The sequence below is a fragment of the Vipera ursinii genome, assembly GCF_947247035.1.
Source record: "Vipera ursinii genome assembly, chromosome: 9".
NCBI classification, from domain to species: domain Eukaryota; kingdom Metazoa; phylum Chordata; class Lepidosauria; order Squamata; family Viperidae; genus Vipera; species Vipera ursinii.
This window is the reverse complement of record NC_139523.1, coordinates 19,266,995-19,337,944: the sequence shown is the minus strand read 5'-3', so window position 1 is coordinate 19,337,944 and position 70,950 is coordinate 19,266,995. Positions and strand designations below refer to the sequence as shown.

The 70,950-nt window shown below is 44.4% G+C and overlaps 2 protein-coding genes across 8 annotated transcripts; both read right to left on the bottom strand.

The window, feature by feature from the left end:
- Window positions 1-18,831: 18,831 nt before the first annotated feature.
- On the bottom strand, window positions 18,832-47,178 carry VSIG10L (V-set and immunoglobulin domain containing 10 like). 4 transcript variants are annotated; one of them, XR_014493268.1, is made up of 12 exons: window positions 46,694-47,178; window positions 39,383-39,712; window positions 38,521-38,784; window positions 36,807-37,094; window positions 33,151-33,408; window positions 31,637-31,912; window positions 30,440-30,727; window positions 26,714-26,827; window positions 23,190-23,248; window positions 22,732-22,870; window positions 20,925-21,590; window positions 18,832-20,867 (listed from the first exon to the last, which is right to left on the bottom strand). XR_014493268.1 is itself a non-coding variant. In XM_083369178.1 (11 exons), exons 1-11 carry the CDS (start codon window positions 46,758-46,760, stop codon window positions 21,469-21,471), a joined length of 2,205 nt encoding a protein of 734 aa, XP_083225304.1. In that variant the 5' UTR covers window positions 46,761-47,178; the 3' UTR covers window positions 18,832-21,468. The 4 variants fall into 4 exon arrangements, 3 of the variants coding, with proteins under 3 accessions (XP_083225304.1, XP_083225305.1, XP_083225306.1); XM_083369178.1 differs by having other exon boundaries at window positions 18,832-21,590; XM_083369179.1 differs by having other exon boundaries at window positions 18,832-21,590; window positions 22,742-22,870; window positions 46,694-47,177.
- Window positions 47,179-49,826: 2,648 nt separating this feature from the next.
- Window positions 49,827-66,228, bottom strand: ETFB (electron transfer flavoprotein subunit beta). Of its 4 annotated transcripts, none has more exons than XR_014493309.1 (8): window positions 66,134-66,228; window positions 63,849-64,007; window positions 57,794-57,952; window positions 56,010-56,072; window positions 54,630-54,788; window positions 53,124-53,311; window positions 51,085-51,338; window positions 49,827-50,097 (listed from the first exon to the last, which is right to left on the bottom strand). XR_014493309.1 is itself a non-coding variant. In XM_083369692.1 (7 exons), the coding sequence occupies exons 1-6, from the start codon at window positions 66,194-66,196 to the stop codon at window positions 53,141-53,143; spliced, it is 774 nt and encodes a 257-aa protein (XP_083225818.1). In that variant the 5' UTR covers window positions 66,197-66,228; the 3' UTR covers window positions 49,827-50,097; window positions 53,124-53,140. The 4 variants fall into 4 exon arrangements, 2 of the variants coding, with proteins under 2 accessions (XP_083225818.1, XP_083225819.1); XR_014493310.1 differs by having other exon boundaries at window positions 53,133-53,311; XM_083369692.1 differs by lacking the exon at window positions 51,085-51,338.
- Window positions 66,229-70,950: the final 4,722 nt, after the last annotated feature.

Below are 70,950 nucleotides of genomic sequence, written 5' to 3'. Positions count from 1 at the left end.
ACCATCCATTTCATCCCTTCAGATAACCATATTTTCTCCCATCACTTCCTTCCTCCATGAAGCTTATCTACTTTTGAGAAAAGGAAAAAAATCCCATCATTGCCCACATTTTCTACATGTTCTGGACTGTCCTTGGCCTTCCTTGAGGTTAAGTCTTTCATTCTGTTGTTTTTGGAGGCCAGGTTAAATGGGAAAGCCATCATGGTAGGAAGACCTACCTTTGATGTGGATTCTCATCCAATATTACTCAATCTACCCATGCAGAGGGAATCCAGAATCAGAATCAGGGTAGAGCTGGAAAGAACTTGGGAGGTCCTCTAGTCCAATCCTTTCCTCAGACAGGTGACTTATACCGTTTCAAACAACTGGCTGTGCAATCTCTTCTTAAAAGCCTCCAGTGATGGAGCACCCACAACGTCTGAAGGCAGGTTGTTCCACTGGTTAATTGTTCTCACTGTTAGGAGGTTTCTTCTTAATTCTAGGTGGTTTCTCTCCTTGATTAGCTTTCCACCCCTTGTTTTTTGTCTTGCCTTCTGGTACAACTTGATAGCCAAAGACTTGTGTTTTATACCAGGTTTGATGGGATGTAATCTTGAGTCTGGGAATGAGGAGCAAGCTGTGAAGGGAGAAAGGGTTCAAAAAATATTACTCAGTCGTAGGCGAGAGGAGCAGGAAACTTAGACTAGTCCTGCCTTGATTTTGTTTGGTATAAGAGGGCGTAGAGAAAAATTCTGGCAGCCTTCAAGATTCTGTATTACATCCCGCAAGAGTATTCCTCAAAGCCCTCCAGCCTCCAGCTGCTTTTGTTTTGTGACCTTTCCTAAGTTGAAGGGCTGACATCCGGCAACATGGCACCTGCCTGGATTTATGTTAGCAAGTCAATAGTGTTCCTTAATCACAAGTCTGTGATTGAACTGCCATGGCTGGTAACTGTTGATGGGTTTGCTTCCATCTCTCGGAGGGAGCAAAAGGTGTTTTGCACAAAAGCAGTGAGTAGGGCAAGCATCTCCTCGATCAATGGCAGAATCCATAACTTTCTTCTGAAATAGCCTCACTGCTGTGAACGTCTTTATCAATAGATCCTCGCTTAGCTTGCACTGATGGGATGTCTTGGCCATTTTTTAATAGCATGCTTTCCCCATGAAATGCAACCTTCTTATACTTTCTCCACCGTTGATTGATGGGAATGGAGAAGGGAGCACAGATTTCCTCCACTCAAAAAGCAGTCAGGTTTGAAGTATGATAACATGGATATTTGCAGTGAACAGCAAGGTGTGTTGATATCCTTCAGGTGCTGACAGAATTTGATGACATTTCTAGGCATTGTTATTTTTTTCTGATCAGATGGGAGGGTGTCCACATTTCCAGAGAGATGCAAGAATGTTTAATTAAAGGGGAAATGGCAATTTCTTCCTTCCTTCCTTCCTTCCTTGTTTGAAGTCTGCCTCCTATCATTTCTGCCTCTCCCACCAGCCATAGCAGAGTGGGCCTGCTCTGGGCCCCTTCCTTGAAGCAGTGTCGCCTAACGGGACCCAGGAGATGTGCCTACTCTACCACCATGCCTCTCTGCTGGACCACCATTCCTCCTGAGATTTAGATGGCCCAACCTTGTCAGCTTCCTGAAAAGCTTTAAAAACTTGGCTCATGCCTCAGGATGCTGAGGGACCCTGATGGCTTGGCTGTGTTGTTGGATGAAAGTCAGCTTGAGACTGCATTATGTTAATGTTATCATTGTGTTCATTTTTCATCTGTGTTTTCATGGTTATGGATTTGATGTATGGTTAGCTGCCCAGAGTCCCAGATGTACTGTATATTTAAAAAAATAAGAAATAAAGAGGAGCATCAGCAGATCTTTCAGCCAAGATGTGATTCTAGATTCTCATGCACAACCTTTTTGAAGGATAGGCTCTAGTGGGCTCGAGAGTAATTGGAGTTATTGCTATTGTAATTCCCATGAAGGCAAAGATAACTAGAGTGAAAGGATGATATGAATGAGTGATAGTGGTGTTGGGACCTAAGCATTCAGCTCTGGAGGAAATAGAGTCCCAATAGCACTTCCTCACAGTCCTATCATAAAAACTGGATCCTCAAGAAAGGATAATACTTACAAGCCCCTTTATCAGAAGCAGACACTGAGATTTCTGGGGAATAACAGAAATCTTGGAGGTCTTCCAGTCCAACCCCCTGCTCAAGTAGGAGACCCTATACCAGGGGTGTCAAACTCAATTTCATTGAGGGCCGCATCAGCATTGCGGTTGCCCTCACGGGGCCAGGTGGGTGTGGCCAGGGTGGGTGTGGCCTACTGGATGGGCGTGGCTAGAGTGTGTATGGCCTACTGGGTGGGCATGGCCAGCTCTACATCGTTTGCATCAAGGGTGCCTATGGGGGCCTGGGCAGGAGTGGGACAGATCTGAGGGTCTCTGGCAGGAGGAGGGTCTCTGGGCCAGGGCCAAGGCAGAGGGGGCCGTTCCCTCACTGTTTCCAGGATGGCTTCGCGGGCCGCATGAAACCACTTCGCAGGCCGGATCTGGCCCCCAGGCCTTGTGTTTGACATGTCTGCCCTATACCATTCCAGACAAATGGTTGACCCATCTCTTCTTAAAAGCCTCCAGTGATGGAGCACCCACAACTTCTAAAGACAAGCTGTTAAACTGATTAATTGTTCCCACTGTCAGGAAATTTCTCCTTAGTTCTAGGTTGATTTCTCTCCTTGATTAGTTTCCGTCCATTGTTTCTTGTCTTGCCTTTTGGTGCTTTTTGGAGAATAAGTTAGAGTTGGATTTTCTCCAGGTTGAAGAAAATCCCTGTATGACTTCATAGCCAAGGAGCTGTGCTGGAGTGTGATGGAGTGTAATCTGGAGTGTGGCAATGAGGAGTGAGCTGTTAAAAGGAGAAGGAGTTCAGAAACAATGACTCAGTCCTGGGAAAGAAGAAAACATGAGCAAGAAGCTCAGACTAGCCTTGCCTTGATTTTGTTTGATGTAAGAATATAAGCAGGATTTCCAATTGCACGGAACATAAGGAGGCTGATGAACATACGCACGCACACCTTCCGTATATATTAGTGCGGTGTTTTTCAACCTTGACCACTTAAAGATGAGTGGACTTTTAATTCCCAGAATTCCCCAGCCAGGCATGCTGGATGGTTTATGGGGGTTCACTGTTCTATTGTATTTTTTTGAAAAACAAAATTAAACAGTTCTGCAAATCTCAGGGTTCCCACTAATGCAGGTGTTCCCAACCTTGGGCACTCCCAGGTGGGTGGACTTCAAGTCCCAGAATTCCACAGCGAACATGGCTAGTGAATGAACATGCTAGGTGCTGAAGTCCATACACCTGGAAATCACCATGCTGGGAAATGCTGCAGTAATGCATGCATTGTGTTGTTTTTGTTACATAACGATCAATACTTACGGCTAGACTAGGGGAAAATAAAGGGACCGATATAAGCTATGCAATTGGCAATACTCACCCCTCAACTTTCATAAGTAAGAGGGTCACAGTTCTTCTGGAAAAAAAACAGAAGAGCTTGTGAGGTTGGCATGGGGTCAGGGGAATCTTCTCTCTTAGAATGTTGTAGCATTACACTGTTGCTGCAGCTACACTTGAAGACCTAATGGATGACCTCTAGGATACCTCTTTGTTTTATGGCTTTCCTGCATCTGGCCCGTTGAGATCATGTGTGTGCTATATGAAAATGCTCGAGAGCTTTGGGCAGAAGAAGAAATGGACAGGACCCAAATGAACAGTTGGCCGTCTCCAGAAGTCCTAGCATTCTGCTTGCTTTAGGAACTTAGTGGATAATTGGGTGACCTTGGCTGACCATTGTTCCTTTTAAAATGGAGAACATTTGGAGTTTAGCAGTAGGCTTAAGAAGAAGAATCAAGCAATTTGCAACCCGGTCTGCGTGTAAAATCAACTTAGAACTTTTCACACCGCGGGAAGAGCTAACATTCATGTTTACCTCTTCGAAAATCCTCCTAAATTTCAGTGTGCCAGAGAAACTATGGGGAAAGGTGAGGGGATGGGATCTTGGCTGCTCAGAAGTTATGTTTTTAAAAACTCTGTTGTCCACTTAAAGTGCTTGTGGGAAGACAAAGGCAGGGTGCAGATAAAATAAGTACAGGAGATAGTAAGCCATGAGCAAAGATGATTGTCATAGAAAACAAGTGACAGTGGGATCCAGAGTTGAAGTAGTGAATGGACGACATATCATGGCTCTTTGGTGGTAAATTGGTGACAATTCATTAAAACCGTGGCATTTAGGTTATCCTTGCTCCATCTCAGGGGCCGTTGCTTAATACTCTTAAGTTTGGATTCAGATACTGATGTTTCTCTTTCCCTCTTCTTCAAGCGTTGGCCAATTGGATTCTGGATTCTGTTGTTCCTTCTAGGACAGGGATGGGCATCTATGGCCCCTTTACAACCTGTGGATGTCAACCTGAGCCAGCCCTGCTCAGAGTTGATGTCCACAGGTCATAAAGGGGCCCATAGTTGCCTGCCTGTGTTCTAGGAATTTGTGATATAATGACCTCCACTTGCCTCAGTGCCTTGAAGAGTGGGTAGCCTAACCAGTTTAAGAAATGAATGGAGAAATCCAGGATAGCTTCATGATTATTCTGGAAGGTGAATCCGAGATCAAAACCACAAACACTGATCTATCCACTCAACTCTACGGCCAAAGGGTCCATTGTGACCAATGTCCAAATCTGATGCACTATCTACTTCATCATGATGGATTTGGATTTGGGAGGTACCAACGCTAAAACTGAATGGGTTAGGGATTGAGTAACATTGCTATTTCTTCCCAGGTTAAGTATCCCACCTTTGTTTCACGAGAGAAGAGTGAGATTGTCAAATTAGGAGCCAGCATCAGCTCTTGAGTTGAGATGCTTTCTTGCTTGCTTTTTAATTCGCATCTCCTTCCCCATCTTTTCATTGCCTCCCAGCTAATACTTTATCTCTTTAGACTTTGGGGCCTGCTGAGACCTATTCGCTTTAACAGGACAATTTGTAAAATGGATTGAGCCTTTTTTACTAGTAATTCTTACTGGAGTCCTATCATAGTTATAGTAATGCATCCACCTTTTGCCATAGTATTAGCATTTCTGGGTCTTTATTGATATCCCCTGTCAAATATTCATGTGGGTGAATGGCTGATTGGGTTTTGATGAGCTGATGAATAGCCAATGGGACATATTTCTTACTCTCCCTACTACAGGAGGGTGGGCAGCATGGTGGCTCCACAATTTAGACATTGGGCTTGTTGGCTAGAAAGCCGGAAGCCCAAAGTTTGAGACCCAAGCTCCATGTGGCAGGGTGAGCTCCCTTCCTCACACCAGCCCCTGCCAACCTAGCACTTTGAAAGCACACAAATGTGAGTAGATAAATAGGTACCACTTCGGTGGGAAGGTAATAGCGCCCCCTGCTGTCATGCTGGTCACATGACCACATGAAATATCTTCAGACACCGCTGGCTCAATGGCCTTGAAATTGAGATGAGCACCAGCCCGTACAGTCAGCAACAACTAGCCGAATAAAATCCACAGGGATTCCGACAGGAGGGTAAAAAAAAATGCAAATTCCTCCCCTGTGTCTCCAGCTTGCAAGCATGAGGATTTACCAATGTTGATCAAGGCTGAGTTAGTATGAGCAGAGTTCCCCAAAAACATTGAAGAAAGTACTCTGAAGCTTTTACACCATGGTGTTGTGAAGGAGGAAAACGGCAAATTTCCCTGGGACATAAAGTCTATTAAAATCAGGTGGATAAGATCCAGTCAGTGTAATTTTGGTGAGGCAGTAAAAAAAATTGGCATTGGCAGGCCATTCAGAAGACGCTGTAAATCTCAGTTGAATTCTAATTCTTCCTCTCTGAATAATGGGTTTTAAAAATATTTATTCCGCAGTCCTCTCTGTAATCCAGCAGAACTGGAGCTGGGGGGAAAGGGTGTGCATAAGGAAGGTAATGACAAAATTATCGTTGTCATTTCAGAACAACTGAAATGGGACCACAGTTCTATTGAAATTCCTATTATTATTATTTCTGAGCAATGCCACCAGAGTTGCATTTACAGAAAGTAAATCCTAACCATTTGAGGAGTGTGGAGATTTGGCCTCCTCCATCCATGCCTGCTCAACCTTTGAGAACGGCAGAATCCAAGGATGAGTTGCATGTGTGTGCTATCCTGAACCCAGGACTGAGCTCAAACGTTCTCATATCTCAAAATGCCTCGCATTTGAGCAACTCACTCATGTTGAGCTGCAAATGGGGGTGAGGGGAGAGCCTAAATAGGGAGGGGGGGTAGAGATGTGTACAGGCTTTTAGTTATTTGTCCCAGCTTGACTCTTCTCCATGCAAGGGGGAGTGGGAGAGGTGAGCTGCGGTTTCCCCTAAGCAAAAGATTGGGCACTATGCAATATTTGCAGCTCTTTGATAGGATCTGAATTTAAGTTTTTTAAAACATGTTTTTTTTTGTATCCATTTTTAATCTGTTGTTTCTCTCGAAACTCTCAGGAGAAAGCTTGGAGACTTTTGAAAAGCCCCCCCCCCCTTTTCTTTTATTTGTGTGTTGTTGTTTTTGTTTTTGCTTTTGTGAAATCAGTGCAATAAATAAATAAACTTGAACCATGCAAAACCAGTATCCACTACCACGGTATCCAAGTCCCAGTTGCTTCTAACAGTAACTTCTGCTGCTGTTAGTCAACATAACAATATCACCTTCGCACATGGTACCTTCATGTTTGAATAATAACACGAAATCCCCACTACCCCAAAGAATGTCAGATGGATTTTTTTGCAGTTATGGATAGAACAGGTCCAATAGGATCTATCTGGTGGTCCAAAGCTGTTAGTATCCCTGATACAACCCGGAGGTAGGAACTGTGCTTCTGACACCTTAACAAGTCCATGCAAAGTTGACAATGTTTTCATGAGTTTACAATCCTGCTTTACACACACATATCTTCTTCAGCCTTATGGGGGAATGTCTAAAGGACTGCATTTTATAGGATGTCTTTGTCAATCATGTGCAATTTACCTGCAGAAGTATATAGCCATGTGTGTGAAGTAAGCCTCAGTTCGGATTAAGGTCATGTGTATATTTCCTGCCTGGAGTGAATACATGTTGCGCACTTGGAAATCAAGCAATGAATGTGCATGCATGTGTTTTGTGCATAAGTCACACACCAGAAATAAGTGAATAAACCTTTTGCAAGCCATTAGTAAGTCATGTGCAAAGCATGAGTAGACAATGTGATAGTCGCGAGGAAGTCATGTTCAATTTGCAAGTTCATCATAAGCAATTAATGTAAAGCATGAGAAATCCGTGAGTAAAGCAGGCGTTAAACCATGAGTAAAGCATGTGTTAACTATGTGTGACATTTAACTTTTTGAACAATTCTGTGTACACTCTCGTGCCAATCACAGTTACTCTCTTCCAAAAAATGTGTCTCACATGCTAAGCATGTGAATACCAAGTGCAAAAATTACCTAAATATATGTGTCAACCATGTGTCAACCCATGTCTACACCATGTGTAAGTCACATGAAAATCCACATGTAATACATGTCAATACTAATTAAAGCATACACACACATGAGCCAATATTTGCTCATAGTGATGGAAGTGTATTTTGATTTTCAGTCATTATGCCTTGTACTGGAACAGCATATCTTGTCTATTATCCTCAAGTTATTATCTTTTAGTTAACTAGTATCTTCAAATCAAGCCACAAGGTTTTTTCTGTCTATATCTGAACAGCAGGTACACATTATAAAGTTCGGGAATGTGTCAAGACCGTGTACATTTCTAATGCCCATGTGAAATAAGGATCTTTTTTTTAAAAAAAAAACAGTTGGAAACCATGTATAAACTATGTGTAAACAAGGCATTAACTTTGTGTAAAGCACTTGTTAACACTGTAAAGTGCATGCCGGACAAAGTGCAAACTCATTAAAAAGCATATGCAAATTCATTATAAAGCACAGGCAGACCAAGGTGTGAACTTGGTGTAGATCATGTGAAAAAGCTCTGTAAAAAAGCATGTGTAAGCAGAGTGCAGCTATTTGCCAACTGTCACACCATGTCAAGTATGTGCAAAAGAAAAAAAATGGATGTAAATGATTTGTGAAGCACATGTAAGCCAAATGTAAAATAGTTGTAAAGTGTGTGTGTGTGTGTGTGTGTGTGTGTGTGCTGCAGAGAATCTGGCTTTTTGAAAAACCAGATGTAAACAATTCATTAAGCATGTTGAAACAGAGTGTAAACTCTATGGAAAGCATGTGGAAAGTCATTGTTAGCTGGGCATAAACACTGGGTAATTATAACCCCCGAGAAGTTTTTAAAATGAACAAGATGGTTTTTAACAGAGTTGCAAACTCCCCTTTATGTTTATGTAAGCCAAAATGTAATCTTTTGGAATAAGAGTATGCAAACAAGGAGCAAACGCAAAGCTATCTTGCAAAATAAGAGCGGAGGGTAAAAGGCGAATCTCCAGGCTTTACACAGATTTTACACCTTGTCTGCACATGTGACTATTTGTGCAAACCACCAATTAGTATGCACCGTGTCAATCCTGTAAAACTTGAGGGAGGGGGAAGTGGGCTGTTGTTTTTCCGCAAGGGAAGAGTGTGGGTGATTTCTGATAGAGTGGGTGGCTGAGGTCTGTGCTCTTAGTCGCCATCCGCAATCATCAGAGAAAGGAAGACTTGATATTTGGAGTACAGGTAGTCCTTAACTTACAACGGTTTGTTTAGTGACCGTTCAAAGTTGCAAGTGACTTAGGACCGTTTTCACAACCGTTGCAGCATTCTTTCCCTGGGTCACATGATCAAACTTCAGATGCTTGGCCACTGGCACATATTTACGAAGAAGGTTGCAGTGTCCCGGGATCATGTGATCACATTTGCAACCCTCTGACAGGCAAAGATAATGGGGAAGCCAGAGTTGCTTAAGGTCCGTGTTGCTAACTGAACAGCTGCAGTGATTCACTTAACAACCGGGGCAGGAAAGGTTGCAAAATGGGAGCAAAGTTCACTTAACAACTGTCTTGCTTAGCAAGATAAATTTTAGGCTCAAGTGTGGTTGTAAGTTAAGGTCTACCTGTATTTCTCTCTCTCTCTCTCTCTCTCTCTCTCTCTCTCTCTCTCTCCTCCCTCCCTCCCTCCCTCCCTCCCTCCCTCCCTCCCTCCCTCTCTCTCTCTCTCTCTCTCTCTCTCTCTCTCTCTCTCTCTCTCTCTCTCTCTCTCTCTCTCTCTTAAAAACCCTTCTCCCACCTATTGTCTTCCGGAAGGGCCAGGCTACAATTCTGAAAGTCCAGTGATGGGAATTGTAGTCTGCCATTTCTGGAAAGTGCCCAGTTGGGGAAAGTGGGTTTAACTCTGCATTGTTGAGTGATTTTAGAGCATAACTTCTATTAGAGGTAGAGCTTGTCACTTCCATTACCACAAAGATTCTGGAATTAGCAATGCCCCAATTAGGCAGAAGTCCATGTGGTTCAGTTTTCCAATGCCTGCTCATTGAGAGGCAGGGAAAGGCCAGTTGACGTATTTGCCTGCCCCCGAATGAAGGGCGCCCTGAAGCAGGGAGAAAAGATGCAACTCACAATCAGAAGCCCGTATAATTATTGATAGGCATTAGTGAATTGATTGTCCTAGCAAAGAGTACCTTATCTAAGCTAAGCTAAGTCAGGTCTGCTTATTTTCTGGATGGGGGAGTCCTATTTTCAGGTGGCCAACTCACTGCAGCCATCGTGCCACAGCCAACTCACCACGGGACAACTCGCCGCAGACAATTCCATGTGGGGTAACTCCACGTGATAAACGTTATCTGCCGCGGTGTCCTTCACAATATTTCCATTGGCAAAAATGGAAAGGATGTCAAAGAAAACGTGGCAGGTAACGTTTGTCGCATGGAGTTACCCCACAGGGAATTGTCTGTCCTGTGGTGCTTGGTCGCAGTTGAGTTGTTCTGCAGTGAGTTGGCTGTGGCAAGATGGCTACAAGTTGGCTGTGGTGAGAGGACCGTGGGGAATTGTCCCATTCCGATGTCAAACGAGTCCTGCTAAATAAACTTAATCAGGGAGTCTGTGAGCTTACCAAGAGTTGAGGTGAACTTGAAAGAAAATTGAGCAAATTGATGAGGCCCTGAGACAGGGGTAGGCAACCTCGGCTCTTTTATGACTCATGGACTTCAACTCCCAGAATTCCTGAGCCAGCAGGAATTCTGGGAGTTGAAGTCCATGAGTCATAAAAGAGCCGAGGTTGCCTACCCCTGCCCTAAGAAAAAGGTTGAGAACTTGGTAGACCTCTATTGCTGAACCTCAACCACCCACTTTCTTCACCAGCTCTTGTCCAAATCTGTTGGGAGCTCTGATTCGACAGCAGCTCCAGAGTTCTAGGATCTCCAGTATATCACTTGGTGATAATGCCTAACCTTGGTTAGTCACACGGGTAGTTAGGTTGAAGCCTTGGGCTGGAGTTGCCTACCAATGAGGAAGAATGAGACAGAGGTGTGCTATGAGAAAACCTCCGCAGGTGAGACCATTGATAGCCTGATCATCTGTCACAAAACATGCAGAAGGGTGTGGGGAAAAATATCTGGAAACCCTTGGGATAATGTCAGAGAGATATAGAAGGAACCAATGTAAATGAGCAAAGCATTCTGGGAAATAGAGCCAAAAAAAAAGAGAGAAGAAGTCCACCACCACCTCTTGAGTTGCAGAGCCTCTGAACAGAAAGCATAAATAGCATAGCTAAGCATAAGGCACGCTAGATTTAAGTCATGCAGGATAAGTTCTCCTTTGCCTTGTTCTACCTGGTTGGCCTAGGACAGGGGTAGGCAACCTCGGCTCTTTTATGCCTCATGGACCTCAACTCCTAGAATTCCTGAGTCAGCTATGCTGACTCAGGAATTCTGGGAGTTGAAGTCCATGAGTCATAAAAGAGCCGAGGTTGCCTACCCTTGGCCTAGGACCATCTTCACTGCGAAGGAGAAATCCCAGATAAAGGAACTGGATTTCAAGGCTACCCTATCTGGTCTGCAGAATTGCAGGTGACCATTAGAAGAAAGCAAAGGGACAATCGGTGCCACCTTCTGATTGTTCAGAGTTACGCACCCCAGATATGGCATGCCTAGTAGATTAAAGCAGAAGGAAGCTTGGTAGAAGGGAAAGCAGGGTAAAGAAGAGTCAACACAGCAAGGAAGAAAGAGGCTTGGTAAACTAAAGAGCCAGGTATATAAAGGCTTCACGGGGCGCAGCGATTGGGCAGATTCATAGAGGATGGATCAGTACTCAGTAAGGTAAGAAAGCTAGGAAATTGGCCAGGATAACCAGGTGATAGCAGAAGTTTAGAATTTCCCCTCCGTTCAATGTATCTTTGTAGCCTGGTTCTGATAGCCCTGAAGCAGGGGTCTTCAAACTTGGCCCTTTTATGACTTGTGGACTTTGACTCCCAGAATTCCTCAGCGAGGCACACTAGCTGAGGAATTCTGGGAGTTGAAGTCCACAAGTCACAAAAGGGCCACGTTTGAAGACCCCTGCCCCAAAGCCTAAGGAGGTGTAGAGCAGCAACACAATAGAGGGACAGCATCTTCGTGGCCTTTGCAGGTGGTCTGAGAAGAGTGTGGCTGGTGCCATCATTGGAAGACTAGAAGTAACAGGAGATCTTGATCTGGTCCAGGAAAACAATTCCTGGGCCAAGCAGAGGTGCCAAAGTGAATGACCCAACCTGGAGAAGGGAATGAGCAGATGTAGGAAAGGGCAGCCAGGTTTGATAGCAGGCCAATTGAGTCTACCCCCTCCATCAATGGTCCCCCACTCTGTTACGGTCACAAAGGTTAGTGGGAAGGGCAGCTGGACAGGGGTGGGGGCATGTTAGTGGATGCTGTACCTCAACACTAAAATATATTTAAAAAGAAAAAATATTGTAAAAAAATACTTTTATTGCAAGTGAAATGAACAAACCACCTTGTCTTCCATCTCATGCAGGCCTGCCAAGGGCCACACCCATTGCAGGAGAACCGTACCTGTCCCAAAGGCGTGGGATTCAAACACACCTCCAGCAGAGGGGTTCGAATCCATCACCTAAAAGGGGGAGGAAACTTTGCGGAAGAATTCCTGAGTCTTTGGGTTATTTTTTTAATTTATTTATTATTTTTGCCAAATCCATGAGAGAGAAAAAAAATTACAAATGAAAGTACTAAAATAATCTTTTTTTCAATAAAATCATAGAAAACCACAAAAGAGAGTGATGTGTTCATGTCAAAGTATAAATTGTGGTAATCTACGTGGCTTATTGAAGCGTGACCTACTGACTAAACCACATTTAGCTGGCTTCACCCTAAATGCTAAGATACAAGCAAGCCATATTTAGACTGGATGCTTCTTATGAACCCAGCCTTTGCCGCAGCAGCAAAGGTATCCTTACAAGAATGAATGAATTAAAAAAGAAATAGAGTAACCACATCTACACACACACGTACACACTGAGTGCCATAAAGTTTAAGTTATGGCCATCCCTTTCAAAAAATTGAATTTATAAATACTTTGATGGCTATTATTTCCCCCTAAATTCTTCCTGGAATATGTTCGAACTAAGGATGGATATATTTTTTACTACTGCCAAGACTCGTGAGAAAAAATGATGTTGGATTTTTGTCATTTATCACATGTTGGAAGGATCATTACATTTTACACTGAACAAAACATAAAACATTTCTAAAAATGGTTCTTACATTTCTTTAGCAGCTGGTACATCTATTAAGAGGAGGAAACAGATTAGGTGAAAATGTTGGCTTAGTAGTGGGATTCTGAAGTTAGGGAAAGAGATAGCTCAATCTTCTTGTAGAAGTTTCATTTCTTTTTTCCCAGTGGATCTTTTCCAGAACTTGCTTGTGGGTGATACTTGTGTACTTTTACCTCCATAGCATCACAAAATTCTAATTCCATATAGTACAATGTCACATTCATGTGATACACACACGTGTGGTTAATATCTGATCTCAGACCCACTAAACTGCAAAATAACCACATAGGCTTGGTGGCCACATGTGCTGGACTAGAATATGGTGATTTCCTGGTAGTCCTTGACTTGCGTCCGTTCCCTTAGCAACTATTTGAAGTTCCGACAACCGCTCCCCAAAAGTTATTACCCAATTCCAAAGTTCTAACAACTACAACCCCCCCCAGTCATGTGACTGCATTTTGGCCACTAGACAACAGGCCAGCCTATACCATTATTTGCAGCACCCTAAGGTCACGTAAGCATGATTTATGATGTTTATTTCTAAAAACCAGCATTTACTTCTGGTTTCCAGGAAAAAAAAAACATTCCACAGCAAACTATGGGATCAGCTGTGTGATGACCTGCTTTACGAATATCGCAACTTATGACCGTAATCGTGGGGTCCAATTACAGAGGTAATTCAAAGATTACCTGTACATTTCAGACAGACACTGTAGCGAACACGACTGTGCCTATCAGATTTTTTTTTAAAAAAATCATGGTTACTTCTATGCTGCTCGTAACAGATTCATTTTACACACATTTGTAGGCTGGGAGCTCCTGTAGGCCTGAAAAGGGGATTGGAAACCATACAAATGAGAAATGGAATTTAGGGATTTGATAATTAAAGGATGGGAGTGCAGGGTGGTGGGGAGAATTCCAGGTATAAATTTTCACGATTTCATTAACTACACTTCCCAGTGGTTCTACAATTGGCACGAAGCATGTTTGCTGTGTTTAAAATGCATTTCAAATCCAAAAGGAAAAACAAGCTATTAACAACCAAAATCATGCAGAAAGTCCAGGAATTAATGGCATTTAATGTAGAATTATATCGCTTCATCAAATCAGATCTCTTTAGGGTCAGGCTGGAAAATCAAGTTTTAGTAAGAACATTAGCCATATAGATGAATACACAGGCATTTAACCACCACAGGCAGACAAGGCTTCTATTCCCTTGAATCCTGGACTTCTGCACATGGATGAGGGAGAGAAAATGTACCCATACTTAGCTAAATATTGCTTGCCCCACAGGATGGGTCCTTCTGTTTTGTTCAGGACCTAATCGCACACAACCCAGGAAGATCAAAGAGGAGTACAAATTCACTTTATTTCTCACTCTTCATACTAAAACAGAATGATGGATGTATGGTAGGTGCTATTCACTCGATAGCCTAGGGTTTATCTCAAGCTATAAATGAAATTCCTACAGTGGATAACCTTGGTTGACCTTGGAAGCTAAATGGGATCGGATTGAATTAGTGACCCGATTGGGCCAGGAAATTCCTAGATTATAGAAGAAAGTGTGTGTATATAGAAAGAACAGATGATAGAGATCTAGAGATAGATCTCAGAGGAAACCACTTCCCTGGGAGTTTGGTGTTCCCCTTGACAGGACATTAGCAAAATGGGTTTTGCAGTGCGAAGGATTAATCTTGGAATGTAATTTATTATCCAGTCTTGTTGAATCAGTAGAAGAAGATTAAATTCATGCACCACACACAAGGATACACAGACATACTCACAGATTAACTATTTTCATTTACTGCCAATTTAAAGCTGGCAAAAAAAAAATCAACCTCCCTCCCTTTTTATTCATAATGTTTTCAAGAATCATCTTTGCCTGCAAAGCAATTGGAGGAAATCTTTCACCAGTGGTTCCTAAAAGAGCAAACACTGCGCTGTGCAAAACACGGTCTTTTCCAACTTTTTGCATCTATAGACAGAGGAAAACGGATGTACCCTGCTATTTTATGTCAATGCTGGTTACATAGAAAGCCCGGAGAGATTTATGATCATACACCCCAATGATCAAACTTCCCGAAGGCCAAATTTATTATCTTCCGGTGGACATCAGCTTTAGAGGGATGTATAATATAACAACAGCAGCAGCAGCAGCAGCAACAACAACAACAACAACAACAACATTTTAAGAAGGCACCTGGTTGATACCTAGGATGCTGGCAGCAACCCGTGTCAACCATCAGCGCCAGTCAGTTTGAATGTTCAGTTGACTGAGGTTCATGTTTAATGAATAAAATAATGATAACGATAAAAACAACAACAACAATAATAAATAACTTGTCACTTTGAATGTACACCAATCTGCATACATCAAAATGAAATTTCGTTGCATATAGCTCTCAAAGGGCCACCACCTCCGATATACACTCCTTGTTCGTGGCCAGCTCAAGTTTCAGAACGTCCATTTTAGTCTCTAGGGAGCGAACGATGGCAAACAGGACAGATGGAAATGGATGCAGTTTGGATCATGAAAGCCACTAAGTCTTTAAAAGGAAAGCGTCAGGACCCTTAACAATTCCCCACACAATCCTAGAACAAAGCGAGGTGAACTTTCCAGCTTACAAATGTCTTCAGATGGAGGAGGCCACTTCCAGTTGTGGTTCCTGATACGTTGCAGGCCGAATTTGAGGCCCCACCTTTCCCTCTTTCCACTAAGTCAATGCTTCCCAAATCTAGATAGATTACCCCAAATAGGGTAAATGTGGGGTTTTTTGGGTAATGCCATATGTATCTATTACCAGTGGTGGGATTCAGCCGGTTCGCAACACTTCGGCAGAACTGGTAGCTAATTTTTTGTTGCCCAGGCCCAGAATGGACTTCTGGAAGCGGCATCCACACGGAGAACCGGTTGTTCACCTATCTGAATCCCACCACTGCCTATCACCCATCACAATGGGGACAATTACATTGACTTAAAGATTGCCATGTGTACTAAAATATATTTGAAAATCTCCCAAGGTATTCTTATTAAGAAGATAGATCAAATTATAGAATTCACAGAATAACACGAGTTGGAAGGGACCTTGGAGGTCTTCTAACCCAACCCACTGCTCGGGAGGAGCCTATACCATTTCAGACAAATAGCTGCCCAATCTTTTCTTATAAAAACCTGCACAGTGATGGAGGCCCGCAATTTCTGAAGGCAAATCACGCTTGTATCGTCAGGAAATTTCTCCTTAGTTCTAGGTTGCTTCTCTCCTTGATTAGTTTCCATCCTTTGCTTCCTGTCCTGCCTTCAGGCGCTTTGGGAGACAGGTTGACCCCCTCCTCTTGTTGAAATGACAGAAAGCTTATTGAGTGATAATGTTTGTGTCATACGAGTACTCCTCAAGTCACAACCATTCATTCAGCAACTCTTTGAAGTTACAACAGTGCTGAAGGAAAGGACGTAACGGTCTATGAGAATTTCTGATAAGCAGCTTTGGCTTAATGAAGGAAAAAGTTTGGGAAGCCCTGCGCTAAGTCATCCGCTCGTCTCCGGAACAGAAGAATTCCTATCAGTCTTCTTGCAGCTTTCTCTCAACTCATGTCCAGCTGGACCTGTCTCTCTCTCTCTCTCTCTCTCTCTCTCTCTCTCTCTCTCTCTCTCTCTCTCTCTCTCTCTCTCTCTCTCTCCCTCCCTCCCTCCCTCCTTCCCTCCCTCCCTCCCCCCCCTCTCTCTCTCTCTATCCCTGGGCTGCCTGCAATCAGAGCAATTGCCCATCATGGAGCAGCCATTCATTTAGCTTTCATCTCGGTTCCCATTTAAAAGCAACAGAAATGATTGAACATCCAGAAGGGAGTCAGCCATCAGGCCAGATTAGCAGGGCTAAATACCAAAAGGCTCATGTTTTGCGGAGGGGGAGGAAGGGGGTGGGGTAGGACCAAACAATAGGTCACTATCTGCTGAGAAGAGAGCATCCTGCACCAGCATTCGGGCCCACAGCCCTGCGCCATTGTTCTGGTTGGTCTGGTACACCCACTGAGGCCCATCAATTGTGTTGCGTGCGTGTGGCCAGGAAGATAAATAGAACTGATGCCAAAGGACAGAAAAGAGGAAACGCTCAGGTTGCATAGATGGAAGCAACGGGTGGAAAGTAATCAAGGAGAGAAGCAACCTAGAACTAAGGAGAAATTACCTGACAGTGAGAACAATTTGTCTGTTCTGTTCCAGCCTACGACCGGCTTTGTTGGAGTGTCAGGGACAACCCCTTTCTATATTCAATAGGCTGGAACTAATCCAACCAAATTTATTTGCAAAAGCTAAACGAAAAAGTTCAAACAAAAGTTAAACAAATACAGACCAAGACTTTATCAGAAGCTCTTCAAACGGTTGCCCACCCATTCCCCTTTTAAAGAGCAGTCTCAAGGCGTGGCTTCTCATTGCCTTCTCCCGAGTTGCCTCATTGCTTTCCTCTGCTCAGTTCTGCTAGATTGCCTTCTGCTCCTAGCATCCCTGAACAGAGCCAGCTGTGGATCGTCTTCTTCCAATCTTTCAGGCTCATACAGTTGGGTCTGAGGAGGAACAAGATGGGAGGGGCCTGGCTGAGAGTTCTGTGGTGCATCAGAACCTTCCTCTGACACCAAAGGTTCTCCAAACCCCTCCTCCTCCTCCTCCTCTTCAGAATTGTCCGACTCAGCTGCTGAAACCACAGGCTGACGCTGAATCACAACATTGTCAGTGGAATGACTTGCCTCCAGAAGTTGTGGGTGCTCCATCACTGGAAGCTTTGAAGGAGAGATTGGACAAGCATTTGTCTGAAAAGGTATAGGGTCTCCTGCCTGAGCAGGGATTGGAACAGAAGACTTCCAAGGTCCCTTTCTGAATCTGTTATTATATTCTACTCTAAATAGGGGGAGAAATTGAGAAAAGTCAAAAGGTTGCATAGGGCTCTTGACACTTTCTCCCTGTGGTGGTGACCTCTTTCCCCATCCCACCATTTTGAGTTGCCAGTCCCTGATGGGTCAGTTGATTCAGTTATGAAGAAGGCCCTTTCTAAATATAGCCATAATTGATCACTTAATGACTGTTCAAAGTTACAGCGGGTCTAATGACCGTGTGATTTGCTTAACAGCTGTGGCAGAAAAAGGTTATAAAATCAGTTTCAACTCGCTTAGCAACAGAAATTCCGCTCCCTTATGTGGTCGTAAGTAGAGGATTACCTATGCAATTGCACAGATGTAAGTATAGGCATGTATGGGGGCATATCCTGCCCTATTGTGCACTTTGAATTGTATTCTTTCCTTGACCCCATGCCCAATCCGCCCACAATCTTCTCCAAACAGGGGCTTTGGTGATGGGTGTTGAATGTTAAGTGTCCATTCCTGTTTGAGAGAATTGCATTATTGCATGGAACTTGGAGTAATTTGACACAAAATGGGGCAACTCTTTGTGGCCAGCTCTCTGGAGGCCATTTCACCACGGCCCACTTTCTCCAGCCAAATCGCTGAGGGATAATTCCACATGGGATAACTCAGTGTGATAAATATTACCTGCCACAAAAATGAAAATAGTGTAGAAGAAATAGTGGCAGATAACATTTATTGTGCTGAGTTCTCTCATGTGGATTTCCCCACAGAGAGTTGTCCTGTGGGTGAGTTGGCCACAGTGATTTGTCTCATGGCAAGTTGACTGTGGCAAGATGGCCACACTGGGTTAGCCACGGCAATGTGGCCACGGCGAGTTGGCCACGGCGAGATGGCCGTGGGAAGATAGCTATGACAAGTTGGCCACAGCGAGTTGTCCTAGACCAGGGGTAGGCAACCTTGGCTCTTTTATGACTCGTGGACTTCAACTCCCAGAATTCCCAAGCCAGCATAGTTGAAATCCACAAGTCATAAAAGAGCCAAGGTTGCCTACCCCTGTCCTAGACCCATTTGACATCAGGGACAGAACAATGGCTGATAACCTGCTGCCCACCTTCATTTGTCCCAATGTCCATGCAATCTATTCTTTCTGTTATGCCTCCTTTCCCCATTAATCTTCGCTTTTTAAAAAAAAAATCCATACAAAAATGAATATAGTAAAATATATTTTATTCCCCCCCCCAATACAAAATTCATTAAGTACCTTTCTAAAAATATGCACACTTTGTTTTTTTTTTAAAAGAGATGAAAACATCTTTGGAAAATTTAGGACAACTGAAAATTAGGCGAACGTGAGTTTGCACCTACATTCAAATGGTGGGGTTCTACTTGGTTTGTAATACTATTTGCAACACTGTCGTCTTAAAGAATCCCATTTCTCCAGGAAATTGAATTGCCGTTGGGTCATGATAAAGTTTTCATGTAACAAATAACATAGCCAGAGAGTCATGGAGCTTCCCCACCAGTAAGGCTGCTAGACTTACGGTAAATATGTTTATATGAGATTTACTTCCAAGTCAAGATGGTTAAACTGAATTACGGATCTGAACTTTCCATTTGCTTTTTTCTTCTCTCTCTCTCTCTCTCTCTCTCTCTCTCTCTCTCTCTCTCTCTCTCTCTCTGTGTGTGTGTGTGTGTGTGTGTGTGTGTGTGTGTATGTTCTCTTCGTTGCTGGGAGCTATTTTATTTGGTGGACCAGTGTTTCTCGACGTCAGCAACTTTAAGCTTTGTGGACTTCAAGTACCAGCATTGAAGCACCTGGCAATCAGCAGGTATTTGCAACGATTGCAACTTCCTGGGGTCATGGGATGCCATGCAGCTTACCAGCGGGCTTCCAAGAAGCAGAATCAATGGGGATTGTGCAATTTGCTTAACAACCACAGTGATTTCCTAAACGATGCGGCCAAAAAAAAAAGTTTTAAAATAGGTCATGGTTCACTTAACAACGGACTTGCTTAGTAATGGAAATTGTGGTTGTAAGTTGAGTATCTGCACTTCTGATGGGCCCTGGTCTTTCTGTTGGACCCTAAAAGACCCCAAATTTTGAAATCTGCAGCTTCCAAAGCTTTTGTTTTCCACCCTGCCAATAAGCATCTTGATCGTATTTGATCCATTTGGTTTCTTGCACCTAATCTGGGATAATCCTGACTCCGTTCCCATTCCTGACCTGATTTTTCTTCTTAGCTACTTTCCTGAGAACCTGAGAACCTCCACTGAATATGTTACCTTAAAACTTTCATACTACATTGTTTTTGGTTCCCATTTTTTGTTTTTGTTTGGCTTTTATCCAAGTTAGGCCTCTCCCTTCCCCCTTAATTACACCACTGCAGAGCAAATTTAATAAAGGTGTTCCATATTTCTCTCCGGAAGCAAATATGTACTCACATTAATGCTGGCGCAAGGGAACTGTAGTATGACTAAGAAAATTAAAACTGTGTTATATATTAACACAGTTTTAATTTTCTTGCAACTATAGCCTCTTTTGTGCCAGCTATAAGGGGATTTTGTGTCAGTTTTACAGAACGGTTAACTCCCAGATTTTTTCTTCTTCTTCTTATATTGAAGACTGGGGATCCCACTTTGATGCCAGTTGGGGGGTGGGGGTGGGTGGAGTGGGGCTGCAAGAATTCATGGAAACCCCTCCACTCAGACCATATGGTAATCTTAGCAGTATTTCTCAGCCTTGGCCACTTTAAGCAGTGTGGACTTCAACTCCCAGAATTCCCCAGCCAGCACATTCACACAGAACTGAAGAATGGACTCCAAATTAACAAAAAGCCAGGAAGATATACCTGTTTCTGCTCTAAAAGCACCATCGTTTTCCCTTGTAACCAAGCAGAGGATCTTGACTGGAGTCCAAGACAGAAACTGGGCAAGACTCCAATGCTGGGCTTTTGATAACAGAATGGAGAGCTTTGGCAGGTGGGCAGCCTCAGAATATAAGCAGCTTCATGTGTTAAAACAGTTTTGGAAAAGTAAGGCACATCTCAATCCAACTGTAGTCATATCCTTCCCTCTATCCAAGCACAAGATCTATGGTCTCGCTTACATTGTCCGTTGTCCTTGGCTGCAAAGCGAGCTTGGGGATTCTAACATACCATCCATTCATCAGCTCTCTAGAAGACTCATTGGAGGCCCGCAAATCAGGTTGCATTGTGGTGTGCTCTGCTCCAAAAGCTGCATCGGAAATCTCAGCATCCAAAAAAATAATTGTCTAAATTTTGATGGTGCAAAATATAGCTTCTTGGAGGACTAGGATGCTGGTTCTTACCTAGATGAGGAGAGTTCTAGCCAAGAAAGTTGAAGTTCATATCTCATACTGATGAGATCCATCTGTCGGTTTCTAAGGAAGCTACGAGAAGAAGGCACAAATCCATTTCGGGATCTCAGCATCCCAGTTCAGTGACTATATTTGGCTGGGTGTCATCTTCACAAGTTCCATTTTAGTGACCATAACCGGCTGGGTGTCATCTTCACAAGTTCCATTTTAGTGACCATAACCGGCTGGGTGTCATCTTCACATGTTCCATTTTAGTGACCACAACTGGCTGGGTGTCATCTTCAGATATTTCGTAGCCAGCTGGGTGTGATCTTCACAAGTCCCGTTTTAGTGTCCATAACCGGCTGGGTGTCATCTTCACAAGTTCCATTTCAGTGACCACAACTGGCTGGGTGTGATCTTCACAAGTCCTATAGCCAGCTGGGTGTGATCTTCACAAGTCCTGTTTTAGTGACCAAAACCAGCTGGTTGTCATGTCCACAAGTTCCGTTTCAGTGACCAAAACCGGCTGGGTGTCTTCTTCACAAGTCCCATTTTAGCGATCAAGTCTGGCTGGCTGTGATCTTTGCCATTTCAGACCTGGGTAGCATTCCGCACCTTCCTGGTGCCAGGTTGCACAGTTGGGGAAGAGGAAGTGCCTTCCCTGATGCCAATAGGCTGGGTAGAACCGAGAAAAGAGAAACAACAGTGTCATTGGCAAACTGTTTGGAAGGGAGATATAAACAAAACGTTGCTCTTCTTCCACGGTTTTGACTTCCCTTTCCTTTCAGGAGAAGTGGCGGAGAGGAAGGCAATCTCTGAGGAAAACTGCCCAAGTGACTACCAACCAAACATCCAAGGATTGATGTCAGTTTGGAGGCGAGGCCCATTTTACCGAGAAAAATGGGGCAATTTTACAGGGAGCTGAAATTGTTGTGGGTTTTTTTTGCGAAAGTCGCAATATTTCTCCGCGAGGTTCTCAAAATCCCTAGCGGAGGCCTGCCAGCCCTAGGATTTTGTAATTGGCTCAGTGAACCAAGGCAAAACCAGTTTAAGTTAAAAGGCTTGTCATTCAGAGGTGGAGTGGGGAAGAAAGGAGGAAAAAAGAGAAAGAGAAAAAGAGGCCGGGTGAGGAAAGATGGAAGGGAAGAGTGTTATGTACATAGGGGATGTCACACAGAGATAAGCCACTGACACCACCAGGTGGCAGGGTGCTCTGTCAGGATTGGCCGGGCATCCTTTGGCGGGAAATCCGGTTATGGGGATTGGTTCGAAGTATACCTGGCTAGGTATATAAAAGGGGCAGTTGCCCTTTGTTTAGTTAGTCTGTGCTGAAGCAATAAAGTGTGCTATGATGAACCCTGAGTCCTGAGTCGTCCATCTTGGCCATGTGGTCCAGAACTCATGATCTAACAGAGAGCAGCGCAAAGGGCCCACAATATTGGAAACCACATCGGCGCCAACGGCAACCTGTTTAAGGCAATATTCGGGTTCCTTCAAACACATAATGCTGCGAAACGCCCTCATCTTTACCAAGCAGGGCACAAAGACATCTCGCCCAGAAAAAAAAATAAAAATAAAAAAAAATCAGAAGATATTGTTATACCAACCCTTGGTGATGTGGCGCTTGGTTTCTCTGCGTTTGAAGCTGTTTTGTAAACAGAATAAATGAGGAATAGGGCAATCGTATTTGGACAATAAAATGGAAGAGACATTCCCCATTATAGTCTATGCCTGTCGGAGACCCTGGCAGGACGCCAGGCACCACGATGGGATCTGGACAGGAAAAGCTGTTATTCCATAGCAAGATGCTTATTACCTGACCTTACCGAGATGGTTGGGCTGAGGTATCTGTGCAGATGTTCCTCATGGGTGATGGCATAGATGTCTGAGTTTCCTGATGACCACCGAGGATTATCCCAAGAGTCGCTTGGCTCAACCTTCCTCCCATTTGGGAACTAAAACCGCGTTGAAAGAAAACAGGCTGACCAGGCATCAAGACATTTTTTTTTTCTATCAGTGTTATTATCCAAGTCACTCAGCGCTCAGGGATAGGCAACCTCGACTCTTTTACGACTCATGGACTTCAACTCCCAGAATTCCTGAGTCAGCAACGCTGGCTGAGGAATTCTGGGAGTTGAAGTCCACAAGTCCCCGTTTGAAGACCCCTGGCCTAGAATGGGCATTTCCCAGTGAGTTTCGCAGAGCCGCAATCTGCCATTTTCTTCAGATCCCCCCCCCAGTCTCTCATTAAATTTCCACCCCTTTTGGTCTCACCTGGCGTGACAGATAGTGGTGTTGATTCTCCGGTGGGGTGGGTGGAGCTTTCTTCTTCGCTACAAGGAGTAAGGCAGACAAAACATTACTTTGGCTTGGCAGTGAGAAAGAGTGGGTTCCTCTTTCCATTTGGGGGCATTTGGAATTAAAATACAGGAGGTCCTCAACTTTCAACAGTTCATTTAGTGACTTGTTAAAAAAAATTTATGATGGCACTGAAAAGAAGTGACTTAGGACCGTTTTTTTTCACACACAACCGTTGCAGCGTCTCCTTCGTTCCAGGTTGCTTCTCTCTTTGATCAGTTTCCAACCCTTGTTTCTTGTCCTGCCTTCAGGCGCTTTGGAGGGAGCCAAATTATTCTCCAGAGGACCAGAGGGCAGGAAGAGAAACAAGGGTTGGAAACTGAGCAAAGAGAGAAGCATCCTGGAATGAAGGAGAAACTTCCTGACAGTGAGGACAATTAACCAGTGAGACAGCTTGCCTTCTTCAGAGGTTGTGGGTGCTTCATCACTGGAGGTTTTTAAGGAGACTGGACAGCCACTTGTCTGGAATGGTATATAGGGTCTCCTGCTTGAGCAGAGGGCTGGACTAGAAGACCTCCAAGGTCTATTCCAGCTCTATTCTATTCTATTCTATTCTGTTCTGTTCTGTTCTATTCTATTCTATTCCTACTCTACTCTACTCTACTCTACTCTATTCTATATTCTACTCTACTCTACTCTATAGCCACTTGTCTGGAATGGTATATAGGGTCTCCTGCTTGAGCAGAGGGCTGGACTAGAAGACCTCCAAGGTCTATTCCAGCTCTATTCTGTTCTGTTCTGTTCTATTCTATTCTATTCTATTCTATTCTATTCTATTCTATTCTATTCTATTCCTATTCTACTCTACTCTACTCTACTCTATTCTATATTCTACTCTACTCTACTCTATATTCTATTCTATTCTATTCTATTCTATTCTATTCTATTCTATTCTATTCTATTCTACTCTATATTCTATTCTATTCTATTCTATTCTATTCTATTCTATTCTATTCTATTCTATTCTATTCTATTCCTATTCTACTCTACTCTACTCTACTCTATATTCTACTCTACTCTATATTCTATTCTATTCTATTCTATTCTATTCTATTCTATTCTATTCTATTCTATTCTATTCTATTCTATTCTATTCTATTCTATTCTATTCTATTCTATTCTATTCCTATTCTATTCCTATTCTACTCTACTCTACTCTACTCTATTCTATATTCTACTCTACTCTACTCTATATTCTATTCTATTCTATTCTATTCTATTCTATTCTATTCTATTCTATTCTATTCTATTCTATTCTACTCTACTCTACTCTACTCTACTCTATATTCTATTCTATTCTATTCTATTCTATTCTATTCTATTCTATTCTATTCTATTCTATTCTATTCTATTCTACTCTACTCTACTCTACTCTACTCTACTCTACTCTACTCTACTCCACTCCACTCTACTCTATTCTATATTCTACTCTAAAAAGGTAAAGGTTCCCCCGCACATGCATGCTAGTTGTTTCCGACTCTAGGGGCCGGTGCTCATCTCCATTTCAAAGCCGAAGAGCCAGCGCTTGTCCGAGGACATCTCCGTGGTCATGTGGCCGGCATGACTAGATGCCAAAGGCGCACGGAACGCTATTACCTTCCCACCGTAGTGGTCCCTATTTTTCTACTTGCATTTTTACATGCTTTTGAACTGCTAGGTTGGCAGAAGCTGGGACTCTACTCTACTCTATATTCTATTCTATTCTATTCTATTCTATTCTATTCTATTCTATTCTATTCTATTCTATTCTATTCTATTCTATTCTATTCTAATCTAATTCTATTCTATTCTACTCTACTCTACTCTACTGTATATTCTATTCTATTCTATTCTATTCTATTCTATTCTATTCTATTCTATTCTATTCGTGATCACCTGATCAAAATTCAGATGGTTGGCCACTGACTTGAATTTATGATGGTTGCAATGTCTCGGGGTCATGTGATCACCTTGTGCACCCTTCTTATAAACGAAGTCAATGAAGAAGCCAGATTCACTTAACAACCATGTTACTAACTGAACCACTGCAGTGTTGCTTAACAGCTGTGGCAAGAAAGGTCGTAAACTGGGGCACAATTCACTTAACAAATGTTTCGCTTATCCACAGAAATTTTGGGCTCAGCTGTGGTTTCAAGTCAAGGATTATCTGTAGTCTTATGAGGCACCCAGGGGAGGCCTTTAAGAGGTGGCTCCTGGGTGACATTTGCTTCAATTCTATAGCTAATTTTCGGCAGAAGATGCTGGGCTTGGTTTAGTCAGAAATTAAGCAGCAAGTTCCAGCTTTGAATCTAATCGGCAAAACTGGTGCCAAAGGATTGAACTGAACTGAATTAAACTGACTGGTTCTTCTTCTCGTGCCATATCCGTTATCGGATGTTGGCGTTGGTGTTGGCGATCCTGTTTTTATCAGCAACCATACGAAAAAGTGCCGCTGAGTTTTGTCCAAACCAGTCCCTTAGATTTTGAAGCCATGGTGTTCTTCTTCTGCTTGGACCTCGTTTGCCTTCAGTCTTTCCCTGGAGGATTAAATGGAGTATGCCGTATTTTTCTGGCTGTCGCATTGCCTGTCCGAAACATTCTTTTGTTTTTTTAATTGTTTTGATGATTTCCCTTGGCTTTCCCGGGCGGCTTATCACCTCCTTATTTCTGACCTTGTCAGCCCAGCTTCTACGTAACAGCCACCTGTAAGTCCACATCTCAAATGCTTCTAGTCTCTTCAGTTGGCCTTCTGTCAGAGACCAACTCTCGGCTCCATAGAGCAGGATAAAAAAAAAAACATAACATCTGACAAGGCTGATTTTCAATCTCAGGCTTATGTCGTGACTGCAGAAGACCTTTTTCATTCTGAAGAATGCTGTTCGAGCCGACTGGTTACGGGTGCCTATTGCAGAAGACTCAGGGTAGCTTCCAAAATCCACCCCCTCCCAAAGAAATACCTAAACCCATAGCTAAAGCTGTAAACAGAACTAAAGAAACAAAACACCCATTAGGGGAGCCACCAATACACAACCACAGTTAACCTCTGGAAAAAGAGCCAAGAGCTTTACCAAACTCAGGAGAATGCATAGCCGCTGTATCTTGAGGTTGGAATTGGGGAGGTGCCGTTCCAGACGAGGGGACCATGATTAAAAAAAAAGGATAACTGCCAATGTCCCAGAGATGCTTTTTCATGAGGCGACTGGACTGCCTTCTTTTTCTTTGAAAAGCTGAAGAAGCTTTTCTCAAGCCGAAGAAGCTTCTTGGGTGAGAAGCGAAACGTCTTCAAAGAAAAACAAGAACATCCAGGTGCCTCCCGGAAAAGCATCCTTGGGACAAACATGACCTGGAGGACTGAGAATCTCCATAGGCATAACTGCCAATGGCTTTCTTTTCCCAACTGACTGAACTCGGTTTATCAGTCAATTCAATTTATTTTCTGACTGGCCGAGTGCCCAACTCACCTCTCCGAAGGCAGATCAGCCAGACCCCCAAGAACAGGAGCGCAACGATCAGGAGCCCCCCCAAAATGCAACCAATCACAATCCCAGCAATGGCCCCAGCAGACAGATATGAATCTAAAAGGCAGAGGAAGAAAGAGAATCCAGATTTAAAATCAGGCAGAGTTTTAAGCTTTGTTATTTGGTAGCGCTTCTAAATTTCATACTCGCTACGCAAGGTTGAAGTCTTTCCATGACTTCCCAAATCCACCCCAACTCCTGTTTCCTCTCTTAATTTTAGCCTCTCGTGTCCAAATAGTTAGAGCCATCATGCCAAGAATCAGTTCAGTCAAAAATATTTCAAATCCAGTAATCTATCCATGTAATGCTTCCTTGAAATCCTAAATCAGTGTTTCTCAGTCCCAGCATCTTTAAGATATCTGGACTTCAACATCCAGAATTCCGCAGCTAGCATGTTGGCAGGGGAATTCTGGGAATTGAAATCCACATATCCTAACATTATTAAGATTGAGAAACGCTGTGTTAGATTTTCAACACGGTCTACTAAATCTATTAAAGATAGAAATGGCCATATTTGAGCCAGTGGTTTAAGCCAGCAGGGTTTGTTCAACTAAGAGCTTCTGCTTATCAGATGACTTGGGACATACTCTACTTCCAAATTGGATGCTAAAAGTGAATCTAGATTCTGAGCTTTTAAACCCAGAGCTAGTTTTATAAGGGATCACTGTATGCTATTTTTTTCTTAAAAGATTTTTTGGCAACTTGGAGAAATACAGAACCCCTTCAATCATACTATGATGATTACCGTAAAGGAGTTTAAAGTACACAGCAAGCATTGTCCTTCTACTGAATTGGCTTTATTGGATTTTAGCAACATCATAATGAATCAAAGCTGTGGACTTATTCAATACTTATCGGAGTTTGCTGAGTTTACTAATGTGACCACAGTATTGTAATTGCTATTGCTCTCAGTGATGTCATCACATTGAGAAATATATCCATTCTTTTATATATGCATTGGAATCATCCTTGTGAATAGTCTTAGAGAGAAATCAGATACAGAAATCAGATATAGTCCTCAATTTACGATCACAACTGAGGCCAAAATTTATGTTGTTATGTGAGACACTTGTTAAGTTTTTGCCCCATTTTATAACCTTTGTTGTGATTCCTCACCAGCCAGTGGACTCAGCAGCTGAGTCCGAGGACTCAGAGGAGGAGGAGGGACCTGGAGTGACATTAGAGTCAGGCAAAGGCTCTGAGGAGCTCCAAGACTTACAGTCTGATGAGGAGCCTGGCCCCTCTACTTGCACTCAGGCTGAGACACAGCTGTGCTGGGAGTCTGAGTCGGACAGTGATGAAGCGCAGCTGGGAACTATTCAGGATGCGCAACGATGCCGACAAGAAAAGAGAGCAGGACAAAGGAATGCAATGGGGCGGCTCCAAGGCCAAAGGAGCAGGTGTTAAGAAAGCCATGCCTTGGCTGCATAATAAAAGGGAAGGTGTGGGAGGTGCTGGTCGTTGAAGACAACCGTTCGTGTTAAGGATCGAGTTTCTGTGAACTGTGTTTGTTTGCCTTGGACATTGACTCAGGCAGGGCTTTTTTTCTCATAGAACGCTCAGAACGGAGTTCCGGCACCTTTTTTGGATGGAACCTTGTAGGGTAGGCAAGGCAGGTTGTATAACATGTGTGAGTTCCGGCACCTTTTTTCTTTTACAAAAAAAGCACTGGCTCAGGTCTGTGAATAATAAAAGGGGTTTGGGTTTTTCCTGCGGTTCCTGCCTGCTTGTTGGAAAAGAGGTTTCTCCTTGTGAGCATAACAAGGACTCACATGGGCTGGGACTGAACAAACTTTCTCGCCACTGTTGTTAAGTGAATCACTGCAGTTGTTAAGTTAGTGGCACAGTTGTTAAGCAAATCTGGCTTCCCCTTTGACTGTGCTTGTCGGAAGATCACAAAAGGAGATCACGTGACTCCGGGACACACTGCGACCGTCATAAATATGAGTCAGTTGCCAAGCGTCTGAATTTTGATCCCATGACCATGGGGATGTTGCAACGGTCGTCAGTGTGAAAAACTGTCATGAGTAACTTTTTTCAGTGCCGTTGTAACTTTGAACGGACACTAAACAAGCTCTTGTAAGTCGAGGATTACCTGTATAATGTGAGTCAGAGTTGGGGAGGTACGGGGTCAAATCAAAAGCAATTTGAGAAAACAGTGGCAGTAAACGATGAAAAAGATTAAAAAAAAATTACATCATTTAGGACAGTGTTTCTCAACCTTGGCCACTTCAAAATGTCTGTGGACTTCAATTCCCAGAATTCCCTAGCCAGCAATGCTGGAGGGAATTCTCTATACTGGCTGGGGAATTCTGGGAGTCGAGAATTCATTTTATGAGTCCAGAGATCATAAAGTGGCCCAGGTTGAAAAAACACTCATTTAGGGGCTTAAGAAAAAACATTTCTTATCCTCTGAAAGCAATACTTTGCATCACAAGGAGAACACATTTTGTTAAACCCCTTCCTTATACTAGCCTCAGTTATTAAGCCTCATTTTTAACAACCATGTAAAGGTTAAGGTAAAGGTTCCCCCGCACATGCGTGCTTGTCGTTTCCGACTCTAGGGGCCGGTGCTCATCTCCGTTTCAAAGCCGAAGAGCCAGCGCTTGTCCGAGGACGTCTCCATGGTCATGTGGCCGGCATGACTAGACGCCAAAGGTGCACGGAACGCTGTTACCTTCCCACCGTAGTGGTCCCTATTTTTCTCCTTGCATTTTTACGTGCTTTCGAACTGCTAGGTTGGCAGAAGCTGGGACAAGTAACAGGCGATCACTCAGGATTCAAACTGCCGACCTTCTGATCGACAGGCTCAGCGTCCTAACCCACTGAGCCACCGCGTCCCTCTAACAACCATGGTCAGTGCTTTCTTTGTAAAAGAAAAAGGTGCCGGAACTCACACATGTCATACAACCCGCCTTGCCTACCCTACAAGGTTCCATCCGAAAAAGGTGCCGGAACTCTGTTCTGAGCGTTCTATGAGAAAAAAAGCCCTGACCATGGTAAAGGACATTAATTGGCTGAGAAGCGCATCTCTAAAAATGGTAGCTGGGAATATTTCGACTTGGTATGAAAAACTTTTCCCATTTCAAATGCTTCTGCTGTCTGTTCAGTGCTATAAAATCTCACTCTGTTGTGCTTTTTAAAAAAAACACATTTTTTTTTTTAAAAAGCATCATTTTCAGGTGAGCAAACGCAAATGGAAATAGTATGTTATGGCCCTCCTGCATATTAACACCTGTATCATCTGAGCAGTGGGTACACAAATGATCGGAAGTGTCTTGATTTTCCAGTTTTAATTTTACTCAGCTACACTTTCCTTTATGTATTTTAGTCTTCTTCCTACATGTTGCTAAATAAATATCTCATTATGCTTTCTTTGGATGCTGGAATGGTTTGGAACACCCACGGACAAAAATTGATAGAGGTCAAATCTGGAAAGAAATACCCTCTTTTTAAGTGTCTCTCCCCAAAAGCCAAGAAATTGCTCTTAAATATTAACAGCATTTGAAGTTTGATGCATAACAGCTCTGAGCAGATTTGTTTTTGTTAACGCAAGTCGTTAGTATTTGTTTGCATGTTTGAAGATAGGATAGTACATCATATTGTGGTTTGGTAATATATTCCTGAAACTACCTGCAAACTCTGTGGCTACTAAATCTGTGCGCTTACCTGGCCGGAGGGTGTGAATTTGAGTGATGTTCCCAGCTTGGGATCCCAGATAAGGCACGATCCGGAAAGCGTAAGCTGTTTGGGGCTGCAATCCTGTAACAGTTGTGGATCGGTTGGTAGCTCCCAGTTCTTCCACTGTGCTCCATTCCTCAGCAGAACGGTGCTGTTTTGGATCTTGCATCTGAATCGAAAAACAGGTCACCGCTGACCCATCTGGGACCGTCCAAGTCAGAGAGGCAGTGCCTGGATGGGGTCCACTTGACAAAGTCCAGTCAGAGATCAAGGGGCCTGCCAAGAGAAGCAAACGCCCTGTTTTTTTTCCCACAGATATGAGATGCAACCAATTAGACCTTCCCCGAGTTAATACCTAACATGTGTTAGCGATTCACTTAGCAACTGAGGCAAGAAAGGTAGTGAAAGGGTGCAAAACTCACTGAACAAATGTCTCCCTTTTAACAACACAAAGTTTGGGCTCAATTGTGGTCATAAGTTGCGCTATCCAGAGATCGCCATGTCTAACTTTCCCAGCCAAGCAATGTCAAGGGGGGAATGACATCATCATCATCATCATCATCATCATCAAAAAGTTGGAAGGGATCTTGGAGGTCATCTAGTCCAACCCCTTGCTCAGCCAGGAAACCCTATACCATTTCAGACAACTTCCAGTGTTGGAGCATTCACCACTTCTGGAGGCAGGTTATTCCACTGATGAATTGTTCTAACTGTCAGGAAGTTTCTCCTTAGTTCTAGGTTGCTTCTCTCCTTGATTAGTTTCCATCTGTTGCTTCTCATCCTACCTTTAGGGGCTTTGGAGTATAGCTTGACTCCCTCTTCTTTGGGGCAGCCCCTGAGATATTGGAAGACTGCTATCATGTCCCCCCACGTCCTTCTCTTCATTAAACTAGACATACCCAATTCCAGCAACCGTTCCTCATATGTTTTAGCCTCCAGTCCCCTGATCTACTTTGTTGCTCTTCTCTGTACTCTGTACTCTATATGATTCACTTAACAACGGAAGTGGTTTGCTTAACCGTGGCCAAAAAAAAAAAGGATTACAAAAACTGGTGCCACTCAGTTAACAACCGCCTTGCTTAGAAACGAAAACCCAGGTCCCGATTTTGGTGGAAAGCTGAAGACTACCTATACTAAGATAACTTCTCTAGTGCTGTCTCTCTCCTCGGTGTGGGGATGGCTCACCAATAATAGTGAGGTTAGATCGCTGGGATCCCAGCGGATTGGAGCAGATGGTGCTATAATCTCCCAGATCCTGGGGAGCCGTGAAATTCCAGATGGTGAGACGCATTCTGTCAGGACTTAGCTGATAATGGCCTCCGACAGGAATCAGGGACTGCTTATCTCTAAGCCATTTAATTTCCACCGGATTGAAGGTGCCTTGGCAATGCAGCTGCATAGTCACTAGCCCTCTGGGGTCACTGGATGCCTGGAATGACAATGTAACCCCTGAGGGGGCTTCTGGAGAAATGGAAGAGAAAGACATTGATGAAAAAGACAATTGTCTCAAAGTCTGCATTGTGGCAGTTGCGATTCAAATATTGCATCCGTTACCTAGCAGGCTAGCTCAGATCCAAAGAGCAGGAACGAAACGTTGGATTCGTTTTGTGGAATGCTTTGTTTCGAGGGAAATTTATTTTTGACGTTTGTCCTTGCCGCCTTTTGTCTTTATTTCCTTCCATGGTTCTCAAGCCAACCAATGGGGGGATTTGTCCCTCTGATCTTCATAAATGCAACTTTTTGAATTAGATCAGGACAAAAGACTAACTAATTAGGATACTTCAGAAAGCCCCAATTTCCTTAGATCAGGGGCTCACAAATGTATTTATTTATAAAATGTATTGGCCACCCATCATACCATAAGGTAATTCTGGGCAGCTTACAGGCATAAATAGATATCTACACTAAAACATAAATAAATTAAAAACCATAGATTAAAATTTAAGGACACGTGAGGAGGACAGGGGTGGAATGGGGGAAGGTGGAATCTGTTGTTGCCACCTCCACTGTCCTCTTCCCCCATTGGGGCCTAAAGCCAACTGGCAGATCCAGGTCTTTGGGCCCTTACGAAAGGATAGGAGGATTGGGGGCCAACCTGACATCGGTGAATGGATGAATGAACCTTTATTATCGAAGTACAACATGTATACATTGAGACTGGCTGAGCCTCCCTTCGTGCCCCCACCCCCACCACAACTCACAGTGACAACAAATCCACCATCTTCTTACACCATGTGAGCTAATTGCACAACACACCGCCCTCGCAAGTCAATCATGCATAAAGTTTATAAAATTATTTCCCATTCAAAAGCCTAACAGCCCACGGATGAAAGTTGTTGGTACGGCTGGCTATACTCCTGTATCTCCTACCCAATGGTAGGAGAGTAAAGAGGTACCAACCAGGGTGTGAGTCGTGAGGTTCAGTGGATTAAATAACCATCCACTAAGCACCTTTGAGACCCCGCTAACACATGACCTCAATCCAGTGGTGGGATTCAGCCGGTTCGCACCACTTCGGCAGAACCGGTAGCTAATTTTTTTGTTGCCCAGGCCCAGAACGGACTTCCGGAAGCAGCATCCACACAGAGAACCGGTTGTTCCCCTATTTGAATCCCACCACTGCCTCAATCCCATCATCAAGATGCAGCCGGCAGCCATTTTAGACAGGACAGATCAGCACAGCTGTTTCTTCAGCTTACCCGGAATCAAGGTGCAGTTGCCTTGCCCAGTTAAGTGATGACCCAGGCAAGTAACCTTCGTGCCACTAAACCCAGCAGGGAAAGGGGACACCAGCAAGGTCTGCAGTTCGGAGGCACTGATCTCCGCTTTGTCTCCAGGAAGTCCCTGGAAAGTGAGATTCGGAGCAGGGGACCCTCCAGTCCAGGAGCAGACAAAAAGTAAGGCAGAACCATTTTGCACTGAAGTCATGGAACAACGAGGAGACCCCCAAGGAGCTTCTAAAGATGAGTAAGAAAAAAAAAGAAGAAGAGGATGAGTAGTCATGCACTTTTCTGGACTCAGAATATTTTAACATTAGGAAAAAAAAGAAACAAAACACAGATGCTGAATGCTAGAGCTTCACATACTTGATTGAACCACCCCGGTGTGTGAAGTACCAGGTATGGCGTCGCTGAGGGAAAAGAGGGTAGCGGTGAGCAATTATTAGGAAGACCACTTAATTTTTCAAAAACGCCACCAGGCTAGCGTAGACTTTACTGTAGGGTAGACTCTTGCTGTATAATATTTGAAGGCTGCGGTCTAACCTGCTGTAATCTTTTTCTCTAAAACAGCCTTCTGTAGCAGTAGCAATAGCACTTAAAACTTACATACTGCTTCATAGTGCTTTACAGCCCTCTCTAAGTGGTTTACAGAGTCAGCCTATTGCCCCCAACAATCTGGGGGTCCTCATTTTATCAACCTTGGAAGAATGGAAGGCTAAGTCAACCTTGAGCTGGTCAGGATCGAACTCCTGACAGTGGGCAGAGTCATCCTGCAATACTGCATTCTAACCACTGTGCCACCATGGGTCTCTAAATTAGATTGAGGAAGGCAGGCAAAGATCATGGGTGTTCGAAACAATGAGGTCTGGGTGTGGGGAGGTTAAATCACTATGTATTTAGCAATAAGAAGAAAAAAAACATTTGATTTGCAGAGGAGTGTGGGAATAATCTAGATTATTGAGCAAGATGGGGTGCCTTCCAGGTATCTTCTCCTCATCCATATTTTGAGAATCGCCTCCACCTACGATAACCCAAGCAAAAAAGCAGAACGATTCTCTATTTTCTTTAATCAGAAGATGGGATTCCAGAAGTGGGGAAAACATTTTAGCTGCATTGCTGCCTTCCTTCAGCCGGAATTTTCTTTGGAAGAGGGGGGAGGTGGGATATCTCCATTTCCCCTTAAAACAGCCAAAAACATGACTGCAACATATTCTGTCTCATGAAATGCGCACACGTGCAGATACATACATCCCTTGGAACCGTGGAAAAACAACCTGACCTATTTTTCTCTTTTCTCCATTTCTCTCCATTTCCACGGACTACCTACCACACGCCTTATTTTTAAAAGCCAATTCCAATAATTGATCAGGGGGACGGGCTTAATTAGGAATCTGCAAATCAAATCACCCATGCTGGGTTGCATGGTGGAGTGAAGGTTGAGGTCTTCCAAGACGGGGGGAAAAAGAACAAGATGCAAAAGCTGAGCTGAGCAGGACGGACCACGGAAAACACTCTCGCTGGAATTCTTCACAATCTCAAGCGCATATTGAGATGAACAGCTGAGCTGGTTCATTTCTTGAAACTCGCACTTTTCCTTCCCGCTACTCAATTGCCACTTAACTTTTCTCCTCCTGAAACCCACGGTTACTCACAGTCAGCACTTCCAAATCTTTTCCACCAATCCACCCAGCTCAACGTCTTCCAGAAAAGTGCAAGGACGTTATTCTTAACAGTGCAACATTTATGCACCCAAAGCACATCTGCAATCACACCCAGCTCAGAACACATTTCAGACTCGTCATTTATATTCGTGTCGTTCTGAGTTTGACGCCACTTTTCTGTTCCAGCGGCAGCAGTTTAGTGCAACTTAGCTGAACCAGAAGAGGGAGAAAAATCCATGAAAACAGTCGCATTGAATGGGGATCAACCCTGTTTGCAATGCTTGGCTTAATTTCCATAAGTCTTTGCTAACAGTCAGCTCACCACCTGGATCTCTCTCATCTGGTTGACCACAGGAGGGAGAAAGGAGGAAAAGATGGCACAGAGAGAGAGAGAGAGAGAGAGAGAGAGAGAGTCAACAACTTTATCTCTTGTTTCTTTTATTTATTTATTTATTTATTTATTTATTTATTATTTAAATTTATATACTGCCCTATTCCCGTAGGACTCAGGGCGGTTTACAGGGAAAATTTTTTAAAAAATTAAAATATATCACATACAAAATTAAAATCAATTAAAACTAAGATTAAATTAAATCCCTGAATTTAGACTAAAACCCCATTAATTAAATAATTAAAACCCCTCAGTCTGGGCCAGACAGCTCGAAAAACCAGGTTTTCAAGTCCCTGCGAAATGAGCGAAGGTCGGGGGCAGTCTTAAGCTCCGTGGGAAGTTGGTTCCAAAGGGCCAGCGCGCCCACAGAGAACGCCCTTCCCCTGGGAATAACCCGCCGGCATTCCTTAACCAGCGGTACCCTAAGAAGGCCTTCCCTGTGGGAGCGCACAGGACGATGGGAAGTTGATGCTGGCAGCAGATGTTCCCTTAGATAATCCGGACCCAAGCCATTTAGAGCTTTATAGGTCATTACCAGCACCTTGAATCTCACCCGGAGGGCAACCGGAAGCCAATGCAGCTCACGGAGAAGAGGTGTTACACGGGAGTATCGGGAAACTCCCATAACAACTCGCGCAGCTGCATTCTGCACCAGTTGAAGCCTACGAGTGGTCCTCAAGGGCAGCCCCATGTAGAGAGCGTTGCAGTAGTCTAGCCGGGAGGTCACGAGCGCATGGGTGACCGTGCGTAGGGCATCTCGGTCCAGATAGGGCCGCAACTGGCGCACCAGACGAAGCTGGGCAAAAGCCCCCCTGGTCACGACTCCTATATGATCTTCAAAATTGAGCCGTGAGTCCAAGAGGACGCCCAAGTTGCGAGCCCTATCAACGGGGGGTAACACCTCACCCCCCATCATTAGTGGTGGAACAACCTGGTTTATCCGAGATGCCTTTGACTCCTGGCAAGCGTCTTCCCTAATCATAACTAGTAAGACGCCTTCCATAGATTGTTTGACCTACAGCTTCCAACCTGAAACAGGTTCTGTTGCATTTAGTGACCATTTGACGTTACAACGGCATTGGGAAAAGGGACCTATGACCGTTTTTCACACTTTAACGACGGTTGCAGCATCCTCATGGTCATAAATTCAGATGCTTGGCAACTGACTCCTCTTTATGATGGTCGCAGTATCCCAGGGGGGGGGGACGACATGTGATCCCCTTCTGCAGCCTCCTGATAAGCAAAGTCAATGGGGAGGCCAGATTCCCTTAACAACCGTTTTTACTGATTTAGCAGCTGCAGCGATTCCCCTGGCAAGAAAGGTCGTAAAACGAGGCAAAACTCACTTAACCAACTGTCTCGCGTAGGCAGAGACATTTGGGGCTCAGTGGTCGTAAGTCGAGGACTATCTGCAAACCTTTCTACAAATATGTTTCCAGCCCCCCATATGCTCATGTCTTTCCTTTAAGATCGGCACACACACACATACACACACACACACACACACACACACACACACAAAGAGAGACACACATCCCCCACACCTGCAGCAGGGAAGGAAGATAAAAGCAAAGTCAACTAACGGACAACATTGATACGGCAAGTTTTACGAGTTCGTCCCCCCGTCTGTTGATTGATAGCCAGGCAGGTATACAGCCCTCCCTGATTCAGCTGCACTCTCTGGAGCTGCAGAACAGGTGAGGAAGGGACGTTAGGATCCATATTGTCAGCCACATTCCAGTAGATCTTTGCCGGCGGATTGGAGGCTGCCAAACAGGTGAGGTTGACCGTGCTGTTCACCAGCACAAAGTTTCCAGCGTCTGAATCCTGCTCCGAGGATGAGACAGTAATTGTTGGGGTCTCGGGACCATCTGGGTGAAATCAAAAGAACAGAACTAGGTAACTCTGTATTAATGCAAGGTCTGTTCATTTAGAGACAAACTCCCAGGTTTCATCTTTATCTATCTTGGCATTGGTCATCCAGTGTCAGCCTTGCCAGGTAAATCCAGACAGGAAGCACAACCAGGTGACCGGATTCTACTTTATTGCAAGTCTCCCAAAAGGTGCTTTTTTTTTCTTTCCCAAAAGGCAATTGGTCTTACTTTGTTTTTGCTTGAAGAGGTTTCGCTTCTCATCCAAGTTCTATTGTAAGGTTTGATAAAGGTAAAGGTTCCCCCGCACATGCGTGCTAGTCGTTTCCAACTCTAGGGGCCGGTGCTCATCTCCGTTTCAAAGCCAAAGAGCCAGCGCTTGTCCGAGGACGTCTCCGTGGTCATGTGGCCAGCATGACTAGACACCAAAGGCGCACGGAACGCTGTTACCTTCCCACCGTAGTGGTCCCTATTTTTCTACTTGCATTTTTACGTGCTTTCGAACTGCTAGGTTGGCAGAAGCTGGGACAAGTAACAGGCACTCACTCTGTTACGCGGCACTCGGGATTCGACCCGCCAAACTGCCGACCTTCTGATCGACAAGCTCAGTGTCCTAACCCACTGAGCCACCGGGTCCCTTTTCATTGTAAGGTTACACTAACAGAATTTTGCAGGCCTGAAAGCACAGTTCTCCTCCCATCACCTTTGCCTCCGAGAAATTAGGGAGGATCCCTTTGGAGCCAATGCCCCACCTGTTATGCAGCTGTGGACTGTCAGATAACGGTCTTATCTGCCGTTCCCTAGGCAGCAATCTGGTCTTATCTGCCGTTCCCTAGGCAGCAATCTCTTCTCCCCAACGCCCAAGATCAGTCCCACATACCATGACCCCAAGCTATGACCCTATTGATGGATGGAGCTACTTAACTGGATGGAGTAACTATTTATTCATAGAAAAGGAGCTGTGTCGTCTGTGATACGCAAAGAGTTCATGGCAAAGCTTGGAATATCTGCTTTTTTTTTTTGAGCCAGGCTGAACTTCCTTCCTCCCAAAAACATACAAAAAGAAAGGAGATGCCAGCTTCAGGGACAAAATTGTTGCATGGTGGGTAGCAATGGAATGTCAGGACAAACTTTTTAACGATAAATTAGTACAACAAATATCTCTATCTCTATCTCTATCTCTATCTCTATCTCTATCTCTATCTCTATCTCTATCTCTATCTATCTATCTATCTATCTATCTATCTATCTATCTATCTATCTATCTATCTATTACTGAAGTTCGGCTTCCATTCATGGGATTTGTCCAAGTAGGCATCAGCCAAGGAATTACATTCGTTGGCTTGAAATGGTCCATTTAACTTTACAATTCTACAGCTCTATAAAACAAAACATATAAAACTGGTTGTTGCAATGGTGTACTCACAATAGACAGTAAGGTTGGCAGTACTAGTGGCAATGCCGAAAGGGTTGGAGATGGTACAAGAGTAGACACCAGCATCTGTCCGTACAGGGTTTCTGATTTGCAGGTAACCGGATGAATGTAAATATCGCGGATTATCATCCAGGCTGTGACCATCCTTGGTCCAGGAGACGAAACCATGGACAGGGGTGCAGTTGAAGGCCACTGAAGGGCTTCCTTCTACCACTTTTGCAGATGACGGAACCACAGAGATGTCGCCCACCTCCTCTAAGGAAACACACAGGCATGAGCTATCTGTTGCACTTCGCCTGCTCGTATGGAAGTAAGATTTTCCTTGCATGTCTTGGTGCGACAAGAAGTCAGCAGTAAGGGCCAGGAGCAAACCGTGATGGCCACAACTGAGAAGGGACATTCTCACAGGAAAGGAGATTTAAGGTAAAACGGGATAAGGTAATCTGTGATTTCAGTAAGTATCTTGGCATAGCTGTGAACCTGGATCGTCATAGGGTATTCCAGATTAGTGCATTCGTTTGGACATTGCATGTGATGCTACCTGGACACAGAAATGTGTTTTGTTAACTAGGTTGTGGCACAGGGCTGGGGAGAATATGGACTTCAAAATACAGCCCCCCCCCGAATCTCCGACCATTTGTGTGCCAACCACAGCTGTTGGGGACTGAAGTTCAACCCTAACAATCCTTAGCTCCAAAATTTTGACAGAGCAAAATTAAAAAGAGAGGATAAATAAACCAGAAGAGTTGGCTTGCAAGAACAGGAGCTTCCTTTTTAATAGGGCTGTTGAGGTATGAATGGCACCAAAGAAAGCTTCTTCATAGCAATGGCATTAAAACTGGGTCCAACTTACCATAAACTGTAAGAGTGATGTTTCCCTTCTGGGCAACACTCCCCAAGGGGAAGATCTCCACTGAATAGATGGCGGAGTCCGTGGTCTGCAGGTCAGAAATATTGAGGTTGCCACGTACGGGGTCTACGCTGAACCGAGACTGGAAGCTGGGATCTACCGTCACTGTAAAATTAGGGCGCAGGTTTCCTATTGCCACATTGGTTGCATTCCTTCTCCAGATGATGGTAATCTGGATCTGAACAGAGGGGAAAGAGAACGGAACGGGGAGAGAAACGGAATTCCCAACGAGCGCAGGCAGAGGGTATGAAGACAGAACAGGGAATAACGGGGCTGAAAAGAGAGAAAACAAGTAAGCAGTCAATATGATTTTCTCTGCTATCCATAGAAACACATAAATCGTTGCAATGGGTGGAGTGAACTTATCCGGGCTGCAAAAATCTTCATGAGGGCAGCAAAGAGTTTTCTGCAGCCCTTGATCGACTCTAGTCTAGTGGTGAGAGCCGTGGTGGCACAGTGGTTCGAAGGCAATGTTGCAGGCTAACTCAGCTCGCTGCCAGCAGTTCAATCTGGACCAGCTCAAGGTTGATTCAGCCTCCCATCCTCTGGAGGTCAGTAAAATGAGGACCCAGATTATTGGGGGCAAATATGCTGACTCTGTAAACCGCTTAGAGAGGGCTGTAAAAGCACTATGAAGCGGTATATAAGTCTAAACGGTATTGCGGCCAGACTTTTGCAGTCCAGATATGGTACCTCTTAAAGAGGCGGAAAATGACTCCTATCAAGGGCAACACGAGGCAATTTCAAAACTAAATGGAAATGAAGTGGAGAATTTTGGGAGGATGGTAAGCTTGATTCAGCTCTCTAGCCCAGCCTTGTGGTTAGATGGATCAGTTCTTGCTTGCATTAATCATCTTCTCATTATGATATAAAGCCACTCCTGCCTTCACCCCTCATTCAAGCAAATGGTCAGTTATTTACTTTTTAAATAACTTCCTAACAACCATGGAGTTTTTGTTTTTTTTTGCAGCCGACATCAAAATGTCTTCCTCCATCTGCATCCGAGCCGTAAATCCAAGCAACGTCAATTTGAATAAGTGGCTATCCTAAAGCAATGGCTTCTCTTGTGTGAATATAGATAAGTAAATAAGCAAATCAACACATAAATTTTCTTAGATTCCTTTCCACTTTCCCCATCAACTTCCTACACTGAGACTCACCCAATTATCTTTGTCCCTCTATGGGCCATCAAAGAGCCATAAAGGTGGCTTAAAGACTGCGGAAGAGAGATAACTTCCCCCGTTCCAGGTTCACACAAATAACACATTTTTAAAATGGATAATCAGCCAGGCAACCCAGCCCTTGCCAAATGTCTAGTTCCCTTGGAATTAGGCTTTTAAACAGGTACAAACATCAACATTCAGGCATCGTTATCTCAAAATAACTAAGCTTGTCAAGACAGCTTCAAATATTGCTGCCCTGTGGCCACCTTTTTAAAAAGTAGCTGGATTTGGTATCATTTTGCACTGGAAGCGAGCAGTGGTCTCAGCCCTTTAAAATGTTGGCTTTAAACCTTATTTAAGTATAATCAGCCGAATCAACGTGCCCTTTGTTTTTCCAAAAATGGCCAGTTTCAGAGTTGTGAGAAAAGCAGGGTGTAAAGTACTATCAATATTAGGCTGCGCAGGTTAGAAATAAATAGGATTTTTGAATTTGTACGTCTATTATTTTCCCTTCTCTTTATTTAATTCCCCAAACCCAGTTATCGTAGTTAAGAGAAATGACCTTCCTCCCTTCCTTCTTGATTCTGAAATAAGAATTATGTTAAGAATCCTCACTACTACTTTCAGTTTAACTAGAGGAGGAAGATAAACATTGCTCTTCTGTAGTAATATCCTAGGCCAGGGGTGTCAAACTCAATTTCATTGAGGGCCGCATCAGCATTGTGGTTGCCCTCAGGGGGCCGGGCGGGTGTGGCCAGGGTGGGCGTGGCCTACTGGGTAGGCGTGGCTAGAGTGTGTGTGGCCTACTGGGTGGGCGTGGCCAGCTCTACATCGTTGGCATCAAGGGTGCCTATGGGGGCCTGGGCAGGAGTGGGACAGATCTGAGGGTCTCTGGCAGAAGGAGGGTCTCTGGGCCAGGGCCAAGGCAGTGGGGGCCGTTCCCTCACTGTTTCCAGGATAGCTTCGCGGGCCGCATGAAACCACTTCGCGGGCCGGATCCGGCCCCCGGGCCTTGTGTTTGACACCCCTGTCCTAGGCTGAATGAGGCTGCTTTGAGGCTCAGCATAACATTGGAGCCCAACTGAAGTGGTCAGACAAGATTTTAAAACATACACACTCACACAAAAGATTCCTCCACCACCTTCCACCCTCATTTCCGTAGCCTCAGCTTTCTCTTCTAATTAGTTGTAATGAACATTATATAGTCATGAGCACTGATATTAAAACTCAATCCCCAAGCTTGCCAACAGCTGTTTTAAATTTGTATACATTTAAATAAATTAAGCTTCCGTTAAATAATTTACTTTTACAAGGCAGACCCATCACCATGGCATTTTACTAGAAAAAGAAAGCTGGAATCTCTTAATAAGTGTTATAAAGAATTGCCATTTCGATCCTATTCCTCTCTGATTATTTCCTCTAAGAGATAAGCTCACAAAGAAACACCCCCCTCCCATCCTTTCATGCATCAAGATAAAGTTTGATTGGTTTCTTTCATGCAGAAGAACAGACAAGTATATACTTACAATACATAGCAAATGGAAGTTAATGTTATAGTAATGAATTCCTATCCTGGGCGCTAGATCAGTATGTTTTTTTTTCAAACTTGGCAACATTACACATATGAGCACTTCAATTCCCAGAATTCTACAGTCATCATACTGACAGGGGAATTCTGGAAGTTGTAGCTTACATGTTTAAAGTTACTAAGTTTGAAAAACACCGCATTAGGATTAGATGATGCCTTAGCTATCTTTCCAAACCTCACCATTGATGACACGAAGGACCTCTGCCTAAGTAATGGAGACTTAGCCTCCTTTGTTGTAGACAGCTCTCTGGAAAACAGCTTACCTCCATCTTGACTGAAAACATCTCACACACCCATAATCCTTCATCTGACACATCATCACCATCACAGACCAGGCTAAACATGGAATAACAACTCTTGCTAAGCACCATGCCTTCATCTTGCAAACAGCCCAGAACTCAACTTAAACCAGCACTAACATTAGGCCCTACATGGTTTTGTGCGGCTCCAGAAGCCACCCAAGACCCCAGACCTTGCATGCAATTTCTTGAGGGTCCAGAGGCCACATGACGGCACACCCCATTCTCACACAGTCTCTGCAGCCTCTGAAAACCACATGGGAATGGGACATGCTTTCAAGAATAGTTGGTGTCAAGTGTTGGTGAACGTTGGTGTGGCACCTGAAATGTTATGGTGTGTCACCTTTGGCATCATGTTATAGATTTGCCATCACTGTGCTAGACAGAGCCATTTGTGAAGTTAGAGTACAGGTGCAGAAATATCTTTAGTTATAGCAATAGCACTTAGATTTATATACCGCTTTGCAGCCCTCCCTAAGCGGTTTCCAGAGTCAGCATATTGCCCCCAACAATCTGGGTCCTCATTTTACTGACTTCGGAATGATGGAAGGCTGAGTCAACCTTGAGCCAGTCAGGATCGAACTCCTGGCATGTGGGCAGAGTCAGCCTGCAATACTGCATTCTAACTACTGTGCCACCACGGCTCTTTTATAGTTGCTAATTTGTATTTTTATAGTGTTTTATTTTTATTATATGCAATTTTTTGGGGTATTTTTAAATTCTTTTTAACATTGTAAGTTGCCCAGAGTCACATTACAATGAGATGAAAGGCAAACAAATTTAATAAATAAATAAATATTAATAAATAAAGCAGCCTGCCAAATCAAGTCTCAAAGCATCAAGCTGGAGTGACTCAGTTTTCAGCCTGGAAGAACCACTTAGAATTAGTGGCTGGAACCATTGGGATCAAAAGGACGCCTCAAGGCACACCGGAGATCTTTTGCACATCTCGATGGTGAGTGAGATAAGGCCAAGGCAAACTTTCGGCTTCATTGTCCTAGTTCAATTATTCCCAAATCCTGTGTTTTGTATGGGTGGAAGCTGCAAACATTCCTTGCCAGGTTGGGAAACAAGAATGTTGAGAACGAAACAGGTTCGCTGGCCATTCTAGAAGAGTTTTTTGGCTTAAGATTGCCATTTTGAGCTTAAAAAGCCTTCCAAAAACGATCAAAAAAATTTCATTTGGAGCTCAAGTTACTATTGTGCTCAGGAGATTTTTGAAATATTTTGCACAACTCAAATGCTTGGTTTGATTCTGAATTAATATAAGGTGTAAACTCAACAAGTTGTAGCTTAGTCAATTAACCATGGCTTAACACAGTGGGAGTGCTAGGAAGAAAAGGATTAAATCTGACACCTGAAGTTGCCTCAAAATGAACTGACTCACTTTATTTATTGAATTATTTCCCTGCTAAACCACTGTCCCAGGGATTGCTCCGTCAACAAACAGTTCAATTGGATCATCCTGATTTTTTCTTGGGGGGGGGGGGATAGCTATAACGTCTTGTCATTTCAATGCTCCAACCTTTGCCATAAGTCTGGTCAAATTCACTCCTGTTGTGTTAAAACATAACAACACGCAAACTCAAATCACTTGAACCTTTGCTCCTAGCACCTCTTCCACCTCACTCTCAATCTGGTGGGTTGCCACTAGCACTTTTATTAGTCTCCATCTATTTCCACCCCATGTGTTAGCTCCTGCCTGAAATTCATCTCCACACATACAAAGGGCATGTGATGAAATGTATAGGCTGCCCCCCTTCCCACATTAATATATATGGGGGCAGAATGTCTGATGGAGATCCAAGGTGAATCCAGTCATTTACAATTCATCAACTGAGAACCTCAAAGAAGTAGGATTGGAACTTGAAGGACTTATGCAGGTTCATGAGAACATTGCTGCTAGTTGTCTACTCTCCTGTATTAGGTCTTCCACCCAGTACGGGACAAAAATGATAGGCAACTAAGACAATGACATTCATGAATGACCACAACTCTACTCCTTTACCTACATCCTTTGAAGATACACAACCTACTTTCTGAACACTTAGAAAACTTGAAGGCTCATAGGGTAGCTTGGTCTCCCTCCTCTTCTCCTGGCCTTTAGCCCAGGGGTCCCTAACTCCCGGTCTGTGGACCAGTACTGGGCCACAGCATGCCAGCAACCAATCTGCATAAACAAGCAAAGCCCCATTTGTGGGACGCAAGCAGCACACAAAACCACGCACTCTCCGGTCCACGGAAAAACCTTTCTCCATGGAACTGGTCCCTGGTGCCCAAAAGGTTGGGGATGTCTGCTTTAGCCTTCCTGAAGATTCAAAATAACAGTCAAACTTAGAAGCAGCCTTTTATGCTTCCTTGCTGCGTGATGCAGTTGTCCCACGTTCGTTATGGCTTCCTTAACTTAGGGAGCTTCAAAATGACAGATTGACAACTCCCCGTTTGGCTTCGTGTCATGCACGCCATGACACGAAGAAAAGCCCCCCCCCTCCCCCCTCCATGCTTCCTCCCAGCCTCCTTCCATTTTTCTCTTGCAAAGTCCATTTATTGCCTGTCAGCACCATCGGAGAGAAGCAAAGTCCTCTAATGGATTGGCCCAGCCCAATCCCGGCCCTTCCTTTTCCACATCCCCAACCCCTCTTTCAAGCTAGCCATATAGCAAACCCCGAAGCCAGGGGGGCGGGGGCGGGGGGGGGCCCTCCAGGTCTGAGCCCTTGTAAATTAAAAGCTGCGCAACAGCATCGGCCACACGCCAGGGGCTGCATTAGGAGGAGCTGAGAAAAGCCAGGAGCCAGCGGGGGAAGACGACAGGAGAAGATGGATGGAAATTGGCTCTGTGGGAGCCCAACAGCCACCACAGGCTGTAATGGATGGGCCAGCCCCCTAAGGGGAAAGGGAGAGGGGCAGGGATGGGAGAAAGCTATAAATCTAGCAGGAAGGGGTCGGTGGGGGTGAGCATCCGGGATCCTCTGTGCTGGGCTCTGGTTGAAGGCAGCATTGATGGAAAGGGGGCTATCGTTTATGAAGGTTCCCCCATCCCTTCTTCATTTCAGCTTAACAGGGGAGAAAAAAAAATCAGCATGGAAACGATTTGGCTAGGATGAAGGAATGGAAGAAGGCTCGTTAGCGGTCCAGTTGCGGTTAAGGGAGCCACCAACTAATTTCTGTCTATCCCCCAAACAAGGTGACACCGGAGGATGGGAAAGTTGAGACAGGAAAGAGCAGAGATGAGCAGATCGAAATGCTATCCTTATGAAGCAGGGATGAGGAACTGCAGCCCTTTCATAACTGGTGGACTTCAACTCCCAGAGTCTAACTTTTTCTCTGGTTTTCGTCGCATCCGATGCCTAACCAGCTGAAGCCCAAGATGGTGCAGGTCAGGCCGCACATTCTAGGCTTGGTCAGTTCATTGCGTGGCTTTTGGGCGAGCTCAATCCTCAAGGTTGCCTTTAGGTTAATTCAATGGCCAAGTTAAGCAAGTTGGGCCAAGCTTCACTTTCCACCGCCCTCCTGATTATTGAAAAGAGGAAGGCAGAATGCCAGCAACCTTTGACCAACGCCCAGAAGCTCAGGAGCACTTATTGCCTGAACTCACGTAGGCAAAGATACACAACGCTCCTTGCCTCAGTTAAAAAAAAAACAAAAACAAGGATCAAAAGGCACAGTTAAAACACAGCATTACTAAACCTTTGAACAAGCACAATCAGGCCTTTTTCTGTCCTAATTTAAAGTGTGTGTGTGTGGGGGGGGGGGGGAAATGCCAGGAGAGTTCGTATGGGTGAAGCTGAAAAGTCAGCAAGGTTTCTGGGTTTTCCTTCCCCACCCCCCCACCCCCTCCTCCTCAAAGCGGACCGTTCCTAGATGAGGCTGCTTCCGCGCCGGTGCAATTTCTGACTGCAAAAGCCAATTGTGCAGCGCAAATACCCTCGGTAAGAGGGTGTGTGTGTGTGTGTGTGTGTGTTGCTTTGCTTGCTCCTTTCCTGAATTCCAATTCTTCTTTCAATCCAGGAAAGAGGGGGGTGGGTGGGAGGTTCAACCCCGTACCCCTTAGGAATTTGGCCTTCTCCTTCAGACGGAACTTGGCTTGTTCCTCTAATGCAGCTCCCGATTCTGCCAGAAGCAGAAGCAGGCTCTGACCAGCTGGCGGAGGTGGGGGGGGGGTGGGGGAGGGAAAGAAACCCCGGAGCCCGTTTCCTAAACTCACCCAGCATGGAAAGCAGGCAGATGGTCAGGCTGGAAGTAAAACGGATGCCCGGGTGCCAGCAAGCCATGCTAGCTTGGCTCAAAGCGGGGTGGGGTGTGAGGAGGTCGAGGCACAGAAGGGCAAGGAGATCCAAGGAGGACTTGCAACCGAGTGCCAAGGGAAAGGCAGGGCCTCTGCTGGAGATGCCGGAAGGCAGGTGTGTGTCACCAGGTAGCGGAAGGAAGGAAGAGCGAGCAGCAGCAGCGAAACAAAGGTCCAGGAGGAAACTTAAATCCTCCCCCTTGGGGCAAAGGGGCCGGGATAAAAAAAAGCAGTTCAGCTATTCAAGTTATGCACCAGCCAAACCTGTTGAAAAGTCACCGCAGGAGGAGGAGGAGCCTATTCAAAAAACCAGCTGTTGAGCTGTCAATTCTTTTGCAAGCCCCAGGATGGAGCAGCCCACTCACTGGCTGGCAAGCCCGGGCCAAGATGGAGCTGGAGGGCTTTTGGAATCAGGGTTTTTGCAAATGATACTTGGCTGTCCAAAATGCCCCTAGCTCAGGGGTAGGCAACCTCGGCTCTTTGATGACTCATGGACTTCAACTCCCAGAATTCCTGAGTCAGCTGACTCAGGAATTCTGGGAGTTGAAGTCCATGAGTCATCAAAGAGCCGAGGTTGCCTACCCCTGCCCTAGCTCCAGACCCTGCCCCACCCACCCCACTCCCAATAAATCATCACGATTGGGGGTCAAGGTGTGGAGTGAAGGGAATCCTGACTTCGTTTGGAGAAACCTTGGTGTTGTCTATAAATCAGGATTACCTTCTGGCCTCCGTAATTGCCCGATGGTCCAGCTGTATCTGAGGCAGAACGGCAATAGTTATCTGCCTGAAGCAGATGCTGATTGACAGGCACAAGTGTGTGTGTGTGGGGGGGATTTAACCAGAGCTATGGCAGCTAACCTTTGGGCAAGCCTATGTGAATGATGTGCAAGTGTTTTGGGTTGACCCAAAGCCTTTGAAGGTATTAAATCGCTCATGGCACATTTATCCCTTTCCTAGTGCTCTGCCAGAAACCTCGTGTTCGCACTAGGCAAACAGCAGGAAAAATTCCCAGTTGTGAAGGCAGCTGAGATGCTTGGGTTTCATCACCCGTTCAAAGATACAAGGCTGAAGCTTCTGTGCCAACGGATGACAATCCACAGCAAGGAGTTTCGCGTTTGTTTGGCAGTTTTTGCAGTCTTCATGCAGCGCTTGCAATCTATTTAAAATCCTTTCCCCTTGACCAAGTTTGTAAGACCCAAGTGCGCTGTTGCTGCAAACTATTGTCTCTGCAAACTTGGGTCTTCACTATTCTCTGCGGACACAACCCGGGTTTTTTGTTGAACCTCCGCTCCTAGTTGGGGACTCTAGACAGCTATAGATAACAGGCTGATTAAACAGGGTGATATACTACCAGCTGGCAAAAGTCTACAAAAGAGACTCGGGCCATGAAAAAGCCTGCTGAATGGAAGCCCGCGAAGGGGGATCTTCTGGAATGTCGATTTACTGCAGCAAAATTCAGCACGAGTCCGTTGAAGGTGCTTAGATGTTAACCTCAAGTTGCTGAATTCCAAGTTCACAAAACCCATCATGCGCCAAAAAAACTGCAATAGTGTGACCGTGGCAGATCACATAACTACTGATTTTTTATTTTATTATTTTATTTATGTACACAATTTGTATCTTATTGTGAGCAACCCCTGGATCAATCAATTGATCGTATTTCAATCCTGCTGCAATTATAAATAAAATCCTGGTGGCTCACAAAAGATGGCAAAATATACTCACACCGTCATAAATAATGAAACATACAATACAGGCCTTCCCTTCAATTGCTTGGCATCAACACCCCGACACCTTTAGGAAAAGCTTTGTCTTTATCTAGAACAGCGTTTCGATATCTTGGTAACTTTTCAAGATATGTGGACTTCAACTCCCAGAATTCCCCAGCCAGCCAACCAACCAGATCTCTAGTGACTAGCTTCTATAATCCTATCCACTCTTGCTTTACTTTCAGTTGTTGACTGCAGGATGGTAAATTCTGGTGTAAAAGAAGGCAACTTGCTTAATCACACAGAACTTAATTCATCCCAACCTAGAGACGTTAAGAAGGTTTGTTTTCGTTTAAGGTTATGAGTAAAAATAATTCTAGTCCTTTCCCTATTTGGATGATGAAAGTGGAAATTTGGAAGGGCAAAATACTCTTTTGCAAAGGGAAAACGCGCTGGATGATCCATCCATATGCATTCCTCTCTGCCCTCGTCAGAAGCAAACTGACATACATTAGATGTGCACTGCCAATAAACCTCCCGCTGTTCACTCCCTTAGGAATACGAGATGCAAGGAAGGCTTTGGACCAAGCCCAACCTCAAAGGAAGCTTCTGAAGACCCCCCTTTGATCCAATGAGTCCTGAAAAAGGGCACTTCACGTCCGTCTGGGAAAGACTGAGCCACAAACCCTGGTATGCTAATTTTAGGAACCAGAAAAATTTATAAAGAGTTGTTAGATAATCAAAGTATGTTTTCTTTCTCATCCTTCATTTAATAGCTGGCCTACACAAATAGAAGGGCAACCGAAGGGCAACCAAACGGAAATGGACTTCTAGAGATTGGCAGCTGGGTCAGCTTCAAGTTATTATTATTGAAAGGCTGAACTGAGCAGGATCTTAAGAGGCTTATTCGAATAGAGAAATAAACCTGTTTAACTTAGCTTTTTCAGACGCCAGATTTGTTGGCAACAGAGGACACGTCCCTATAAACGCAATATTTCCCAATATAACTTGTCTTTGCGTAATGTAGAGAAAAGGACCGTGCTTTTGCTTTTGCTTTTTTCTTTTGGCCTAAAAGCCAGGAAGAATTCAGTGCTAGCCCTGAAATCCCGCAACTTCTGCACCCATTTAAAGAAGGAAAGTTAGCCTGCAACTACGATCTGCGGAAAAAGGAGGGGGGCTGTTCAGACGCTACATCTACAAACCATGGGCCATTAAGAAGAACAACAACACCAACAACAAAGAAACCGTTTGGAATGCCCGGGGAAGATCATTTACTGCAGGAAGATTGAAGCCATTAATGGGGAATGCAAAGAAACAAGCAAAGACATGACATTTGCTCCCAGCACCTTCAGAGATCACATGACATTTATTGCAAACCAACCCATCCTTAGTAAAGAAAACAGAATTAAATTCTCATTTGGCTCTCTCCGGGGGGGGCCATCTGAGATGGAAGGCAACATGGTTAAGATTTCAGAGGGACCAGTCCCCGTCAGGAAGATGGGCTCTCTTGAGACAGGAAGATGGGCTCTCTTGAGACAGGAAGATGGGCTCTCTGAAGGCCACACCTATTCCTAGAGCAGGAGATCTCCCCCGTAGCAGCATCTCAAAGCAAGGCTGAAAGAGAAGATTGAGGGATACTTTAGGTCTGTCACTATAACTACCCCTAGCAACAGAACTGGACTCCATCATAAATGAGTCATTGAAATTGGTCTCTGGTTGTTAGTTCTTAATTTTTGCACAGCTCCCAGAGACTGACATACTTTATAAAATTTAAAAAAAAAGCGAACAAGGCTGGGTTATCAGAGAATCCAAACTTTCATAAAAGGCCAATGCTCTGCCAATTAAGAAGGTTCTGAGTTTAAAAACAAACAAAAAAAAACAAAAGAAAAACGACAGTTCAATTCAGGCACATTGCACCGGCTATTAACCAAAGTCAAGAATTTTTTGGACAAAACAACTCAACAGATATTTGAAAGTCCCAGTTAGCCTGGGGAGGATGGAAGGAAGAAATAAACCAAAATAGTGGGACTCAATCAGGCTGGGAAAAACTGCCCTATAATTCAAATAAAGGGGGGGGGGGAACCCTCATTGTGGAAGTTGATTTAACATGAGAAAATGGATCTTTCTCATGTACAAATCCCTAGTCTTTAATCTTTGATGATATAATGGATTTCTTTTTTCCAATAGCTTGCACATCATGGAAAATGACACACTTTGTAGCCTACTGGGATTTATAAAATGTTTACCTTTCATCCCCCCACCCCCCAAAAAAGAGCAATTACAACCTTTATATAGACTTATGATACAACTACATTAGGAATGTGTTTTCATTTCTTGCTAAATGCTGTGAAAAATCCTGTGCCCACTTAAGGGGAAGAAATCCAAAGGAACTCCAAAAACTAGGATCCATGATGATGGATTTGGGACAGGAGGCCTCAAGGGACAGGGCATTATAAATGGCTGAAGGTTTTTTAATGTTGATACTACAAAATATCATCAGTCAGGACTGGAGGGATATAGTCATTCATTGGCAATAATTTCAAAAGAAAGGCCCTTATCTAATCAATAACAAAAAACATAAACACTTAAAATACTGCTGACCGTTTACTTCGCTTGCTAAACTGCCAGAGCAAAGAATATCATGAAAGAGAGAGAGAGAGAGGCCAGGATCTCGGTGCAGGATCTTGGACATCAAGCAGAACTCTCAGGATCTGATGGGAGTACAGCTCCAAAACCCAGCACGCATCAAATAGAACGGGAGACTGCTATGATCTGAGTGTTTTCAGAGGTCTTCTGGCCAGACAAGGCTGGATTTGATGGATGCTAGTCTTCTCCAGCAATACGGCTCTTGCATTCTTTATTTCCATTTTTAATGAGATGAAGGCCGGACAGTAAAAAAATAAAAAATAAAAAAATCCAAGGGATGACTCATCAGTCAATGGCCTTTGCTTGTCCCTCTGGGTGCTTGGAAATCTCATACATAAAATCTTAGGCAATGCAGGGCTGCGTGAAGCCTTGATCAGTCTGAAGGAGATTCCTCCAAGCTGACCTTCCAATTTAACTGTCAAATCAGATGCGTTCAAATTGGTGAGGCGACGGAGACCGCTTTTATACCTGCACAAAAGGTGCCCCTTCCCCCCCCCAAAGAATCTAATTTGGAAAACCTGAATTGACACAACTTGGCACTTTTTGAACTGAATGGATCAAACTGACCCACCAGATCGAACCCAGTTGGCCCATGCTTAAGAGAAAAACAAAAGGGAGCAAGCTGGCATAACAAAATGGTTTAGATGCTGGATTTGGATTGAGACCCAAAATGGAGACCAATTTTGGGCAAAACATTCCTCCACAGCCCAAACTACATCCCAGAGGTGTGGTCTGGGGAATATAATATGTGTATCTTGAGATCAGGAAGACCCCTGCAGTAAATGAGATAAGCTACGTTCTGGCCTATGTGCCTTTTTCCACATGACAACAGATGTGCCTGTTTCTGATCACTCAAACACGCTTTACATATTGCTGTATGTTCTCTTCCAGTTTAAACAAGAGCACATTTTAGGGCCTGGTTTTGATCCTGTTTTTAGAAAAAGTCACCGCAAACCACAATGAGTTCATGTTTTGATTCTCTGCGGCATGCGGAGCCAAGAAAATCTGATGTCAGTGCTCAGGGGTTTTAATAAATCAAAGCAGATCTGCATCTATTTCCTTTATTTTTGCAGGAAAAAATAAATAAATTCAGGCCTTCGGAAGATTCTGAAACCGGATGGCAAACATGGGGCAAAAAGGCAGGCTAGGAAAGACAAGTGGGCTACACAACGTCAGGGAGAATAAAGCAAGAATCCGGGGACAGTCCTCTTTCCTCTAGGGAGCTGTTACCAAGTGTGAAATTCCCATATTCATCAGTAGAGGCTAGAAACAAGGGCCATTTTCTCAACTGAGCCATTAATCTATTAAATGTGTTAGATTCTTTTAAATTACGGGGACACAGTTAATTGAATATTGATACCAATCCGCCCCAAACATCCGCTCCTTTAATCCTCCTGCAGTTCTTCTTTCCTTACTGATATTTTTTTTTCTCCCCCACGAAGAAGAAACAGCTCTAAGAGTCCTCCTTAAATAGAAGAAAATAAGGGGCCTATTTTGAAGCACACCTGGGATGGGAAATTGAGTCATCTACATTCCCACCCTGGCCAAAATCCTGGATTTTACTAACTCATCTCACTGCAAGTGGACACTGGAAGAAGATGACTTGAAAGGGAACAAAACTTGTCATCTTATAAATCAAAATTTGCATTAGAAGTCAAAACGGTTCTTACATCTGCAAAATTTATGGTTATTTGCACTGACGGCCATTCCAGCATCCTGCATGCAGATGACATTTTATGATGGCTTTGCCGAAAAATGACAATTTCCTTCCGGTTTTCAGCAAAACTGCATCTGTAGCAAACCGTTAGTGCACTTAACGACCACTGCAAAAAAGCTCGTAAAATTGGGTTGTTCGTGTGACTGGCCCGATTTACAAATGTCACGACTTATGGCTGTGGTGGTGGGCAGACTCCATTAGGGCTGTAACTTGAGGACTACCTGCCGTGAGTTCAGGCAGCACCAGTCCACTCCACACCCCTTTTTTTCCCCCTTACCAAAATTACCCAGGAGCTCAGATCCGCCCGATCTCCTTCAATTTAGCAACCAGATCGTCCACTGTTTCCACTTTGACTCCAGCCTTGCGCTGAGGAGGATCCTCCACGCTGAGAGTCTTCACTCGAGGTGTGAGATCCACACCAAGATCAGATGGCTTCACCGTCTCCATTTTCTTCTTTTTGGCTTTCTGGGAAAGAGGATGGGAACAGGGAACAGTTAACCAACCACTGTCTATCTAGCTCTGCCAGAGAATATTTTTTTTCTTCTGGAGTTTTGTGACTGGCTGTTCCTGCTGAATACCAACAGAAAGTGGGGTGGGGGGGGTCTTCTGTGTAAACCTGCAGCTCCCCTTTTATTACCTGAGCATTTGCTTTTAACACTTACACGTGTCCATACGTAGTCCTTGACTTACAACAATTCATTTGGTGACCGTTTCAAGTTACAACGGCACTGAAAAATGTGACTTAGGTCCCCCTTTTTTTCACAGTTACGAACGTTGCAGCACCCCCAGGGTCACGTGATCAATTTAATTTAATTTAATTTAATAATATTTCTATACCGCCCTTCTCCCGAAGGACTCAGGGCGGTGAACAGGGCAAGAATAAAAATACAGAGTTACAAAAATTAAAAAAGGATTAAATACATGCCCACTAAAAACAATCAATACAATATTAAAACCCCAATAAAACAACAGTAAAAAACCCCACCAATCCCCCCTCAGGCCAGGCCGGCTTGTTCGAATAAGAATGTTTTTAGATCGCGGCGAAAGGAGCGAAGATCGGGTGCCATCTGGGCGCCATCAAAATTCAGAGGTTTGGCAACCGGCTCATATTTATGACGGGCTGCAGTGTCCAGGTTCAGGCGATCCCCTTTTGCGACCTTCTGACAAGCAGTGGGGAAACCGAATTCACTTAACCACCGGGTGGCTAACTTACGAACTGCAGTGATTCGCTTAACGAACTGTGGCAAGGAAGATCGCAAAATGGGGGACAAAACTGACTTGACAAATGTTTTGCTCACTGAACGATAGAAATGTTGGGCTCAATCATGGTCGTACGCCAAGGACTACCTAGATAGCCTCAAGCAACTGACTGCCTGCCTGCTCCGCAAACAAGTGATGCACGTCGTTCAGGGTAGAAAGCGTTGCGAAAGGGAAGGCAAGGGCAAATTAAATCCAAAGGTTATTTCACTTATATTTAAGGGTAAAATTAAATTGTTAAACATTAAGGATATCAATATGGACTGCAGGGGCTACAGTTCTCCTTTGGGCCCCTATTCTACGTTTCCTTCCAGTGCTATCAGGGGGACCTGGAAGCCACTATCACAATATTCTAGGAGCTTCCCAGAGACCCCAAGTTCCCCCTTTCCCTTCTCCAGAGCCACGGAGCTCCCAAATGATGTCCAGGGGAGCACTTCTCTTAACCTTAAAGCCGCACACCAGCCGAGATGGGTTTGCTGGTGCAGGGAAGCATCAGCTGAGTAAGGAAGAGGTGTCCAGATCCTACCATGATGTTGGGCAGAGTTGCGTAACGAGGCTCATTCAGTCGCAGATCGGCAGTCACCACGGCGGGCAGCTTCAGGCGGATCGTCTCGAGACCCCCATCAACTTCCCGCTCAACCTTCAGCCAGTCCCCGTCCACGCTCACTTCTGAAGCAAACGTTCCCTGACAAAAAAAATAAAGAGGTGTGTCACTAAAAGCAGGGCAAGTGTGATTTGTCCCAAATGGAAACTCCTTAAACTGGTGCTATGTTAGTTGATCGGGGTGTGTGTGTGTGTGTGTGTGTGTGTGTGTGTGAGTGTGTGTGTGCGCGCGCGTTATGTTCATTGCATACGCCTCAACATGTTTAGCAGCCTTTTCGAATCGACCCAATTTAAGAAAACATAAGTGGGGATTAAGTGACAATATCCATCTGCCTACACCAGGGGTAGGCAACCTCGGCTCTTTTAGGACTCATGGACTTCAACTCCCAGAATTCCTGAGTCAACTATGCTGACTCAGGAATTCTGGGAGTTGAAGTCCATGAGTCCTAAAAGAGCCGAGGTTGCCTATCCCTGGCCTACACATAACTGAGCTTTACTTCAATGCCATCTTCAAAACACCAGCTAGGCAAATTAAGTTCTGACGACACGATGCATCCCTGAGTTAAAATACCCTATAAAGCTGAGTCCGCCAGGTTGTGCGATGCGGCTGCAAGGACTCCAAGGGAAGGCACGCTGGCCATAGCCAAAGCACCCAGTGAATCATACCAAGGCCCGCGCGCTTCACCTGCCCCTGAATCCACTGTCAAGGAAGCAGGGATTGCCATGACCGTCGCTCTGGAAATGGGATCATGGTCCAAGCATTAAATTTGAACAGGACACTAACAAGTTTTGTCTGCCCGTTGACTAGACCGCAAATCCAGCCACATGGAAAACAAGAGCCTCCATGAAGGATTATCCCGTTGGCAAGATGAAGAAAAAAAAATGACCAATGGACTAAACTGCCTTTAAAATGAGGCACTGAGATTTCTATTCCAAACCGGCGGGCAAAAGAAAAGGAGTTGTAGTCTTTTGAGTTGCAGGAAGCAGGAGAGAGACATTTTTATTTAAATCAATCCGTGCAAACAATTAGGCACTGAATGCACAAGCAAAAGGGAAACGCTGTCTTTTAAGGACCCTGTTCTCTGTGTAAGCCCAATATTTTCCAGAACAATTCCTGCTTTTCCACAGCAACTGTCTTAGAACTACAGTGGTCGGCTGACAGCTACAAGGCAATTTGTTCTAGGACATCAAAGTAACAAACTACCATTCAACTCTCCATCTGACGGGTTTCATTCACTGAAGCAAAGGAAATAATTATGTGCTTTTAAGCACCCGGACACAAATTGAGAGGCTTCTAATTTACCTGAGGCCAGTCCAGAAATGCTGCCGTCATCTGCCCTGTCTGGTTACAGTCATCATCAATGGCCTTAGGTGGAGGGGGGGGGGAAGGGGAGAGAGAGAGAGAGAGAAAGAGAGAGGAAAGGTCACAGAAAGCATTGCTGGTTTTACAGGTTAATATTTTCCCCAATAATGGCAAGGAAATGTGTACTACAAAGGGCGCTGTTATGTGGAGGCTATTGATTTTACTGAAAAACCTGGCTTGGGAAGGTTGACTCAAGATCACAAGAATGCGTATGTACACAAATAAACACACCCTTCCAATTCAAGGTAGGGATGGTTTGACTTTGCTACCTTCATATCGCCCTTTCCTTCTGCGAAAAGTAAACAGCTGCAACATTAAACAAACTCAGAGATGCTTATGTTCAGTAACAGTCAGGGCAAAACCAGGTTCTCAATTTTTCAGGGCCAGAAAAGCAGCTTCGGCTAGTAAGAGGGGAAAAAAAAAATATCGCACCATAATTTTGCCATTCCTTTCTCAAATCCTGAATGGCTCTTAGCAGAGCTTTCCAGCTATGGGGGGGGGGGGGCGGCATACGCTTGTCGGATCAGCTCCACTCCTGTATATTTTCTTGGAAAGCTATCCGTTTTGCAAGGCTCAGCTCTGCCTTTTCTGGCCTCAGGCCTTGGCCCTTTTTGGCATCGGCCTCTCCTTGCTTGCCTTCTGTCCCGGTTGAGTAATGGAACCCGTTTCCTTGGCCGTGCTTTTTTTATCAGATTGGAAATGCACACAGACCCTCCTCTGTTGCTATCCAGAGTAAGCTTCTGCTCTTTTACAATCTATGAAATGCCAACCAGTTGGGTACAGCTAGTCCTTGAGTTACGACCAATCGCTTAGCAACTGTTTGAAATTCCACCAAACCTACTTGGGAGTGGGGGAGGGGGGGAATACTTATAATTCAAATTTGAAGTTCCAACAGCCCTGCATTTATGCCCGTTTTGCAGCATTCTGCAGTCAGGTGGCCAGGTTTTACAACGGTTTTGCCCAAAACCAGCATTTGCTTTTGTGAGCTACTGGTTTGCTTGATGTCTATGGAGCTGTTTAATGGCGACTAAAAAAAAAAAGAAAGTTTGTAAAATTGACTCATTGACTCATTTTATGACCGAATGACGACTATAATGGCATGGGCCTGGATTATCTTAGGGAGCACCTGCTGCCAGCATCAACTTCCCATCGTCCTGTGCGCTCCCATAGGGAGGGCCTCCTTAGGGTGCCGCCGGTTAGGGAGTGCCGGCAGGTGATCCCCAGAGGGAGGGCGTTCTCTGTGGGCGCGCCTGCCCTTTGGAATGATCTGCCTTTGGAACTCCGGACCGCCCCCAACCTCCATTCGTTTCGCCGGGACCTGAAAACCTGGTTCTTTGATCTATCTGGCCTGGACTGAGGGGTTTTAAGTTTTTAAACTTTGTTTTAATTTGTTGGGCTATTAATTAATTTAATTCATTTTAATTCTATTTTAACTTTTATATTGTCTTTTAACTTTTGCCCTGTACACTGCCCTGAGTCCTTCGGGAATAGGGCGGTATATGAAACTAATTAAATAAATAAATAAATAATGGACGGGTCCCATTATGGTCGTAACTTGAAGGGCTACCTATATTTTGGCATTCTGTCTTCTCAAAAAAAAAAAAATGTTACGGTCTAGAAACTTATCCTTGGGTGGAGATTGCCCAAGATGCAGAATGCCATTTATTTCCGCCTGGAATATTTATCTGTGCCCAACGCAGCCCTACCCGTCCCTTTTCTCTCACCTGCTTCCCTAGCAGCAGCAGATTGACACCTTCCTTCTTGGCAAGCGCTGCCAGGATTTTTGAAACCTGGAAGGGGGTGAGGCTCTCGTAGTCCTTTGCAGGAATCTCCACATGGACCCCCCGGTCAGCTCCCATAGCGAGGGCCGTGCGGATCGTCTCCTGCAGAGGCAACAAGCATTGAAAAAGCAGGCCTCCAAATGCAGCTGCTTTCCCGGCGTTTCCAAAACTATGCTTTTGTTCTAGACTTGGCATCTAGCCTAGAGTATCCTCTGTTTTGAAGCACTTGGTAGCCAGTGCCTAATGAGGGTTTGGCAGTTGGACACTGTGGGTGCCCCAACACTGGAGGCTTTTAAGAAGAGACTGCACAGCCATCGATCAGAAACAGCATACCGGTCTCCCGCGAGAGCAGGGGCTTGGAGTAGATGACCTCCAAGGACCCTTCCAACTCTGTTACTGTTACAGTTTTCATAACTTAGCCCTCATCAAAAAATAGGATAGGATGCTTTTATTGCAGCTGATTTTGGATAGCCAGAGAAAGGTAGGTTGAGGACAGTTAATCATCACACTGTAGCAGCACTGAGCTCTTAAGATGAGGAATGCATTAAATCACGAGTTTTGCAAACTTGGCAATTTTAAGACGTGTAAATTTCAATCCCAGAATTCCCCAGCCAGCAGAATTTCCTCAGCAAATCGTGAGCTGGCGAATTCTGGGAGTTGAAGTCCAACCATCTCCAAAGTGCCAAGTTTGGAAAAAAAACCAACAACCACTGTTTGAAACCCAATTATGTAAAGCGGATAGCTACCAAGGGCCCTGGGGATTCCAGAGTTGAGCTGCCTCATATCCGTGTTAACAGGAATACCGGGAATGCAAGGCAACCTATATGGAACTATCTTATTTCACCTTCACAACCCTCCTTGCAGGCAGCCCAGGCTGAAAATATAACTGTCCAATGAATATCACGGTTAAACTGGAATTCAGATCTCTCGTGTTCCTATTGAACACTGGGCTTGCTTGCAAGCTGCCTTATTAGGATGAGAAACAACACCAAGCCTCTTTGTATTGTTACTCAGCACATCCTTTGAAAATCTGCTTGCCCATCTTCTGCTCCGAAACTGCAATTCCACTGTGGTAGGTAACATTTCAACAAAATGAGGGGAGAGAGTGTCAGAAAAACGTACAGCGGGAACCTGTGAATGTTCACTCTGGAGAACAGCCCCCTCGTTTCGCCCAAGGTGCAAAAGCATTTATAAGATAAGCCGCCACCACACTGGTCCCCATTCACAAATCAGATCTATTCACTTCACTAGCAGCAGAGATAGCTAACATAAAAGAAACAATGCTATTCTAAAGACGCTTCAAAGCCAAGGCTGAGATTTAAGGTGGGCGTGTGTCTCCCACCAGCACACCTCTTCCCCGTATCTTGTCATTTGGTGGGAATGTTGCCCGTGTGGAATATTTATCATACGCTGAGCTGAAAGACAATTGATGTGATGTTTTAATGATGTACGAGGCTAGCATGAATGAACCGGAGATTGCTTTTCCAGCGTGCTTGATAGCAACCGTTAGGACGTCTATAGGGGGAAGGGGAGGCCTCCCCACTGGGAACACAGCCAAGGTGCAAGACCCCTCTGTATCAGATGCACAGAAGCTGCTGAGCTAGCAGATGTAAAGGCAACCCGGTGCCAGGCAGACCCTTATACTACTAGAGAAAATAACCAGTAGCAGAAGGGGAAGCCAAAAAAAATCTCTGAGGCTAAGGAATATCAGCAGCAGACTGAATGCTTGAAGAAGGGCAAAGCAGCCAAAAATAAATAAATTAATAAAGACTATAAGAGCAACCCAGCAAGTGAAGGTCATGAGGAAGTGGGAGCAGCAGTGCAGAAAATAACCAATGACGGCGGAGCTGTCAGGAAGCCTCACTGACAGAAAATAGAATAGAGGGAGGTCTGGGGAGGGGTGGGAGGGGAGAAAGGAGGCAGGGATGAATCAGGTACTGGCATAAGCTGAAGACACAGTATCAAAACCAAAAAAAAAACCTCTTGGGATCTCGGGAAAAGAGCAGGAAGTGATCCATCTTTGGCATCACAGTGGAGTCCAGTAATGCTACTGGAGGGCAATGGCGGGAGCACCAACTTTGCAGACTACGCCTTTTTTAAAAAAAAGATTTTTTTTAAAAAAATATACGACTCAAGGCAGAGAACATACCTAATACTCACTGCTCCCCACCCCGGCCCCCACAATCACCCTGTGAGGTGAATTGGGCTGAGAGTGAGTGACTAGCTAGCTTTCATGGCTAAGGCGGGATTAGAACTCCCGATTTCTTGGTTTCTAGTTTGGCGCTTTTAACCACCAGACTAAGCTGGCATTTGGCATAACCCTAGAAAAGAAGGGAGCAGAACTGATGTTCCTTCACTCTACTGCCTGCTGGAAGAATTTCAGCAGAGGGAAATAAGCTTTCGTCAAATTACTATAAAAAAAAAGCAAGGAAGAATGTTCACTGTATAAACATAAAGATAACCTTTATTGTCATTTTTTTTTACCGTGGGCACAACGGCACAGATCAAAAATGAAATTTAGCTGCCCGCTCTCAAAGTGAAACACATACACGACACACACCTAACCATACTATATACAACGTATGCACAGACCCTCACCCCTACATTACATAAGAAATAAATATTAAATACTGTTAATACTGAAATGCAGTATTAAAGTTGCAAGTGCAAGTCTGTCTAAGACATAATTCACTCCGGGAGCTGTTTCCTATCCTTTGAACCACCGATTGGTATCAACTTCAGCCTCATGCAACTATTTTACAATTGGTTCTGGCTTGTAGATATCATGATTATTGCTATTTCCCCCCCCCCCAAAAAAAAAACCTCTGTTTGCTTGCCTCGGATCTGTTGTAAGGCACAAACATATTCCAATCAGAATCCCTTCCAAAGCTTACGGCCTTGTGTGTGTGCTTCAGACCAGGAAGCCCCACTAAACGCAGATGAAAACTCAGTCCAAATCTCAACTGTTCTATCCACGCCACCTTGAACAAGCTTGAAGCTACGCCTGCCCACTGCTTTGGTTGTTGTTTCTGTCTCTGAAGAGAAACAAATATGTCACTGATGCCTCCTACACCAGGGTTTTCCAACCTTGGCAATGTTTAGACGGCTGGACTTCATCTCCCAGAATTCCCCAGCCAGCATGGCTGGCTGGGGAATTCTGGGAGTTGAATTCCAGTTGTCTTAACATTGCCAAGGTTGGGAAACTCTGTCCTACACAATGCACAAAAGTACATCACCAAAGTTTGCTCATGTGCAGCTGGTGCCCCCTAGTGGCCACCAGCCCCTTTTGAGAGGCTAAGCCAGGTGTAGGCAACCTTGGCTCTTTTATGACTCGTGGACTTCAACTCCCAGAATTCCTGAGCCAGCATGGCTCAACTTTGGAAACCTCTTCCTTTCCCCTCAGCATGGCTGGCTCAGGAATTCTGGGAGTTGAAGTCCACGAGTCACAAAAGAGGCAAGGTTGCCTAGCCCTGGGCTAAGCCAACCCCATCCTTTCTTCCTCCGTGCTCAGCTAGGGAAAGCCACTCTTCCACTACATTCTCTTGGCTCCATCCAGTCAAAAATTTTGCAATGAAAGGAAAGAATCCCAGCTCCAGTTTCTGACAGAAAAGAGTGAAATGCACTGGAAAGGAGGAGGAGGTTTGGTGTATGTGGTGAAGGTACCAGACTAGAAACCAGGAGAGTGGGAATTCTAGTCCCACCTTAAGCACGAAAAAAAAAAAATGGCTGGGTGACTTTGGGTCAGCCTCTCTCAGCCCAACTCACCAAACGGGCTTGATGTTGGGGGGGAAAATAGGGGGAGGATAAAGTATTAAGTATGCCTTGCACTTTTAGTTTAGTTTAAGTAATAAAACTGGGGTAAAAATGTAGTAAGTAAAGAAGTGATAATAACTCCCAATATCAGAAAGGTTTGATAAAGTAAAGTAAGCCCAGCCCTCTGATATGATTTTGATTTCACAGAATTAGAAAGTTGAAGGTGCTCCAAACCACCAAGTTCAACTGCCTGCTAGTACAGGACTCCAGACTACTGCAAATGGCCTTAAAATATGGTTATTTGAACACATCCAGTGAAAGTTGCTTTACCCCCGTGCTTGGTTTGTCAGAACTGAATCAATCAGTCAATCGATCGATCAGAATAGAGCTCGAAGGGACCTTGGAGGTCTTCTAGTCCAGCCCCCTGCTCCAGCAGGAGACCCCCCTATATTATTTCAGATACGTAGCTGTCCAGTCTTTTTTTAAAAAACCTCCAGTGATGAAACACCTACAACTTCTGAAGGCAAGCTGTTCCACCGGTTAACTGTTCTCACTGTTAGGAAGTTCCTCCTTAACTCCAGAGTGCTTCTCTCCTTGATTAGTTAATAATAATAATAATAATAATAATAATAATAATAAGAAGAAGAAGAAGAAGAAGAAGAAGAAGAAGAAGAAGAAGAAGAAGAAGAAGAAGAAGAAGAAGAAGAAGAAGAAGAAGAAGAAGAAGAAGAAGAAGTTGGAAGGGGACCTTGGAGGTCATCTAGTCTAACCCCCTGCTCAGGCAGGAAACCCTATACCATTTCAGACAAATGGCTGTCCAGTCTCTTCTTAAAAACTTCCAGTGTTGGAGCATTCACCACTTCTGGAGGCAGGTTGTTCCCCTGGGTAATTTGTTCTAACAGGAAATTTCTCCTCAGTTCTTGGTTGCTTCTCTCCTTGGTTACTTTCCATCCGTTGCTTCTTGTCCTGCTTTCGGGTGCTTTGGAGAATAGCTTGGCTCCCTCTACTTTGCGGCAGCCCCTTCAAATACTGGAATACTGGTATCATGTCACCCCTTGGCCTTCTTTTTTTCTAGACCGGTCACACCCGATTTCTGCAACCATTCTTCACATTTTGGTCTCCAGGCCCTTAGTCATCTTAGTTGCTCTTCTCTGCACTTTTCCCAAAGTCTCAACATCTTTTTTCTAATGTGGCGACCAAAACTGGATGCAGTATTCCAGGTGTAGTCTTACTAAGGTTTTCTAAAACGGTACTAATACTTCACATGGTTTTGATTCTGTGCCTCCTCTTTATACGACCAAGGATTGTATTAGCCTTTTTGGCTGCTGCAGCAGACTACTGCTTTCTACATCTGTTATTCTGTACCCTGAGCTCTACAACAGTAGATAATAGACTGGGTAATCGAGGAGTAATAAAGCACCACTTCTTAGGCTAAACATAAAGAGTCCTCCAGAGGCCTAGTTTCCAATACTCTGATCAACCTCATTGTCCTTCTCTGCACCTCTTTCGTTTTCCTGAATGGTTCTTAAAAAGTCTGATGCCCAGAAACAAGAATGGTACAGGACGGTTTTCTACTATTTAAATTAGGCCTATTTTGCTCTATGGAATCTAAACTTAAGGGTTTGGGAATTTTTATTGCTGCACTCTAACTTGTGTTTGCCTTTCTGGGTTTACATCACACTGCTGACTCATAGTCAGATTGTCATGATTCCAAGTCACATAGAGTGTTGCTGCTGAGTCATGCGTTCCCTAGCAGATTCCTATGCATTTCATTTTCTTTAAGTTCAGAAGCCATCTTGCCCAAATGAAGCAGGAGCCCCCAAATATTTATCCGAATCATGTGACACTGAAATGCTTTGCTCTCTTCTCTCCCAGAAATAAACTACAATTTTGCAAAATGCAATAACAAACAAACGTCTGAATAAAGATGGCTTCCAAACCTCTGATTATCGACCCCAACATTTATAGGGTAAGTTCTTTTAATGTATAGGATTATCAGAATTTTAATTCTGCCCCCCAATACTATGCAAGTAAATACTGATGGGCAATACTGAAAAATACCTACTGCAATTTCAGAGCATGACAATTAGTTTTTAGATATTATTAAAGTGATGGGCTGAGGCCCAACTTGGTACTGAACTACAACATTCATATTTTTCATACTGGCAAAACAGACCAAATTACTCTTTAAGAACCCCAGATCGGTATTTGTTTCCTTCTGCTTCTCAAAGGAAAGCATTCTTACCTGGCACTGTTGGGGGCCACAGCTTACAGCAATGATCTCCGAGACAAGTTTTTTCTCCTTGAGACGCACAGCCTCCTCTACAGCGATCTCACAGAAGGGGTTCATTGAGTGCTTGACCCCATCGGTCACCACCCCCGAATTGTCTGGTTTTACCCGTACCTGCAAAGGAGGAAATCTATTAGGGAAGTATGTCAGGGAAACACAAAAGCAGGGGACATTTTGAGAATATTTCCAGTTCTTTAGGGCAGTGTTTCTCAACCTCAGTAGCTTTAAGACGTCTGGATTTAAGACTTCCTGAATCCCCCCTGGCTGGCTAGGGAAATTTGGGAGTTCAGTTCCATACATCTTAAAGCTGCTGAGGATGACAAACTCTGCTTTAGGAGGATGAGATTTGGAACTAAATGCAGCTTTGTCTGGTCCAAGGAAGTCAATCCACACAATTTTACCAGCTGAAAAGCCAACTAATCAGCAGTTTCATTTCACCGGATCTCAGACCGTCTAAGCATGCACAATGCATAGCACCTTGAAGATTACAGTTAAATCAGTGTTGTCAAACTCACAACGTCACCCGATGTGTTGCGATGTATCGTGACTTTTTTTCCATTGTCAGCAATGGTGTGGGCGTGGTTTCGGCACGACGCCTCTGGTCCATGGGCCGGAAGTTTGACACCCCTGAGTTAAATTAACCGGGAACAAATTTCTTAGGCAAGACTTTCCCCCCCCCCATCTGTGTCATGTGTCAATTTGCAAGAAACACACAGTTCTGCTGTACAAAACCTCAGAGCTGATTCATCTAATTACATTGTTCTAATTTACTAGGCCAAAGCTGTCAACTTTCTAAAGAGATACACAATGATACATTTTACACTAGGGGGAATAAAATATCTTTTGAAAAAAACAGCAACACAAAAGGTAGAGGGGTAAAACTGGAATTAACATTAAAACTTATCTGCAGCCATTCTTTAAAATTAGGCATTCAGTTCAGATTATTGCTTTCCCCTCCACACGATTATCCTTGAGCAGGCGTGAAAACTAAATTACACTTAGATGCACGCAAAATACCTTGCCTGCCAACACAGCCCATCTTCTCCCTTCTCCTTATCTACCGTGCAGTGATACAACAGCCGTAAGCAAGACCCACAATGTGTAAGTATGAGATGTGGCACATTAAAAAAAAACACCAAAAAACCCCCCCAAGATTAGTCACAAAAGTGTAATAGTTACAGAGGACTACCACCAGATGCTTAAATTCAAATTCATTCTCAGGCCTCTGGGTAACTTTGAGCCCCTTGCTATATTTAACAACAATCTACCCCACAGTGGACGTTGCAGCAGGCAGCATCTGCAACCCAGAATATACCCTTATGGTGCTGGATTGAGACAATCGTGAAGCTCACCTGGTGATTCAAGGCCAATCACCCCAACCTATTCCGCAGAAGAGTTTTGCGGTGGGGACACAAATAGGAGCAGAGTATATACAGGCAGTCCTCGACTTACGGCCACAATTGAGCCCGAAGTTTCTGTTGTTAAGTGAGACATTTGTTAAGTGAGTTTTGCCCCATTTTAACAGACTTCCTTAGCTCTGTTGTTAAGCGAATCACTGCAGATGATTAAGTTAGCAACCCGGTTGTTAAAAGTGATCTGGTTTCCCCACTGACTTTGCTGGTCAGAAGGTCGCAAAAGGGGGATCACGTGACCGTGGGACACAGCAACGGTTGTAATTATGAACCAGTTGCCAAACATCTGAATTTTGATCCTATGATCACAGGAAGGGTGCAAAGGTCGTAGCTGTGAAAAATGGTCACTTTTTTCAGTGCCGCTGTAAGTTTGGACGGTCACTAAACGAGCTGTTGTAAGCCGAGGACTACCTGTATTCAAGAGGGAGAGCAAGGTATAAAAGCAAGAATCCCTTCTCACTCTTCATTAGGTCAGCAGGAAATCAAAAGCTCTGCAAGAGACTAGATCTTCCCTCTAAAAAAAAAAAATCTCCCCAAACAGTATTTTCTGAGGCCTTCCACCCAATCTGCAGTTAGAACTACAGATCCCAGGATTCCTAGCGAGCAGAGGGAAGAGGAATTCTGAGAGTCCCTAACAAGACACGTCATCACGGTCAGGGCGGCTAGTCAGGTGATGGATGGTGATCAGCAGGAGATCCCACGCCTGTAGACGACCCTGAGAAGACCGGAGCAAACCGGTTCCTGCCCAGGAAGCAACCCGGAACAGGGCTGGGCAGGAGGGAGATTTTATACCGCCTGTGAAGGCCCGAAAACCCCGGCAGCGCGCACCTTAACGGCATAGTCAATGACCCGCTTCACTCCCACCATTGCCCTCAGCCCGGCCGCCGCCATCTTCCCACGCTTGCAGTCAGCGGGTCCGCCCACTGCTGCGCGCGCATCTCTCTCTCTCTCTCTCTCTCTCTCTCTCTTTCCGCCCCCTCTATCGCCTCAGCCAATCCGAGGAAGCGGGTCGATATTCAGCTCCTTCAAGTAGCATATTGGATTGGTCTCCAGCTTCAACTTAATGGGAGGGAAAACAGGAGAGACAACGCCAAAGGAATGATTGAAGTAAGGATCAAGCCAACCGTCTTCGTTGTGTGGCGGAGGGCGGGAGAAAAGGACGCTAATCACCCTCTGGCCAATCATTCTCCGCTCCGGTAGAGGGCAGCCAATAGAAAGTCCGGCTTTCCCGGCCCCCCCCGGCTTCTTGAGGTGAAGGAGACTTTGCCCCACAGAATATGGGCGAAAGGGCGGGAAGCGTGTTGGGTTTTTCGCGCGGCGGGTTGGTGACACGCCCGCTTCGTATCGGCGTGCATTTTTGGCACGGGCGGCCTCCTTTGTAAGCAGTCGAGTCTCACTGACACTCTGGAGCCTCTTAACCCGCGTCAGCTAAAGCACGTCTGAATCCGCAATCAAGCCTTACCCGGATGTCTCTTACGTGATGGGAAAGAAACGACATTTGTGCTTCGTTCAACCCTCTTAGTTTTCCACAGGCAGAAATAAAAATACAAACCGGGGAATTTCAGAAAATGTTTTTTACTGGGAGAGCTGCAGAGCCCCCTGGAGATCATTCTTTGCCCATTCGGATTAAGGACCTGCACCGCTGCTGGATTACATCACCTATCATCCCCAGCCACGGGAATCCTCTCTCTTGCTTGAGCAAAAACCTAAATTAATCTCAGCCCTGTGCATAAAATTGAGCTTATTGCAGGTTAGGTGAAAGGAATGAGAAAAGAGGAAAAAGAGAGAGAGAAAGAAAAAGTGATGGTTGAAACCTGGACAGACTGCATCGCTCTTTTGCCATTGTGGCAGCGGCCTGGCGGCACCCTAATTTCATCATCCCCAGGATCAGGAGTAAACTCGGGACATCACCCCACACAGGGACATCCACAGTATCTTCCACCAGGAATAAAGTTGGCTCTGTTCCAAACGAGGGCTGTGCCTGATCAGACTCGGCTTCATGGTCTGCCATTCCTTATGGGCTTGGTGCCTGCTTTTATTCCTACTTCCGTTTCTGGCTACCGGAGTCCTGCGTTTTCTTCTTGGAGGGGTCCTCTCCCCAGGGTGTAAATACTTCTGTAGTCGTCAGATCCTCCGCGGTTTCCTCCTCATCCCATCGTTTTGCCACAAAGTGGCAAACCCCTGAAAAGTGAAAAACAAAACAAAACCCAAACCCTGAAATCTTGTTTCCAATAGGATGCTGTGTCTGGTATTCATAAACCTAAAAGGTGGAATGCTCCTTTGAACTGAGCTCAATTGCCAATAAAGAGTTTGTTCTCCCTTAACCCTTAACTGCTTGGCTTTCCTCAGGCCTCTTCCCTCCTTTCATCTTTGGCCCTTATTCTGATTTTTGCTACTAGTCTAATGAAGGTGACCTGATAGCAGTGTTTCAATATCTAAGGGGCTGCCCCCAAAGAGGAGGGGGTTGTCCTATTTTCCAAAGCACCAGAAGGCAAGACAAGAAACAATGAAAGGAAACTAATCAAGGAGAGAAGCAACCTAGAACTAGGGAGAAATTTCCTGACAGCTACAACAATTAATCAGTGGAACTGCTTGCGGTCAGAACATGTGGCTGCTCCAACACTGGAGGTTTTTAAGAAGAGTTAGATCAACTGTTTGAAACGTTATAGGGTCTCCTGCTTGAGCAGGGGGTTGGACTAGAAGGCCTCCAAGGTCCCTTCCAACGCTGTTATTCTGTTGCTCTGTTCTCATACCTGCCATGGAAGCTACCACAATAGATAACCATCCTGGGACCATTGACCAGGAGAGGAAGGTATTGGGTTCATTGGTTGAGAACCTCATGAAGTTGAACAGCCCGACTCCTCCTATGCAGCCTGAAAGACAAAAAGGGACGGAGGTCCAAGAAATGAGGTCTATAAAAGTTGAGGCCAAATAGTTTATCCCTAGATGGTCAGGATTTTGACTTTTCCCATGGTAAGCCACAATAATCATCCTTGGCAAAACTGGACATGGAAAGGGGAAGCCGCAGGAGTGTAACCTGAGATAAAATATGATTGTGGTTTAGCCAGCTAATACTATTTCCAGTTTTGAGTCTCCCACCAGCACTCCCATCATAGTTACGTGTCCTCTGTTCAAAGTGTTTTCCCTTAGCTCTTTAGGGGTTTTCCCTTAGCTCTTCCTCAGTTATTTTTTGTCGAATGCTTTTTTAAAAAAAAAGATGTTTTTGAACATTTTTAATAGTTTGGTTCACCTCTTCTGCTAAACCCAAATCAAAACATCACCATGCAATCAGTGTGTGAATTCAGCTTAGCAAGATCTACTTAAGACTACTCTCTTGTAGCTCATTTGAAAATGCATAATCGAGTCTTCGGGTTTGTGCAGTATTGTGTCTTTCCTATTTTGAGATCAAAGCCGGTTTCAAATCAGTTCCATCTTCCCGCAAGGAACATTTGGGAAATGGAATGGGAGTGTGTGTTGTTGTTTTTCTTACCTGAAAAGAAACTCAGAGTGATGGCTAGGTCAGAGTAGGAGAGCCTCCGTGATGTCTCCGTGGCAGCAAGTGAACGTGTGCCGAAGATCACGGCCCCGTAGCAAGCTATAGCAGAGATCAGCATTAAAATGATGGAGACGGTAATATAGACTAGGAGAAAAAGAAACAGGAAGCAGGTTGTGAAACGTCAGCCTAGGATTGTCTTCTGGAATCACCACGGACAGGCCTGCAGCTTTCAACCTGATTAACAGAATAAAAAGAGTGGGAAGGGACCTTGGAGGTCTTCTAGTCCAACCGCCTGCTCAAGTGGGAAACTGTATGCCATTCCAGACAAATGGTCATCTAGTCTCTTCTTAAAAACGTCCAGTGATGGAGCACCCACAACCTTTATTCCATTAGTTTATAACCTGAACGTCAACTTAATTCCTCTTGTCTGCAGAAGTGCTGCAAACGAGGTTTTCTAGGCCACATAGAAACCTTACTTGGAAGTTTTTAGGTAACACTGGATGATTCGTGCCGCTCTTTTGAAAGCTTCCCAGAAGAGAATATGTACGGTGAAGAGTTGCTGCAACTGAGGGGGCTCAGGTTCAAGTCCCCCCTGGGCATACAGATGATGAAATGTAGTTTGGGAGATCATAACGCTAAAGCTGTGATTTGTGTACTTGTGTCAGGTCAGGATATATGGGTGGGTGGGGATTGTGCCATGATGTCCACATCTGTTTCATTTAGAAGTAATCTCTGTTTGCTGCTAACACTTCTGGTTCAAAAATAGGGACTTCTAGAACAGCAGCCAGCAAAAGTTTCAGAAATGCTTAATGCTTCCTTACTTAAATGTTAACCAGCAGATGGAGATAAAGACTCATGGAGAAATAGGCAGGCCCATAAATGTTGCATGAACTGATTATCAGCAAATTTAGGATTTTAAGAACACGTACTGGGTTTCTGGTTCACCTCTTCTAATAAACTCAAATCAAATATACTGGGATTTTTTTTTTCTGGCTTAGGTCACCAGCAAACTAAACATGGGCTGAGCCTTATTCTGCTCCTAATTTGAAATGTCAGAAGAACTGATTACTACATGGTTACGTAGAGGTGGTATCCTTTGAAACAATTGCAGGATGGGCCCCCAGATTTGCCAGATGGGAATGTGAGTGACATTATAGGAAGTTGGTACCTTCTGCCTATCTATTCAGTAGGTCTACTTTGAGAACTTACGGTACCACTGATATTGTTTCTTCAGAGTTCCTCCAAGGAAGAAAGAACGGTGCTGTCAGATCACCTTCCATATTCTTTCAGTGTCCTAGCTGCTCTCTTCCTTATCAGAACCTGGCAGTTGTTGGGCCTCCCTGTTGCAGATGCAGTGTGTCTAACAATGGAGGAACTAGAAGCTGTAGACTATAAGCAATGAGATGAAGGTTGCGGGAGCTGTGTCTCTGTGCCAGAGTGTAGCAACATGTTGAAAAAGCAGTGACTGCATAAATTTTTGTTTAAAAGTTCTCGTTCTCAAAAGGAGGCATCTTTGATGCCATCCGGTGGGTGTCTTTGGAGAGAGGGGACAATTCTCCTAATTATATCCCAGAAACAATTTTCTAAGGTAGAGTGGATTGAAAAAGATTGATGAGACCTATCTTGCCCATTAAACTGCATAGTTACAGAGAACACCAGCCTGGATCTCAGTCCTCCAGGCCCAACGCTTTTACTGCTGTTATAAGGAGTCCTCAACTTACGACCATTCATTTAACAAACATTCAAAATGACAACAGCACTGAGAAAGTCATAGCGTCCCCATGGTCATATGGTCAAAAATCTGACACTTGGCAGCTCGCGTGCATTTATGATGGTCTCAGTCTCTTAGGATCACGTGATTTTCAATCTTCCCCAGGGCGTTTCCAACAAGCAAACTCAATGGGGGAAGCCTGATTTGCTTAACAACCCAGTCATCTGCTTAGCAACCATGGGAAAATAGGTACTAAAATCAGTTGCAACTCACTTTACAACTGCATCACTTAGCGATAGAACTTTGGGTCCCAATTTTGGCTGTAAGTTGAGGATTGCCTGTATAGACTGATTTACGAGATGCACCTGCCACCTCAGTCCAAACCAACAATGAGTTGGATTAGTTCCATCTGTTTCTCTGGAACTATTTCTCCATCTT

What these genes read in the sequence shown, in the direction of transcription:
- ETFB (XM_083369692.1), bottom strand. Translation starts at nt 66,196, where the DNA reads ATGGCGGCGGCCGGGCTGAGGGCAATGGTGGGAGTGAAGCGGGTCATT. An exon ending in TCATTGACTATGCCGTTAAG is followed by an intron (nt 64,008 to 66,133) that starts GTGCGCGCTGCC and finishes CCTCCTTTGCAG; the next exon opens with GTACGGGTAAAACCAGACAA. An exon ending in GTGGCCCCCAACAGTGCCAG is followed by an intron (nt 57,953 to 63,848) that starts GTAAGAATGCTT and finishes TTGCCTCTGCAG; the next exon opens with GAGACGATCCGCACGGCCCT.
- VSIG10L (XM_083369178.1), bottom strand. Translation starts at nt 46,760, where the DNA reads ATGGCTTGCTGGCACCCGGGCATCCGTTTTACTTCCAGCCTGACCATC. An exon ending in CTGCCTGCTTTCCATGCTGG is followed by an intron (nt 39,713 to 46,693) that starts GTGAGTTTAGGA and finishes CTCTCTTTTCAG; the next exon opens with CCCCGTTATTCCCTGTTCTG. An exon ending in ATCTAACCTCACTATTATTG is followed by an intron (nt 30,728 to 31,636) that starts GTGAGCCATCCC and finishes TTCTCTTGGCAG; the next exon opens with GCCCCTTGATCTCTGACTGG.